Consider the following 72,089-nt stretch of genomic DNA (forward strand, 5'->3'; position numbering starts at 1 on the left):
GTAACTGTGGAAGCATACAATTACATCCCTTGGTTTATCAGCAGGAGTGGACCGTGATCTTAAAGCTCTATGGGCTTTTTCCATTGTATCAGTTAACCCTTCCGGGGTTCCCACGAGTTCTGTAAATAGTTCTCTCAGGAAAATCTGCAGGTCAGTGGTCTCTACAGCTTCTGAAATGCCTCTGAACTGGATGTTGTTTCTGCGAGATCGGTCTTCTATGTCTGCCATTTTAAATTCGAGTTGAGTCATCTGGTCTGCAAGGGTTTCAGAGTAGGTGAGCAGGTTCGTTTGATCAACGACTAAGTCATCTTGTTTCTGCTCAAGTGCTTCAACTCTCTCGCCGATCTCTGAAATTTCTTTTTTCAACTCTGCAGAGGAGCATTGGATCTCCTGAGTAATAGAGCGTGTCTGGCTGGCCAGCATTTGCTGCAGAGTTGCCTTTGTAATATAATGGTGTGATGGCGGTTCTGAGTGCATGCTCGAGTGGGATTCAGCATCCAGTGATTCGGGGTCGCTTAGCTCTTCGTTAGGAACTAAGGTGGGTTCTTTTCCGGATTGAGCAAAATTGTCATATACAGTCTTTTTAGTAATAGTGGGGGTCTTCCCTTGTCTCCTAGACCCGTGAGGAATGGTGAAAGGATTGTACAAGTTAGCTGTGAATCAAAGGTTGGCTACAGGTAGGGAGCAGAGAGTCAGCCTGATGAGGTGTGATACATAGAGATGAAGTATTACTGATCTCCCTGATATTTGTTCAAGCTGTGAATAAAAGTTGGTTATCACATTATAGAAATTAAGGCACTTGCTTATTGTAAGGAACTCCTAGAATGACCCTAAAAATAAAGAGTACTGTAAGGCAAAGTTTACTGGTTTCAACTAAATAAGCTTAAACTGCGGAGCAGGGATAATTATCACCCTTACACGTTATGGCATTTTTGTTAAGTCATTGTTCAATGAACAAAAGTTACAAGTTTCAACAATAGAATGCAGACTTCAATTATTCTTAGGCCCCTAGCACCTCGGGGACATGTGGGATACTATACAGAAAGGGAAAGGATAGTGGAGGTGACCAACCCAGACTAGCTGGGCCGGAAAGGGACAGGTGCTAGGGGATTCTCATCAACCGATGTTGGTCCACAAGACACTAAGTGTGTGTAGAGGTTTACCTTGCTATTAGAGTGTTCAGGGGTACAACATAATTCTATGAGGGCAAACAAGAAGTGTAAATAACAGTAGTAGCCCTCAGAGTAAAGTGATTCTCTTCAGTCTATTAAGTGTAGAATAGGATTAGTTTATGGTCTTTGGTTGTGAAAGTAGAGTATAGGAATACCTAAGGGGGTATGATGAGAGCGTGTTAGGTAGTGTGTTTTTATTTGGGAAGTAGGCTTGATCAGTGTATCTATATATGTGGGCAGTGAGAGGTAAGCTTTAGCTTCAACCTGGACAGATAGGATTGTTTAATTTTATGCTGTGCCACTGTTACTATTGAGAGATGGCACAAAACAATGCATTAAGTGGAGTAGAGAGGTTATGAGCGTGTTGTGGTACAGGAATGTGTATTCGTATGTTCCAAGTGTACTTATGTGTAGTGTCTAAGGGTGTCCTAAGGTTTGAGGAAGAAAGGGGTGGGTGCTATGATTGAATTATGTGAGCAGCACCTGCGAGTCTAAACATGAGACATAGAAGCAGCTATAGAACAAAAATCACAACACTCCACTCTGTTCGTGTGCAACAGAGAACATATGCTGACGCAGCAGCTAGGTATGAGGCAGTTAACGAGTCACTTATTTTCTCCAGGTATTGCTCTAGAAGAGAGCTTAGTGAGCAGGTATTAGTCAAAGTCTAGGATTTCCTGCACAATAGCCAATGGTGTGTGCTGTAGGAGATGCTATACAGGGTTAAAACAAAATATGTCCCACCTAGGTACAATAGCAAGAAGGTATACTCAGCTTCTGAAATGTCATATAAGGCTCTCTAAGCTGATAGTATCTAAGGTCTCAGGAAAGTGGGGTTCTCTGTATAATCCAGGTGAACTAGGTCTTCTGTCTCCACGTGGTTAATAGAGCAGTAAGGCCCCAATTGTGCAAGGACGTTTTAAGAGAAAGCCTGGGTATTAATGTAGATATTCTACTTATCGCCCTGTAATTATTGTGGAGACAAGAGGGTCCCTGTTGTATTCTAACTTGTGTCAGAGGGCAAGTAGGGCCTAGCAGGGTAACCTTTAGCCTCTCAGGGATCCGGTAACTTGATCTACCACATGTCTTGTGGCTTGTTTGGGCCTAAATCCCTTATTCTCGAGTTGTAATGACAAACTAGAGCCCCCTGCCCCCTTATTCGGCCCCTCTCACCTTTGTCAATGTGGCGTGGATTTCGAGCGAAGTTAATTCCCTAGGAGCAAAGTTTCAAGTCCTGTGCGGGTTTCGCTCACCTCAACACGCTATCCGCAAGCTGGTCCCTCTGATTTGGCTAAGTCTCCTCTTCAGCGGGGTGATATATGCAACTGTGTGGTCTGTCTCCGGCCGCGCTTGATCACTGCGTTCAGGGAAGAGGAGACACCAGTCAAGATGGCGGAGTCGCGCGTCAAATGGCGCGAGTAGAAGAAGTACACGGGTCTCGGCCCGCAAGGATCCCAGGAGGTACTCTCAGGTGGTGATGGCAGGCGAACCTGCAGACCGCTGGAAGGTAGGCTAATGCGATCCTGATAACTGTACTCCGATGAGTGGGTAGAGTGGCAAGGTGGAGTTTTGTGGTGTCTGGTGCCCCTCGTGTGTCTCCGATGACAAGCTTGGCGGACTCAACTTCTTGTAGTGCAGAAAGTTAGCAGCAGTTTATTACTCCGGAGCGGATCCCCGGCCCTCAGGGGCAGCTGCGCAATAGTCCCCGAGGTGATAGGTTTGAGTCTGACCTGACTATCACTAGTGACCAGAAGTCTCGATAGGGTTAGCAAATTCTAGGTTTGCCGTGATGCAGTCTTTCTCTAGATAAGCTGCTGAGCAGTTTTATGCGTGAAAAGTTGTATAATTAAGGCACAAAAGCACTTTGTAAGCTCTCGAAGTCAGGAGCTCATCCACAGCACGTCTGTCTCTGTTAGCGGTTAACTCCGCCCCTCAAAAGTCCTAATTTTACAATGGGGCCAAAAAGTTCTTGGCGTTCACAATCCATTATTGAGACACTTTTCAACATAAATTCAACATTTCAAGGCACGTGATAATTCCTCAAAATGTCATTACAACTATTTCAAGACTATTTGGAAACAATCTTTTATCTTGCAGATGTGCAACACACTCTGAAATGGCTACTGGAGATATTATAGAAGTGTATTAACATACATTGTATCAATTCATTAAAGGCTATTCATCACTATATAAGTGACAGGGCACACATTTATTCATGGGGTTACGTGTAGAGTTGTATAGTTTTTATTTTATTTTTAGAACAAAGGCTAAATCACTTTAGAGCAATTACCTACAAAAGGCCCTGTGAAAGGGCTATTGCTGTAGTTTAGTGTTAATATAAGATTTTTTTTATTTTTGGTCTGTTAATTGTTTTTTAGTGGGGTTTTAGAATAGTCATAACAGTTTTTTGGTGTTGTTTTTTTCTTAATGTTAGGTTATTTTTTTTTTAAAAAAAAAAGGTACTCTTAGGTTTTTTATTTTTTTACAGGTAAGGTTAGTATTTATTTGGTGTAAATTAGGGGGTGTTAGGTTAAGGGGGTTAGCTGGCTAGAGGTTTAGATGTTAGTGGGTTACTTTGCGGTGGGGATTGTGGTGGTTTAGTGGTTAATAGCATTGTGGGTTACTTTGCGGTGGGGGTTGTGGCGGTTTAGGGGTTAATAGTGTAGTGGGCTAGTTTGTGGTGGGGATTGTGGGGGTTTAGGGGTTAATAATGTAGAGGGTTAGTTTGTGATGTGGTAGTGTGACGGTTTAGGAGTTAATAGTGTAGTGAGTTAGTTTGTTTTGGGGGTTGTGATGGTTTAAGGGTTAATAGTGCACTGGGTACGTTTGCGATATGGTGGTGTGTTGGTTTAGGGGTAAATAGATTAGTTTAGTGCAACTGTTTCCTCCAGCCAAACTCTTTATGTGACCTTTTAGGTTTCGTAAAAAGTTTGAGCATTAAATGCGATTGTGTTTGAGCAATCACATTTACTTTGAACTTGTAATATGAGCAGACCTTGCTGCTCAACACCGCCCATAAAATATATATATATCTCAGTCACGCTCCAAGCGCTGATGATAGCACTCCACTCATAATCTGTACCCTAAAGTATAAAGCAATTTAAAATACAAAGCACAAAGTGTAAGTGTAACAAAACTCTCATATCATGTAGTGGAGTATTGCAATGGCTTTGTCTCTCCTTTATATATAGAAATGAGAGAGATCACACAGTGCTGGAGACATCCTTCCTTTTTCCTTTGAATATTCAGTCCCTCCCCTGTAAAGTCTGAACTGTGATTTCGCTCCAAGCTGGAGACCCTTTGAATGTCAGGTCCTTAGTGTGCATGAAGGTACATCCCCTATAAAAACCCTTTCATGAAGATGCAACATCTTCTGTGTAGATACAATTTTACAAAGGAGCGGGGTCAGACTATGCCCATCATGCTAACATACAAATGGCGTTAAGATGGTTTAGCAGTTGTGAGGATGGAAATGGATTACAATAGGTGCCTTTGGAACTCACAAATGTACAACCACATTTAAAGTCTTGTTATGAAAACACCAGTATTTTTGGTGACAATTTGGACAGTGCAAGTGTAATTTTGAATCAAACATTCACATTAAGAAATTCCCACATGCCATTTGTAGATATTGGAGTCCTAATGTGACTATTTAAGTATGCCCATTATGCCAAGATACAAATGGCATTCACAAGGTTAATCAGTGGTGAGGATGGAATCAGATTGTAATAGGGCTTTTAATTGAATAGACCTTTACTTTAACCTTAAGAGGTGTGAAATACCAATTGTGGGCTAAATTACAAGTGGGTCGCCGTATATGGGAAAATTTGCCCTATTATGGGGGCACGATAAATAGCCAGCCATTACAAGTGGCTGGTTATTACTACCGCAAGCTCACGGTAGTAATAAGCACACAGAAAACTATCCAGAGATCAGATCTCTGGTTAATGTTCTAAATGTCCCCCCAATTGGCCCGAAATTTTGTAGTTATTTATTTAAAAAAGGTAGCATTTTTTTTTTCAAAATAAAAAACATCTGCACAAAGCAGTTTTTAGGGGTTAAAAGGGGTCGGCGTGGAGTTTTAGAAAAAAAAACGGCACTGAAAAGTGCCTTTACATTGTGGTCTATGGGAACTGTGTGTTCCCTGTAAATATATATGTATATGCTTATAAACATAAATATTTGCTAGTCCTAAAGCTCCTGTACAAGGGCCATTTTTTGCAGTACAGCGGTCCCACCCCTTGCTCTCTCTCTATCCTCCCTCTCTTTTACTCTCTCTTTCTCCCCTCTCTTTTGCTCTCTCTTTCTCCCCTCTCTTTTGCTCTCTCTCCCCTCTCTTTTACTCTCTCTCCCCCCTCTTTTACTCTCTCTCCCCCTCTCTTTTACTCTCTCTCTCCCCCTCTCTTTTGCTCTCTCTGCCCCCGCTCTTTTGCTCTCTCTTCCCCCTCTCATTTGCTCTCTCTCCCCCTCTCTTTTGCTCTCTCTCTCCCCCTCTCTTTTGCTCTCTCGCCCCCTCTTTTGTGCTCTCTCCCCCTCTTTTGCTGTCTCTCTCTCTCTTTTGCTCTCTCTATTCCCCCTCTCGTTTGCTCTCTCTCCTCTTATTTGCTCTCTCTCTCCTCTCATTTGCTCTCTCTCCTCTCTTTTGCTGTCTCTCTCCCTCTCTTTTGCTCTTTCTCCCCCTCTCTTTTGCTCTCTCTCTCCCTCTCTTTTGCGCTCTCTCCCCCTCTCGTTTGCACTCTCTCCCCCTCTCTTTTGCACTCTCTCCCCCTCTCTTTTGCGCTCTCTCCCCCTCTCTTTTGTGCTCTCTTCCCCTCTCTTTTGTGCACTCTCCCCCTCTCTTTTGTGCACTGTCCCCCCTCTCTTTTGCGCACTCTCCCCCTCTCTTTTGCGCTCTCTCCCCCTCTCTTTTGTGCACTATCCTTCCTCTCATTTATGCACTCTCCCCCCTCTCTTTTGTGCACTCTTCCCCTCTCTTTTGTGCACTCTTCCCACTCTCTTTTGCTCTCTCTCCCCCCTCTTTTTTGCACTCTCTCCCCCTTTCTTTTGCGCTCTGTCCCCCCTCTCTTTTGCTCTCCCCCCTCTCTTTTGCGCTCTCCCCCCTCTCTTTTGTGCTCTCTCCCCTCTCTTTTGCGCTCTCTCCCCCTCTCTTTTGCGCTCTCTCCCCCCTCTCATTTGCGCGCTCTCCCCCCTCTATTTTGCGCTCTCTCCCCCCTCTCATTTGTGCTCTCTCCCCCTCTCTTTTGTTATCTATCCCCCCCCGCTTTTGCGCTCTCTCCCCCCTCTCGTTTGCTGTCTCTCTCCTCCCTCTTGTTTGCTGTCTATCTCCCCCTCTCTTTTGCTATCTCTCTCCCCCCTCTCTTTTGCGCTCTCTCCCCCCTCTCTTTTGTGCTCTCTCCCCCCTCTTTTGCTCTCTCCCCCCCTCTATTTTGCTCTCTCGCCCCCTCTTTTGCTCTCTCTCCCCCTCTTTTGCTGTATCTCTCCCTCTCTTTTGCTCTCTCTCTCCCCCTCTTTTGCTGTCTCTCTCTCACTCTTTTGCTCTCTCTCTTCTCCCTCTCGTTTGCTTTCTCTCCTCTCGTTTGCTCTCTCTCTCCTCTCGTTTGCTCTCTCTCCTCTTTTTTTCTGTCTTTCTCCCTCTCTTTTGCTCTCTCTCCCCCTCTCTTTTGCTCTCTTTCCCCCTCTCTTTTGCTCTCTCTCCCCCTCTCTTTTGCGCACTCTCCCCCTCTCGTTTTCACTCTCTCCCCCTCTGTTTTGCACTCTCTCCCTCTCTCTTTTGCGCTCTCTCCCCCTCTCTTTTGTGCTCTCTCCCCTCTCTTTTGAGCTCTCTCCCCCTCTCTTTTGCACTCTCTCCCCCTCTCTTTCGTGCTCTCTCCCCCCTCTCTTTTGTGCACTCTCCCCCTCTCTTTTGTGCACTGTGCCCCCTCTCTTTTGCGCACTCTCCCCCCTCTCTTTTGCGCTCTCTCTCCCCCTCTCTTTTGCGCACTCTCCTTCCTCTCTTTGCATACTCTCCCCCTCTCTTTTGTGCACTCTTCCCCCCCTCTTTTGTGCTCTATCCCCCCTCTCTTTTGCGCTCTCTCCCCCTCTCGTTTGCTGTCTTTCTCCCCCCTCTCGTTTGCTGTCTCTCTCCCCCCTCTCTTTTGCTGTCTCTCTCCCCCCCTCTCTTTTGCTGTCTCTCTCCCCCCTCTCTTTTGTTGTCTCTCTCCCCCCCTCTCTTTTGCGTTCTCTCCCCCATCTCTTTTGCGCACTCTCCCCCTCTCTTTTGCGCACTCTCTCCCCTCTCTTTTGCGCTCTCTCCCCCTCTCTTTTGCACTCTCTCCCCCTCTCTTTCGTGCTCTCTCCCCCCTCTCTTTTGTGCACTCTCCCCCTCTCTTTTGTGCACTGTGCCCCCTCTCTTTTGCGCACTCTCCCCCCTCTCTTTTGCGCTCTCTCTCCCCCTCTCTTTTGCGCACTCTCCTTCCTCTCTTTGCGTACTCTCCCCCTCTCTTTTGTGCACTCTTCCCCCCCTCTTTTCTCTTTTGTGCTCTATCCCCCCTCTCTTTTGCGCTCTCTCCCCCTCTCGTTTGCTGTCTTTCTCCCCCCTCTCGTTTGCTGTCTCTCTCCCCCCTCTCTTTTGCTGTCTCTCTCCCCCCTCTCTTTTGCTGTCTCTCTCCCCCCTCTCTTTTGCGTTCTCTCCCCCATCTCTTTTGCGCACTCTCCCCCTCTCTTTTGCGCACTCTCCCCCCTCTCTTTTGTGCACTCTCCCCCTCTCTTTGTGCACTCTCCCCCCTAATCTCCCCCTCTCTGTTGTGCACTCTCCCCCCTCTCTTTTGCGCTCTCTACCCCTCTCTTTTGTGCTCTCTCCCCCCTCTCTTTTGTGCTCTCTCCCCCCCTCTTTTGCGCTCTCTCCCCCTCTCTTTTGCGCTCTCTCTCCCACTCTTTTGCGCTCTTTCCCCCTCTCTTTTGCACTTTCTCCCCAGTCTCTTTTGTGCTCTTTCCCCCTCTCTTTTGCTGTCTCTCTCTCCCTCTCTTTTGCTGTCTCTCTCCCCCTCTCTTTTGTGCTCTTTCTCCCCTCTCTTTTGCTGTCTCTCTCCCCCCTCTCTTTTGCTGTCTCTCCCCCCTCTCTTTTGCTGTCTCTCTCCCCCATCTCTTTTGCTGTCTCTCTCCCCCTCTCTTTTGCTGCCTCTCTCCCCCCTCTCTTTTGCTGTCTCTCCCCCCCCCCTCTCTTTTGCTGTCTCTCTCCCCCCTCTCTTTTGCTGTCTCTCTCCCTCCTCTCTTTTGCTGTCTCTCTCCCCTCTCTCTTTTGCTGTTTCCCTTCCCCCTCTCTTTTGCTGTCTCTCTCCCCCTCTCTTTTGCTGTCTCTCTCCCCCCTCTCTTTTGCTGTTTCCCTTCCCCCTCTCTTTGGCTGTCTCTCTCCCCCTCTCTCTTTTGATGTCTTTCTTCCACTCTCTCTTTTGCTGTCTCTCTCCCTCTCTCTATCCCCCCTCTTTTGCTCTCTCTATCCACCCTCTTCTGCTCTCTCTATCCCCCCTCTTTAGATCTCTCTGTCTCTTGGCAGCCAGCCCCGCCCGGCCCCACCCATGTCACGCTTGGCTATGCCCACGCCACACCCGACCACTCCCATGTCGCACCCGCCCGGCCACGCCCACTCGACCACACAACGCCAGGTCAGTTGGAAGGCTAGGTGTGTTTGTTCTCGCGCGCAGTCTCTACTGCGCATGACAGCTTCGGACAAACACACTTGGCCTTTTATTATATAGGATGTGTTAATATGTGAATATACACATATAACTATTTATGTATATATTCATATACATATATATTTAAATTTTCTGCCCATTGATGCACAACTTACCCCTTCGCTGTGCTATGTTCTCATGCCGTGTATCCTGCCATGAGAATGAGGCTACCATTGAAGACTATGGAAGTGCGCTCTCATGGGTGCTAAGCTTCCGTGCAATGCGATGAGAGGTTGAGTTTTCATTACACCTTACTTGTAACTTCCCACTTTTATAAAAATGCTCTATATAGTTATATTCCTTTTTGCTACCTCTTGTCTCTATAACAAACTACATTATTAATTTACTCATTCTCCCTCTCCACCTGCACTGTTCATTAGTCCATCTCTCTTAAACTCACCTTACTTTTGTACTCATGAACTTTACCTATTCCTAAACACTCCCCCCCTGCACCTCGTCTCATTACTGCAAATCTGTATCTCATCTAATGTCGCTCTCCAGTTTTACTAACTGCTGGTGACATCTCCCCTAATCCTGGTCCCCAACAACTTCCTAGCCGTGCACATCCATGTGTACCATTCCATAGATTCAGAAGACAAATCTCTGGCAAACTTACTCAAATTCCTCTTGCATCTAAAGCCACTACCCCTTTCACTTGTGCACTCTGGAACTCTCGCTCTGTTTGCAACAAGCTTACTTCTATACATGACCTCTTTATCTCCTGCTCCCTCAACCTTCTGGCCCTAACAGAAACCTGGCTCTCTCCCCTAGACACAGCTTCCACTGCTGCTCTGTCAAATTGGGGTCGCCACTTCAGTCACACTCCTAGGTCTGGTAATAGACAAGGAGGTGGTGTAGGTTTTTTACTTTCCTCTCGTTGCACCTTTAAACAAATACAACCCAACTCTTCCTTCACATTTTCCTCATTCAAATCCCACATGATTCACTTATTCATTCCTCCCCTGGCTCCTCAATTTCTAGATCACTTGGCTGCCTGGCTACCCTATTTCCTTTCCTCAGACACCCCTGCCCTCATTCTTAGCGTCTTCAACATCCCTCTTGACAATTCCACTGCCTCCTCTGCAAAACAACTTCTGCAACTCACTTCCTCTTTTGGTTTGTCACAATGGACTTATTCTCCCACTCACAAAGATGGTCACTGACTTGACCTGATCGTTAGCTATTTCAAACTCCCCTTTTCCTCTTTCTGACCACCATCTCCTTACTTGCAACATATCATCCCTCCCTACAACTCTCCCTCCTTCTATTCCTCGCACCAAACTTCACAGAAGCATTATGTCATTAGATCAGCAACAGCTTGCTAATTCCCTCAAACCTCTCCTCTCATCCTTCTCCTTCTTTTCCTGCCCTGACCAATATATCTGCCACTATAATTCCACCCTTACATCCGTCCTTGACAATCTGGTCCTCTTACTATAGCTCGGAAATCCCAAACTCATCCTCAGCCCTGGCATACTCCTCTGACACGGTACCTACGCAGATGTTCCTGTACTGCGGAGTGGCACTGGAGAAAATCTCGGAATTCAGCTGATTTTCTTCATTACAAATTCATCTTGCACTCCTACTATTCTGCCGTTAATCTCTATAGGCAACATGACTTCTCTACTCTTATCTCTACTCTTTCTTCAAACCCAAAATGTCTGTTCTCCAATTTCAATACTCTTCTCCACCCACCCCCACCTCCTAATAACTACCTGTCCCCTTGACCCTATCCCCTCACAGCTACTCCCCTCTCTCTCTTCTACCCTTACCCCTATACTCACACAAATGATCAACAGCTCCCTCAACATCGGTATATTTCCCTCATCTCTGAAATATGCACTGGTCGCACCTATACTCAAAAAACCTTCCCTTGATCCAACCTCCCCATCCAATTACCACCCTATTTCCTACTCCCTCTTGCCTCAAAGCTTCTTGAAAAGCTAGTATATGCACACCTATCCCATTTCCTTACATTAAACTCCCTCTTTGACCCACTGCAATCTGGATTTCATTTCCATCACTCCAGAGAGACAGCAATTGTTAAGGTTACCAACGACCTACTTACAGCAAAATCAAAAGGCCACTACTCTCTGCTTATCCTCCTTGATTTGTCCACAGCCTTTGATACTGTTGACCACCCTCTTTTGCTCCAAACCCTCCAATCCTTCGGCATTTGTGACACAGCCCTCTTGTGGTTCTCTTCCTACCTGTCAAACCATACCTTTAGTGTAGTCTTCTCTGGTGCCTCCTCTGCCCCGTCACCACTTTCTGTCTGGGTACCGCAAGTTTCTGTCCTTGGTCCCCTCCTCTTCTCAATCTACACGTCATCATTAGGTTCCCTAATTAAGTCCCACATTTTCCAATATCATTTGAATGCTGACAACACCAAAATCTACTTCTCTGCACCAGACCTATCTCCTTCCTTGACCTAACCCGTGTCACTAACTGTCTTTCTCACATGTCTTCCTGGATGTCCTCCACATACCTCAAGCTAAATCTCTCCAAAACTGAACTCCTTATTTTAGCCCTTCTTTCAAAATCTCTACCCCCAATCTCTCTATTATTGTTGAGAACTCCATCATGACCCCTACCCCGCATGACCGATGTCTTGGCATCATATTTGACTCAGATCTTTCTTTCACTCCTCACAATTAGTCCTTGGCTAAAGCCTGCCACCTCCACCTTAAAAAACATCTCTAAAATTAGACATTTCTTTACACAAGACACAACTAGGATATTAATTCACTTTCTCATCCTTTCCCGACTTGATTACTGCAACTCTGTCTCCCCAGCTGTCACATAGCTCCTTTACAATCCATAATGAATGCCTCTGCCAGGCTCATCTTCCTTACACGTCACTCTTCATCTGCTGCACCTCTCTGCCAATTGCTTTACTGGCTTCCTATTGCCTCTAGGATTAAACACAAAATTCTCACTCTGACACACAAAGCCCTCAACTGCACTGCTCCCCCCCTATATCTCAGATCTTATCTAAAAATACTCTCCCACCTCTCCCCTTCGCTCTGCTCATGACCTCCTACTCCCCTCCCCTCTTGTTACCTCCTCACATGCCTATTTACAGGACTTCTCCAGACTGGCTCCCATCTTGTGGAACTCTCTGCCTCGCTCCACAAGACTCTCCCCTATTTTTGAAAGCTTCAAGTGCTCCCTAAAGACTCTACTGTTCAGGGATGCAAACAACATACACTAACCTTTCTTTATACCAGTTTCTTTCCTCCATTACTATCCCCTGAAACCCCTTAGCATGTAAGCCTAAGAGTCCAGCTGTTGTAGATTTTCTTCTTAAGAGCTGACTACAATAGTGTGACTCTTGGCAGGACCCTCTACCCGTTTGATCTCTATAAATATTTTGTTGTACTCCGCATTTGTTTATAGCTCTGCGGAATCTGTTGGCGCTCTACAAATACCCGATAATAGTAATAATAGTAATTGTAATACCAGAGCACATTTGCGTGCACACATATTACTAAGTGGAGCACAAATAACGTCTTCGTAAAATGATATTTTGCGCTCTACTTGTAATCTGCCCTTGTATTTGTCAATTTCCAATTAGAAAACCTGTACAAAAAATGCCTTTTCGGAAGCTTTTTTGTTGAAAACGCTTTTACGGCTGCAGGTTAACAAACCAATTAATTTTGCATTGTGTTAACCAGAGAAATTCTACTATAGATTGTAATTGACTTAATTCTAGATTCTTAGAAAATATGCATCATATAAATATATACCACTGATCGCATTTTTCTACAATTCTTTTCCTCCAATTACAGGATAGACTTGTACATTTACTTATCATATCATGCAAATTTGAGATAATAGAATTTCTAATTCAAACACAACACCAACCCTCATTAATTTATTTAATAAATAATTAACACATTTAAACACATAATTTTGATTACCATCCTAAGATAAAATTATATAACGTTAAAAGTGCAGCAATATGACCCTGGGCTGTTACTTTATCTGGCTATTCATTTATTATTTACATATTTCTCAGTATTAACACATGTAAAATCGCATATGTAAACTGATACATTTTAAGCATTGTGCTTTTAATTTTCCTAGAGGAACATTACAATTAAGATACTTTTAGCAAGTTTAATATTTCAGCTCTTATTTAGATGCAAAAAAACTATTTAATAAAAATTATTAATAAAAAAAATGTGCACAAAAATGTTACGAGGGGCCGATTTATCAAATGTCTGGTGGACATGATCCGTTGTAGCAGATCATGTCCGTCAGACATCGATAAATGCAGACAGCATACACTGTCGGCTTTTAGCTTTGCATAAGCAGTTCTGGAGAATGCAGATTCATGGCCAATCGGCCGCTAGCAGTGAGGTGTCAATCAACCCCTCAGAGGTGGCAGATGAGTTAGGGAGCAGTGGTCTTAAGACCTCTGCTTCTTAACTCCTGTTTGCGGCGAGCCTAAAGGGTCGTGTGGAAACAGGGGTATATACGACCCATATATATTCTCATATATACAGTATCTATATATACTATGTATATATATATATATATATATATATATATATATATATATATATAGAGAGAGAGAGAGAGAGAGAGAGAGAGAGAGAGAGAGAGAGAGAGAGAGAAGAGAAGAAGACTGCAGCACTCCAAGTTTGCTTAAGTGATTTATTTTCAAGCTACAAACATAGGCACCTTTTCTGGCTGTGCCCTTTCTCAAACCAAGTGATTAATGTATAGTTTATGCCACAAATATATAGGCAGTGAAGGAAACAAAATACAGGTTAAAGGTGTTTTCTCATTACAATTTATAGAGACAGTAGAGTTTACATTCACTGAAAAGTGTTTGCTTTTAGTGTTTTGTTCTGTCACTTTGTGATAAAAGTTTTCTATACAGTTTTATTACATTTTTAAATGTATAAGTTTTCTATACAAATTTATAACAATATCAAATATAAACAATAATGTGTACAAATTTAACTATTACATACATGTGTGACGTGTTTTGGCTATTCAGTGTACATTTACAAAAGATAAAAATGAATACATTCATCACAAAATTTTAATCATAAATTTAGCCTACTGATGACAGGAAATTGAATACTCGCTATCTATGCTATCTGGAATTATTATGGATTTGCTTTTACTTTATAGTTACTGTCAGGTCTTCCTTCATATTACCATTATCTCATTCCGCACTATACCTTTAAAGACACCAGCCTCAGAATTTAAAGCTCCATCCTTCCAGCACTCCTCGCTGGATTATTGAAGTTGAATAGCTTGTCCTGCTCTCCACATCTTACCACATCTCAAAAGATGGTATAGAGATGGAAAACACTAAGATATTCACTGTAGAACAACGGCCAATACCCAAATCCAAAAAAGATGTTCAGAGGTTTTTAGGGTTTGCAAACTTTTACTGCAAATGTATTAAAAATGTTGCATCCATAGCTAAACCTATGACTGACCTGACCAAAAACAATAAAACTTTCCACTGGAACCATTCTTCTCAATTGGCATTCGACCAACTTAAGTCTTGCTTTACCACAGCTCCAGTACTACAATTCCCAGACCCCAACCATCAATTCCTACTTGAAGTAGACACTTCTGATTTTGCAATTGGTGCAATACTTTCAAAGAAGAATACTGTTACGGGACAGATGCACCCAGTCGCATATTACTCCAGAGTCATGAGTCAGGCTGAAACGAACTATCCTGTCGGGGAAATAGAACTTCTCGCCATCAAATCTTCCTTCGAACACTGGAGGCACCTATTAGAAGGAGCTACTCACCCAGTCATAGTACTAAAGGATCATAAAAATCTTCAATACCTCCAAAAGAATAGGACTCTATCAGCATGCCAGTTGAGATGGAGCCTCTACTTTTCACGTTTTGACTATGTAATTACCTATCGCCCAGGAAATAGGAACAGGAAGGCAGACGCCTTGTCAAGAAAGGATCAAAGGCCACCTAATCCAAGTGCTCCTACTACCATCATCCGTAAAGAGAACATACTGGGTTTATTAGTTAAACAAGACTCGAAGGTCAAAACCTTCCAGGATCAAGATGTGACTAAACCAATACACCTACTTCATAAATTAGACAATGTCTTGTTTTATTTCCATGACCGGTTATATATACCTCCAGCATTAAGGAACGAGATTATACAAGCAAATCATGATACACCTCTTGCTGGTCATCTTGGGATTCAGAAGACCATTGATCTATTAAAATGATTTTATTGGTGGCCAACTATGTCTGCATACTTCAAAAAGTATGTATCGCAATGCCCAACATGCTCAACATCCAAACCTTCTCATCAGGTCCTAGTTGGTCTTCTACAACCTTATCCTGTCCCAAAACATCCTTGGACGGATGTATCGATGGATTTCAGCATGGACCTCCCGAAATCCTCTACATACTCCACCATCTTCGTGGTTGTTGACATGTTCAGCAAGATGGCACATTTTGTTCCACTCACTTTGATTCAAACAGCTGCACAGACCTCGGACGTTTTCATCAAGGAAATTGTGAGGCTTCATGGACTTCCCATTTCAGTCCTTAGTGACAGGGGATCTCAATTCACATCTAGATTCTGGAGACAACTCTGCGCTTCACTTTACATCACCCAGAAGCTTAGTACTTCATACCATCCACAGACTAATGGGCAAACAGAGAGAACAAATAAATTGATCGAACAATACCTGCGTTGCTATTGCTCACACCAACAGGACACGGGCTAAATTCCTTCCACTCGCCGAATTTGCATATAACAATGCGAAAAATGTTACAACTAACAATAGTCCATTTTTTGCTTATTATGGACTGCATCCTCGGATGGATTTTTACCCTAGAATAGATCTCACATGTCCTATGATCAACGACACCATAAACAATATAATCCAGACTTATTGAAGACAACATTAAGTTTGCACAGGCTTCACATAAACATTTCTATGACCTCAGACATAGACCACAACCTCCCTACAAGAATGGACAACAAGTTTGGTTATCAACCAGAAACTTAAGGTTGTGAACGCCATCCCGTAAACTCAACAAGCTATACAATGGGCCATTCCCTATTGTGTCAATCTCCAATCCAGTGACTGTAACCTTACGACTTCCTGACACTTATAAGCTTCACCCAACATTTCATGTGTCCCTGGTAAAGCCATGTCTTTCCCCTCCTCTCTCACCCGACCCCCTACCTCAACATGTACCTGCGGTTCATATGCATACTTGACTCCAGGAGTCAATATGAGGTTCATAGCATACTTGACTCCAGGAGACGTAGAGTTATCCTTGAATATCTTGTAAACTGGACCAGTTATGATCATTCTGAAGATTCCTGTGAGCCCTCTGCCAACCTCACAGCCCCTCGTTTGATGTCTAGGTATCATAGCTGGAACCCCGACAGGCCTTCTCCTTAGCACCTCCTTGAGGTGTCTTTTTGGGGGGGACTATTTCAGGTCTTCCTTCCAATTACCATTATACTTATTCCGCACTATACCTTTAAGGACACCAGCCTCAGAATGCTATTTAAAGCTCCACCCTTCCAGCACTCCTTGCTGGATTATTGAAGTTAAATAGCTTGTCCTGCACTCCAGTCTCCCTTGCTTGTTTTCGCCTGACGGTAACCTGATCGATCTGCTGCTGCCTGCAGTGTACTGGGATTCTGCTTCCTGCCTTAGTTCCGTAGCCTCAGACTGCATTCTCAGCTCAGCTTATCTGACGTCATCAGCTACCGCCCGTAGCTCCCTCTTTCTCACTGCGTGGCCTATCTTCCAACAATACACAGAGGATTCAGTGTCTCAGACTGTCGCTTGTCCTTTCTGGGAAACATCCACTCCAGGACAGGTTGTATGTATAACTGCTTCATAGCAGCAACTACATGTGTGATTCTTATACTGTATGTATATAAACCTATCATTGGTCACCACAGATTTACATAAGTACTTTTCACCTGCTACTTCACTATTCTTCAGCATTAACCTAAGGTTTTCTTTACCAACGTGTTAATCCCCAGAGATTATAGTCTCATAAAACTTGAACTGCCTGTTGCCAGGTCATACCCTCATCAGTTGCACCGATGTGTAAACTGAGTAAAGATTCTGGCTAAAATAAGAGGAGTTAACTCTGACTGTTGTCAACAGTTGTTAACCCACCTGTCACAAAACTTAGTCACTCAAATTAAATCTGGATCTGATTTTACCACTAAGGTTAGTGAGTTTGACAGTTACAGATACTTTTTATATATAAAAAAGTTTTTTTCTTTTTCTTTTTCAAGATTATACATACTTTTTCTTTTATTAATTTTTTGTTTAATCTGTTCTGAAAGAATATTGCATTCCAATACATCATTGATTTATTCATTGTTTATTATCTTTATATAATTTTTTATATTATATTTATTTATTTTATTCATAGCTTAATATTTATTAACACATCATTTTTAAACACTGTATATAAAGTGTTGATCATTCTATGGTTAAAATGTATTTCTTCTGAACATTATGTTTCTGGGTAGTTTCTTAATCTTATGAGAATCTGGATCTATATAGAGAAAATGATAAAGAGGAATCTCAATTAAATCAATCATTAAAACAGAAATATATTATAATCTTTGTTAAGTCCCTTGGGCAACAAACTTTCTAATTTATTTATCCATACCACCACTCTTTGTTTTAATTTTTTAATTTTATCCTGGCCTCTTCTTTGCTTTGGTATATGCCAAATGGGGGTCTCCATTTCAGCCACACTTCTAGGTCTGGCAATAGACAACGAGGTGGTGTTGGTATTTTACTTTCCTCTCATTGCACCTTTCAACAAATACAGCCCTTCTCTTCCCTCACATTTTCTTCATTTGAAGCACACATGATTAGTTAATTTTCTCCCCTCTCTATGTATATGTTGCAGGCATATACAGACCCCCTGGCTCCCAAACTCAATTTTTAGATCACTTTGCTGCCTAGCTTCCTTATTTCCTTTCCTCAGATACCCCTGCCCTCATTCTTGGCGACTTCAACATCCCTCTCGACAATCCCACTGCCTCCTCTACAAAACAACTTCTGCAACTCACTTCTTCTTTCGGCCTGTCCCAATGGACTGACTCTCCCATTAACAAAGATGGTGACTCCCTTGATCTGATTTTCAGCTATCGATGCACTATCTAAATTTTTACAAACTCCCCTTTTCCTCTTTCTGACCATCATCTACTATCTTGCAACATCACTTCCCTCCCTACAACTCCCCCTCCCTCTACCCCTCACACCAAACTTCACAGAAGCACTAATTCATTAGATCAGCAACAGCTCCCTAGCTCTCTCGAACTTCTCCTCTCTTCCATCACCTCCTTTTCCTGCCTTGACCAATCTATCTGCCACTATAACTCCATTCTTACATCAGTCATTGACAATCTGGCCCCTCCTAACATAGCTCAGAAACCACACTCTCATCCTCAGCCCTGTCATACTCCTCTGACACGGTACCTGCGCAGATGTTCCCATACTGCTGAGCAACACTGGAGGAAATCTTGGAGTTCAGCTGAATTTCTTCACTACAATTTCATCTTGAACTCCTACTATTCTGCCCTTAATCTTTATAAGCAAAAATACTTCTCTAATCTCATCTCTACTCTTTCTTCTAACCCAAAACATCTGTTTTCCACGTTCAATACTCTTCTCCGACCCCCACCTCCTAATACAACTTCTCTCTCAGCTCAAGATTTTGCCAGCCACTACAATAACAAAATTGTCTCCATCAGAAATGAAATCAGCTCTCAACATATTACCAATCTCCCACCCCCTCAAAAGCTCACAATCATCCAAAACCAAAATACCCATAAATTTAGCTCTTTTGAACCCTGTTACTGAGAAAGAAGTTTCTGCCCTTATATTGTCCTCCCACCTCACAACCTGTACCCTCGACCCCATCCCCTCACAGCTACTCCCCTCCCTCTCTTCTACCCTCACCCCCATACTCACACACATTTTCAACCTCTCCCTCAGCACTGGTGTATTTCCCTCATCTCTAAAACATGCACTGGTCACACCTATCCTCAAGAAACCTTACCTCGATCCAACCTCCCCATCCAACTACCGCCCTATTTCCCTACTTCCTCTTGCTTCAAAGCTCCTCGGAAAACTAGTATATGCACATCTATTCAATTTCCTTACACTAAACTCTCTACTTGACCCACTGCAATCTGGATTCCGTTCTCATCACTCCACAGAGACAGCAATTTTCAAGGTTACCAACGACCTACTTACAGCAAAATCCTTAGGCCACTTATCTCTGCGTATCCTCCTTGATCTGTCTGCAGCCTTTGACACTGTTGACCACCCTCTTTTGCTCCAATCCTTCGGCATCTGTGATATAGCTCTCTCGTGGTTCTCTTCCTATCTATCTAAGCGTACATTTAGTGTAGCCTTCTCCAGAGCATCCTCTTCCCCTTTACCACTTTCTGTTGGGGTACCTCAAGGCTCTGTCCTCGGTCCCCTTCTCTTTTAAATCTACAACTCATCATTAAGTTCCTTAATATAGTCCCATGAATTTCAATACCATTTGTATGCCGATGACACCCAAGTCTAGCTCTCTGCACCAGACCTACCTCCTTCCTTACTAACCATAGTCACTAACTGTCTTTCTCATTTCTTATCTTCTATATCCTCTAACTACCTTAAGCTAAATCTCTCCAAAACTAAACTCCTTATTTTTTCCCCTTCTTCCAAAATCTCCACCCCCAATTTTCTATAACTGTTGATAATTCCATCATTACCCCTACCCTGCATGCCCGATTTCTTGGGGTCACACTTGACTCAGACCTTTCCTTCACTCCTCACATTCAGTCCTTTGCTAAAGCCTGCTGCTTCCACCTTAAAAACATCTCTAAAATGAGACATTTACTTAATCAAGACAAAACTAAGGTTTTAATCCACTCTCTCATCCTTTCCCACCTCGACTACTGCAACTCCATCCTCTCTGGTCTACCTAGCTGCTGCCTAGCTCCTTTACAATCCATTATGAATGCCTCTGCCAGGCTCATCCTCCTTACACTTCGCTCTTCATCTGCTGCACCTCTCTGCCAATCCTTTTACTGGCTTCCTCTTGCCTCAGGACTAAACACAAAATCCTCACTCTGACATAGAAAGCCCTCAACTGCACTGCTCCCCCCTACATTTTAGACGTTGTCTCCAGATTCTCTCCGTCCCGTCCCCTTTGCTCTGCTCACAATCTCCTACTTTCCTCCTCTCTTGTTACTTCCTCACATTCCCGTTTACAAGACTTCTCCAGACTGGTTCCCATCTTGTGGAACTCCCTGCCTTGCTCCACAACACTCTCCCCTAGTTTTAACAGCTTCAAGTGCTTCCTAAAGACTCTACTATTTAGGAATGCTTACAACCTACACTAACCTTTCCTACTTCCATTGCTTTCCCCTTGAAACCCCTAATGTAAGCCTGTGAGCCCAACTGTTTGCAGATCACCTTCATAAGAGCCGACTACAACAGTGCAACTCTCGGCAGGACCCTCTACCCATTTGATCCCTATAAATGTTATCCTGTATACCGACTGTGTTTATAGCGCTGCGGAATCTGTTGGCGCTCTACAATTACCTGATAATAATAATAATAACAATAATAATAATATATGTTCCAAGATCTGAAACCTTAGTTGGTTCACTTTATGATTCATTTGTTTAAAGTGTGTGGATACTGGCAAATATAATGTTCCCTTTTGTAAATTATTTATGTTGGGTAATTCGGTCTTTTATTTTTTTTGACTGGATTCCCCAAAAATAGATTAAACGCATGGACACTTTAAAAGATAAATTGCATAGTCTGTCTGAAAGGTATAACGTTCATTGATTCATTAAAAATATTTTTCCGGATTGGGGATGTACCACTGTGTCTCCTTTAATAACACTGTTACAATGTGAGCAATTATAGCAAGGAAAATTACCTTTTTTACTTGTAGTCAATTTGATCTGTTTTTTGACATCTGTTTCTTGGTGTTTTATATGATAAAATAGGCATTTTTTAAATCCCCTGATTTCTGGATAGCTATTTTTTTAAATATATCAATATTTCTTCACTATTCCTGAGATCTGTTTACTGTAGGTTATAGCTACTAATAAAGGGAAATCTATTTTGACGTTCTTTGCTCTTTTTATTTGTAAGTAACTGTTTTCTGTTTATTTGTCTTACTTTGTAAAATTCTGTATTTAACAATTTGTAAGGATCTCTGTGTAAATTTATGGCTAGTATCTGATAATCTCATTCTACTAATATCCTCATCACTTTTTAGTCTTTTGACTCTTATGTATTGAAATTTTGGAAGAGATTTTAAAGTATTTTCTGGACGACAGCTACTTTAGGATAATAGTGTATTTTTATCCGTTTCTTTGACAAAAATATCTGTTTTAAGAGAATTATTTTCTATGTAAACTGTCACATCCAGAAAATGTATATGCTCATGGCTCAATTGCATGGTAAATTCTATATTTTTTGTACTGACATTTAATTCTGTTACAAATTGATTTAATGTGTCAATGCCTCCTGACCATATCATAAAGACATAATCTATATAACGCCACCATACACATGCAAATTGTTTAAACAGTTCATTGGGATACACATATTTCTGTTAATACATTCCCATATATATGCTTGCGTATGGTGGCGCCATATTTGCACCCATAGCGGTGCCTCCTTTTTGTCTGTAATTGGTGTCTTTAAATAGGAAGTAACTGTTATTTAAAACTGTTTTCAATAATTCCATTATAAAATTAATCTGAAGTTCTGTATACATATTTTGATTTTCCAGAAAACTTCTGGATGCATCTAGACCTCTTAAGTATGGAATACTTGTATTTTTACATCTAGAGTAACTAGTATTGAATGTATATCATCTTCCCATTCAAATTTCTCTAGATTTTCTAAGAAATCAGTTGTTTCTTCTATATATGAAGGTAATCCACATACTATGGGTTTCAGAATTCTATCTAAAAATGTGGCTATATTAGAGAGGACTGAATCAATGCTTGCCACAATTGGGCGACCAGGGGATGTCTGATATGTTTATGAATTTTGGGAAGAATATATATAACTGGAGTAATACAGTCTTTTTTTAATTAAATATTCTTTTTGTTTTTATCAATGATTTTTTTCCTTATATGCTCTGTTAATTAAGCTATTGACTTCCACATGGATGTTTTTTAATGGATTACTCTCCAGTTTTTCATATACATTATTATCCATTAATTGTCAATTTACCTCTGATATATAATTAGTCTTATCCATTACGACAATAGCCCCTCCATTGTTGGCAGGTTTTATGACAATATTAGGGTTATTTACAATCTCATTTAGGGCTTTTTTCATCTATTGATAGATTATATTTTAAAGTTAAACCTTTATGTAATTTAATGTTATGTTTCAGTTGTTCTATATCTCTGCTGACTAGGGAAATATATGTTTCTACTGGGTGATAACAAGTTGGTGGAGTAATTTCTGATTTACTTGTTATATCAAAATTGGAAAATTTAAACAATCATCTTTAATAGAAGAAATAACAGAGTCTCCATTTTTATGCATTCTGGAAAAATGTGCCTTTAAGCGCAGATTTCTAATGAATCTGTACATTTCAATGTCCAAGTCCAAGTTATAATTATATATATATATATATATATATATATAAATATAGACAAATATTGTACCAAAATACCATGAGATATATAAAGAAATATGTGTATATGAATAAATAGAACATATTCTTGCATGTGAAGAACATTGGAATGTGAACTATTCATATTTTCGCGTCGTGCTAGCACACTTGAGAATGTGCAATTACGTTTGTGCGAGAGTGGGGTGTTTTTTCCACGCTTCACCATTGACCTCTATGAGGGAATTTGGCTTTTTTCACTCGTCGGGTTAGCGAACAAATGAAAACAGTTTACTTTCAACTCATAATACGAGTGCAATATGACAAGGGCAAAAAGCTTACTTCTAGAGCAGTCAATGCTAGAGAGGGAGCTTTAATAATCTGGCTTTATATAAGCAGCATTTTGGATTATGCTAACAACTGCTAACTTGATGGACTCATATAAGGCTTCTGTTGTAAAGGGAGATCATGTTCGAAATTCATTAAGGCTTGTTTCATTTATCTTTTGTAGTATTTAGAACTAGATTACTAATGGAAATGTGCCCATTTGTGGACGTGTGATAAATAACCAGCCATTACAAATTATTTCTAAAAGTGCCCAAATTCCTCCAAATTGTTTTATAAAAAAATACAGTACTATGTAGTTTTAAGGGGCTAAAATCAGCAGCTGTATGTGTTAGAAAAAAAAAACAACACTGAAAAGTGCCTTTACATTTCGGTCAATGGGAACTGTGTGCTCCCTGTAAATAACAGTATATGCTTATATATTTATGTGTTAATATGTTCATATATACATATCAACTAATAAATATATATGTATATCATCATATACATAATTACATATATATTTAAAAATTCTCACACCTCACTACCTGCCCACTTGACCCTATTCCTCCACATCTAATACCTTCTCTGTCTCCCACCCTCACTCCGGCTCTTACTCATATATTCAACCTATGCCTTTATACCGTCTCATTCCCTGCCTCCTTCAAACATGCAAAGGTCACCCCCATCCTCAAAAAACCACCCCTGACCCTAATTCTCCTGCAAACTAGCGCCCCATATCACTGCTCCTCCAACTCATTGCTCGATCCTCTGCAGTCTGGCTTCCATCCCCAACACTCAACCAAGACTGCCCTCACCATGGTTACTAACGATCTCCTTTCTGCTAAAAACAAAAGCTACTACTCTATACTCATCTTACTTAACCTCTCTGCTGCCTTTGACACTGTTGACCATCCCCTTCTCCTATGGACTCTAAGCTCTCTTGAGCTCTGTGACATTGCCCTCTCCTGGATTCACTCTTATCTCTCTAACAGATCCTTCTCCATCTCTTTTGCTGGTGACTCCTCCTCTCCATTGCCTCTGTCTGTTGGAGTACCTCAAGGCTCTGTCCTGGGTCCTCTACTCTTCTCTATTTACACTTCTTCACTGGGTAAACTCATCAACAACTATGGCTTCAACTATCACCTCTATGCTGATGATACCCAGATCTACCTTTCTACCCCTGCACTCTCTCCTTCTGTCAATTCTCACATCAGCGAGTGCTTATCTGGCTTTTCCTCCTGGATTGCCTCTCACCACCTAAAAATAAACATGTCCAAGACCGAACTACTTATAATCCCCCCTCTAACTCTACTCACTTGACTCAAATCTGTCCTTCATTCCTCACATCCAATTGCTCTCTTCATCCTGCCACAACCACCTACAGAGTATCTCCAAAATTTGTCCGTTTCTGAGTGCTGAAACTACTAAACAGCTAATCCACTTCCTGGTAATTTCCTGACTTGACTACTGTAATAACTTACTATCTGGCCTCCCTCTCTTCTGCCTCTCTTCCCTTCAATCCATCCTAAATGCATCTGCAAGGCTAATCCACCTCTCTCGATGCTCTGTTTCTGCTGCACCTCTCTGTAAGTTCCTTCACTGGCTCCCCATTCACAGCAGAATTAAATTCAAAATTCTCACCCTGACCTACAAAGCCCTCACCAATGCTGCCCCACTCTACCTGTCCTCACTCATCAACAAATATACTCCAGCCCGCCCCCTAAGATTTAACAATGACCTGCTTCTTGCGTCCTCTACCATCACCTCCTCTCATGCTAGACTAAAGGATTTCTCTCATGCGGCACCAACCCTCTGGAACGCACTTTCTTAAGCTGTCAGACTTTCCCCTAACTTCTCCTCCTTTAAAAGTTCTCTAAAGACCTTTTTGTTCAGGGAAGCTTATCACCCGACTCATTAACAAATTAACTTCACTTACCTAACAGTGGCCCTCATCTATCTCCTCACTAATATCATTCTCACCTTTGCAGTCTCCACCTCCTGTTTCCCATCCTCCTACCCATCTAGATTGTAAGTTCCCATGGGAATAGGGCCCTCAATTTCCCATGTATTTTTCTGTTAAATTTTGTCTCTTATTGTATTGTTTCTCCGTTGTACTTTTATCCTTGTACCCTATGGGCAGCGCTGCGGAATCTGTTGGCGCTTTATAAATAAAAATAATAATAATAATAATATAGATGCACACTCTCATGAGCGCACTGCTTCTGTGCAATGTGAATGCGAGGTTGCATTCACATTGCCCTAACTCGTAATACCAGCGCACATTTGCATAAGCTGGTATTACAAAGTGGAAAATCAATATTTTGCGCTCCACTTGTAATCTGGCCCTTAGTGAGTATTCTTTCCATTAACTTAAATATTTCTGTAATTATATATCGGTCAGCAATTCATAAATACTGGCAATGTAAAAAAAGCGATAATTGCAACTTCAACACTTAGAAAGCATGCTTGTTATCGTAAACTATTCACATGTCTGTTTTATAAGGGTGAAGAAGATTCACTTCACACTTCTACTGAAAAATGGAATTCCCCTGAAACATCCTGAATTGTATGTATAGACATACTCAAAATTAACTTCTTACCAAAGCTAACTTGTTTTCCAGAGGTGCTTTACTATTACAATTTCAATGGTAGTTTTCCTCTGATTTTTGACAGAGTAAGTGTCTTTGTGATGGCTAAATGTCATTATCTCATTCCATGTAGAGGCTTAGCCATTCCTAATATTCTAAACTATTATACTGCAATAATGTTAACATATATATATATATATATATATATATATATATATATATATATATATATATATTATATATATTAATGTTAAGACTATAAGGCATTATATAGATGTAGGAAACTAAAGGAGGCCGCTTTACCCAAAGGTTTTAATTTAATTGTTCTTATTTGGATGCCGAGAATGGTCTATCCTCTATGCACCTTTAAAGTTAAGTTATTAGAGATTGTCTTCAACAATGGGAAAAAAATTAGGATATATATTCTGATGTTGCCCTGCATCCCTCGCTATCTATTCTATAGGCAGTCATGTGACCTGGTTTATTGGGGATAGTAGGCATACACATATTAGAGGATACATTTTTTTCAATTAATGGAGATATAAGTTCTCTACAGCATTTCATTGTGTGTTAATCAGACTATTTAGCTTACATCAAGTTCTCTCAGAGCTCTACTAGACATTTTACTCTTTAGGAGAGGTGGTGTGGCAGCTCTAGCCAGTTGTTTAAAGGGACACTGAACCCAAATATTTTCTTTTGTGATTCAGATAGAGCATACAATTTTAAGTATCTTTCTAATTTACTCCTATTATCAATTTTTCTTCATTCTCTTGGTATCTTTATTTGAAATGCAAAAATGTAAGTTTAGATGCCGACCCATTTAAGGCGAACAACCTGGGTTGTTCTTGCTGATTGGTGGATAAATTCATCCACCAATAAAAAAAAGTGCTGTCCAGAGTCCTGAAACAAAAAAAAGCTTAGGTGCCTTATTTTTCAAATAAAGATAGCAAAAGAACGAAGACGAAATGATAATAGGAGTAAATTTCAAAGTTGCTTAAAATTGCATGCTTTATCTGAATCACAAAAGAAAACATTTGTGTTCAGTGTCCCTTTAAGCCTCTTACTTGCAGTAACAGGTATATTACTTAGGCTCCCCTCTTTTATAAATGTGGCCAAATGAGGGCCTTGGAGAGAGATTTTGGGGTAGATTATGACCTCATGCAATGTCATGTTCTGTCTCAGGATATTTTGTGAGAGCCTCATTGTCTGGAACAGTTGCTTTAAATGAAGATTAGTAGAAGCCATATAGATTGAAAAGATACCAGATTTATTTAAATAACAAACTACTTTGATTAAGCAAATACTTGCAGGTTATTTTTAATATATACTATTCAGGTATGTTATGTCCAAATATGCCAGGAGTGGAAAGGAACAAATAAGTAAGCACAGATGCAGATTCAAAAGGAAAGTCTTTCTCCTGGTAATAACTGAAGTGCAGGATTTGCACAAAGCAGGAAACAACCTTGTAAACAGGTAACAGGTTTCAAGGTAAAGTCTTTCTCCTGGTAATAACTGAAGTGCACGATTTGCACAAAGCAGGAAATAAACTTGTAAACAGGTGCAAAGGTGAAGTCTTCCTCCAAAAATGTACTAAAGTACAGGAAACAGATTCTGGCTTGTGACAAAACAGAAACAATGTCAAGACAATATGCAGCCTAACAGCCAGCCTTAAATAGGGAGGTTTTGTACAGGATTGGTTCTGAGTAAATCCAAAATTGAGAGCACCTGAAACACAGGTGTAATTACAAGTAAGACAAGTACTCATTTCACAGATCTTTTAAGTTGTATGCTATTGCACTTGAAACTCCTAAGCAGTTAGAACTGGCTGTGGCTCAACATACAATCAAACAGAGTAGTAAACACAGACAGGCCCATTTATCAAAGGGCTTGCGGACCTGATCCGACACTGCGGATCAGGTCCGCAAGACCTCGCTAAATGCGGAGAGCAATACGCTCTCCGCATTTAACATTGCACCAGCAGCTCACAAGAGCTGCTGGTGCAACGCCGCCCCCTGCTGACTCGCGGCCAATCGGCCGCCAGCAGGGAGCTGTCAATCAACCCGATCATATTCGATCGGGTTGATGTCCGGCGATTCCTGTCCGCCTGTTCAGAGCAGGCGGACAGGGTTATGGAGCAGCGGTCTTTAGACCGCTGCTTCATAAGTTGCGTTTCTGGCGAGTCTGAAGACTTGCCAGAAACACGGCCCTTCAAGCTCCGTACGGAGCTTGATAAATGGGCCTGAGAGACACAGGTTCAAATCCCCACACAGTCCTTTTGAGCAGAATGCCTCCCAGACCTTTTCTTTTTCTTTTTAGTCTGGAGGCTTGGTTCATGACATGTAAAGGCAAAAAGCTGTTAAATATACCGGGTCTGCCCTTCATTATATCAATATTTTATGTGTTATACTACAAGATTCTATTACATTGTAATCATTTAGGGAAGCATGTTGTAGAACTGAAAACAAATGTTAACATATAATTTATTAAGTATAAAATATAATGTAGACTTGAGCAGTGGTCTTGGGCATTTTGGCTGGCAGCCCTAATCACAGATTAAGCAGCTGCTGCTGAGATGATTCCAACATATATACCCCTCACAAATTTCGCCTATTAGTTCAAATTTGCAGCACATAATTAAATTGCGGTCTAAGTACTGGACTCCTAAACAATAGACATATTGCATATTCATAACAAAAATAGGGATATTCGTTTCATTCACGAGATAAAATATTTGAACGACAAATATGTACAGACTACAAATATATACTAAAGAAATTTGTTAGTATACATTAGTTTCATTTAAATTAGATTTAAAAGGTAAAATAATTACCTATAGTGCGCTGGGGAGCCGCGCTAATCCCAAATCTTCTCCACAGAATCCAGGCTTAACACAGCAAATCCCAGAGCCTGTGCTAAAGGAGAAGCTCCTATTAGCGCAGCCCTGGGCTCTGTGAAGAAGGGTTGGGGATTAGCGTGGCTCCCCCAGTGAGTTATAGGTAAGTATAAAACTACAGGTAAATATTTCTACCTGCAGTAAAGGAATGTTTATATTTGTTTTCGTGAAAACTAATGTAAATATTACTGCATATTCAATATTTGTTTCTTTTTAAACAAAACGAATACCAAATAGTGCAGCAAACAAATATTGTGAAAAACTTACTTTTATAATATTCGTTCCGAATGATTCATCCAAAACAAATTATTTAGTGCTGCACATGTCTAACAAACACCATTTCTGCTTGTGATTTCCATAATCTCACATTTCACACTGATCTTGTTAGATGTACATGATGTCACATATTTGTCTAATAAATACATCTTAACAATTACATTTGTAAATTGCTGTCCTTCCTACTACAGATGGACTATAAAATAGTGATGAATAAAGGTTTAATGTATCTGGACCATATATTAGTATATACAAATAAATTGGCTTCTTTGGTAATTTCAGCGTGTATTGCGCATGTGCAACTTAATAGAATTATTTCACATCATCTTAGAATACTCACGACTATGTTGAAAAGGCAATTTCTCACCTTATAATGTGTTGAGTTTGATAAGTTAAAAGAGTCCTGAAAACCTGTTGAAAGCATTAAGAAATGGAATGGGAAAAAATGTGGTCAGTAGATTCTGATTGAGACTATGGCCTCTAGTTATCATGGTCTGGCGGACCTGATCCGACACTGCGAATCAGGTCCGCCAGACCTCGCTGAATACGGCGAGCAATATGCTCGCCGTATTCAGCATTGCATTGCACCAGCAGCTTGGTTATTTTACAAATCTCCCCATGTTGATTATATAAGTCACTATTACAAGATTTCTGTTAATCAAGTAAGATCTATTTATTCACTAACTGAAATTCTTACAGGCTTCCTTAAAGGGACATTAAACACTTTGAGATGGTAATATAAAATGATAAATTGTATATATATAAAACAACTCTGCAATATACTTTCATTATTTATTTTGTCCTCTTTGCCTGTAATTCCATTCTGAAATTGTGAGCTTTTCAGTTCCTGTTAGAAATGGAAGCGCAGAACACTGTTAAATCCATCACAACCATTGGCTGCACACTCTAGTGACCTATTTATAACGGTCCCTAATTGGCCACAGCAGAGAAGGTAACACAAGTTACAACATGGCAGCTCCCAGTGTTTTATAGACACTAAAACTTTACACTTATTTTGTCACTTTTTAAACAACTAATGAAACTTTAAAAAATACATCTACATGTTACTCATGGACTAATCTTTTCTTTGAATGCATCATTCTATCTAGCATGTATTTAGTGTTTAATGTCCCTTTAATAATCACATTTGGATATCCCCACTGTTTAAGGAAGTTTTTCAGTGCTAACTTTCATGTTAAAAGGTTTCAGCGTTAGCTCAATTCATTGTCAATGTTATGGATTTTCTTTGGTTATAGAGAATCTGACATGTCGAAGATGAGAACTTTTAAAGTGCAAAAGATTACTTGATGCAATTAGTTTCCCATATAAATTAGTTTATATTCTGTCCACATTTCCGACTACTGTTACTTCTAAATAGTCAGTTGCATGGAGTGACATTTAAACCACAAGTTCAGATTATGTAAAAACTGTTTGCAATCTTCTTTTAAATTTTGTTTTATGAATAACAAGCCATCAATTTAACATTTGCATTTTGATATTTTGATATATCAATACATATTGATAGGTATTGTTACCTACATAGATGTGAATAGGTTGGTGTAAGCCAGGAGAAATTTTGCAACCATTGCTGTCCAAGATCCCTGGAGATAAAATTTAGTCCAAAAGAAAAATCATTATGGGTCACATAAAAATTCAATGTTCTAACAACAAAATGTTTAAATTGACCTGTGCAATTTATATAAAATTATACAGTTGACAAATGGCTTGAATGCCCTTCTCATGTGGAATCACAGAATACAGGCGGACCACATCATCTTTCATCCAACTAAAACTTGCATTTTATTGTATATTATCTACTATAGACAAAAATGAAGGGAGTAACAGAACTAGTGATTGTAATACGCATTTTAACCATTCTGCAAGAGGTTCTGCAGAGGCTCTATGCCCAATACAGGGCTATATTACAATTGTAGTGCAACTGATAGCTCAGGGTGCATTATCCTTAGTGCAAACTTGCACAAAGAATAGTACACAATCTGGGTGGTAAAAAAGGTTTACCAGAGAATCTATATTACTGTCTGATCTTTTTAGCTTGCCCTTTACTTTAAATGGATAGTACAAGGTTTGATTTTATCGCACATATTACAAGTAGTGAGATTAAGTGTGTTGGAAAATGTAGCGCTTTTGGAGTCCAGAGGTAAAATGTTAAAGGGACATTGAACCGAAAAATTTTCTTTCGTGATTTAGATAGAGCATGCAATTTTAAGCAACTTTATAATTTACTCCTATTATCAATGTTTCTTCTTTCTCTTGCTATCTTTATATGAAAAAGAAGGCATCTAAGCTTTTTTTTCTTGGTTCAGCACTCTGGAAAGCAGTTTTTGATTGGTGGATGAATTTATCCACCAATCAGCAAGGACAACCTAGGTTGTTCACCAAAAATGGGCCCGCATCTAAACTTACATTCTTGCATTTCAAATAAAGATACCAAGAGAATAAAGAACATTTGATAATAGGAGTAAATTAGAAAGTTGCTTAAAATGTCATGCACTATCTGAATCACAAAATAAAAAATTTGGGTACAGTGTCCCTTTAATGGTTAAAAATAGGCATAACAAAACTATCTAACTAATATTTATACAAATTAAATGCAAAATTTAGGTTTAGTATTAACAAAAAGATAGATTACGAGTTATGCGCGCTATAGGGAATTTAACAAACATAGCAAAAGTTGCGTTATTTCACCCTCTATAGTGCAGCCATTACAAGTTTTGAAATGGCTGGCATGTTCCTGCGATATGGTTGCGTTTAGCTCCATACCACACAAAATACAAGCGCTTTTTTGACGTGCTCGTGCATGCTTTCCCAATAGACATCAATGAGGAGAGCGGGTTAGAAAAAACCTAACACCTGCGATCGCGGAATAAAAAGCTCTGTAACGCAGCCCATTGATGTCTATGGGGAAAAGTCTGAACACCCCTAATCTGCTGACCCCGACATCACCACCACCTAAATAAAGTTATTAACTTTATTATTAACTAAGACCTTTGGCAAAGCCGGTTACAGTGAAACATGTTAGGGACGCTAGGGTACTGGTAAGGAGTCTTAAGAACTCTTGTGTTTTTAGACTGCCTCAGGTTATCCTATTGCAGTATATTTACTTCTTATAGCAATATTTTGCCAATTAATTTAACCTTGCTAAAACGACTCTGAATTTTTACACCCATAGATTACGCCGCACTAAACCGGTCTTACACTGGCTTCTGGAAAAGCTGCAGATACAATCAGATTCAAATAACTTTAGGTGTTACTCCATTATAAAGCAGCTTTTTCCAGGGAAGGATTTTGTTCCAACAGCTCAGCGGGGTGTTATACACTGTTACGATGTGGATACTTTCGATCCAGTATTTATAACAAGTGTCTTACTAAATACTTACTCACATTGTATCAGTAAGCTCTCATTCTATTGGCTGATTCAAATTAGCCAATAGAATGAGAGCTGCTTAAATCCTATTGGCTGATTTGAACAGCCAATAGGATTTTAGCAGCCCTAATTCCTATTGGCTGATTCAAAATTTTCAGCCAATAGGAATGCAATAGTACCCCCCAGTACCTTGCATTTAAATCCTCAGTGTGTGGAGGATGATCACATGAAGAGGACCTCCATGGACCTCAGATCCATGGACCTTCACCTTGACCTCCACCTTGGACCTTCGTCTAGACCTCCGCCTCCACGCATCGCCACTCCGCCTCTGTAGGGATGAAGAAGATGCCGGTCCCGCGATGGATGAAGATGGAGCTGCCTGGATGAAAACTTCTCACTGCCTGGATTTCCGGACTTCAGGAACTGTAAGTGGATCTTCGGGGGTTAGTGTTAGGATTTTTTAAACTTTTTTGGGTGGTTTTTTTTTTAGTTTAGGGTTTGAGCTTTTCTTAAAAGAGCTAAATGACCTTTTCAGGGCAATGCAAAAGAGCTAAATGCCCTTTTAAGTGCAATGCCCATACAAATGCCCCTTTCAGGGCAATGGGTAGCTTAGGTTTTTGTTAGAGTTATGTTTTTTTTTTTATTTTGTGGGGTTGGTTGGGTGGTGGGTTTTACTGTTGGGGGGTCTTTGTGTTTTTTACAGGTAAAAGAGCTGTTTAACTTAGGGCAATGCCCTACAAAAGGCCCTTTTAAGAGCTATTGGTAGTTTATTGTAGGCTAGTTTTTTTTTTTTTTTTGGGTGGGCTTTTTTTATTTTTATAGGGCTATTAGATTAGGTGTAATTCTTTTTTATTTTTGATAATTTCTTTTTGTTATTTTTCGTAATTTAGTGTTTGTTATTTTTTGTAATTTAGTATTTTTTATTTTTTGTACTGGTAATTAGATATTTTGTAATTTTTATAGTATTGTTAGGATTTTTTTAATATGTATTTTAGTTTTCTTTAATTTGTAGTTAGTTTAATTTTAGTTTAATAGTTATATTAATTTAATTGTTAGTTTAAACTTAGTTTTTTTTAATTTGACAGCTAAGTTTTAATTTAAAGGTAGGGAAATTGTATTTTTAATATAAAGTTAGGGGGGTGTTAGGTTTAGGGGTTACTGTTTTAAATTACTTTATTGCGATGTGGGGGGCTTTTGGTTTATGGGGTTAATAGTTTAAATTAGTATATTTTGTTTTTGGGGGCTTCCGGTTTAGGGGTTTAAAGTTTAATTTAATATATTTCGTTGTGGGGGGCTTGCGGTTTAGGGGTTAATAGGTTTATTATAGTGGCAGCAGTGTCGGGGAGCTGCGGAATAGGGGTTAATATCTTTATTATAGTGTGGGGGCGATGTTGGGGTACAGGGGAATAGGGGTTAATAACTTTAGCATAGTGGTGGCAATGTGGGTGAGCGGCAGAATAGAGATTAATACATTTTATTATTGGCGGAGAAGTCCAGAGCGGCAGATTAGGGGTTATTAACTTTAATATAGTGTTTGCGATCTGGGAGGGCCTCGATTTAGGGGTTAATAGGTAGTTTATGGGTGTTTAGTGTACTTTTTAACACTTTAGTTTTGAGTTTTATGTAACAGTTTTGTTGCATAAAACTCATCACTACTGCTCTCAGATTGCAAAACGGATCTTGTCGGTATAGGCTGGAACGCAAGCTTTTTAGCCTCACAGCAAAACTTGCAATGGCTGCGCTATGGGAATCCCATAAAAAAACATAATTTTTACGAGTGCGGGACTGACATTGCGTTACAGGCTAAAAGGCTTGCGGTACAGCTATACCAACAAGACTTGTAATGGCTGAGGTGCTGTTTTAACGCTGAAATTACAATTTTTTTCAGCGTTAAAACCCGAATGCAAAACTTGGAATCTAGGTGAATATAATTTAGCAGTGATTTAAAGGGATATGGCCCATGATTAAGTGCTGGACTGGGAAGAGCTCAAAGGTGTATATGTATGTGTGTGTGTGTGTGTATGTGTGCAGTGTTTGCCACTTTTATTTTGATACAAAACCATAGTTTTGAAATAAGTGATGAACTCCCTGACCATTTATACCTTCTGCTTAGCGCATCTTCAACTAAAATTAGTTTTTCAGTGCACCCCCATAGAAATCCATTATGTTATGGTTTTAGCACAACCGCGCTATCCGACATGCAGATGTTAGCTCACCCTAGACTTCCATTTGAGTGCTATTACTTTCAACTTGTAATATGAATTAAAAAATAAAATCACTCTTGATTGTGATCAATGTTAGCACACAATAGTGCTAAGTGTGGGACACAATTGGTCTTAATTCACAAAATGAAGAAATTATTAATCGCTGGATCAATTACATTTTAATAATCAATAAATAAAACCCAAATTAAAAAAAAAAACAAATTTAAAAAAAACTAAATGTAATATTTCTCTCTGAAATTTTAGTTTTATCATATTTTAGCAATTAATACGGCTGTGGGTTTTCGTTGCCTATTGATTAAAAGATGCTCATTTTTTTTGAGGTCTTATGTTGTGCTCCTCTGATGCTACTGACCTTCTGCATATGTCTTCTACATACACATTTGCACTTTATCAGTTGGGAAACATTATAGTTACAGGTCGCTCTGTTTATGTAGTGCTTTTCTGTACAATACCTAAACTTATAATGCGGCACTATATATCTTCCAGTATGGTCCTAAAAGAGAATGGCCCTATTCTCACTAAATATTTTGGTTGGTGTTGTACTTTCATGTATCTTTGTTCATAGATTAAACAAGGTATTATCCACTTGCCTACATAAAAAAAATAGAAAAAGAAAATATAGTTTCAGTATTGCACTTATAGGGGCCGATTTACTAATGTGCGGGCGGACATCATCTGCTGTAGCGGATCATGTCCGCCGCACATCGATAAATGCAGACAGCATACACTTTTGGTATTTATCATTGCACAAGCATTTCTAGTGAAATGTTTGTGCAAAGCCGCCCACTGCACATTTGCAATCAATCAGCCGCTAGCAGCGGGTGTCAGTCAACCCGATTGTATACGATCGGGCTGATTGCTGTCCGCCGCCTCAAAGGTGGCGGACGAGTTAAGTAGCAGCGGTCTCATGACCGTTGCTTCTTAACTTCCGCTTCAGGCGGACCTGAAGAAGAGTGGGTCAAAAGCAGCAGCCGCTGCTTCATAAATCGACCCCATAATCTCATTTATAAGGGAACATGAGACCCAAAATTTTTCTTTCATACTATATTAAATAACTTTCTAATTTACTTCTATAATCAACTTTTCTTCATTATCTTGGTTTCTTTTGTTGAAAAGCAAGGACTTAAGCTCAGGAGCGTGCACGTGTCTGGAGCATTACATGGCAGCAGTTTTGCAAGAATGTTATCCATTTGCAAGAGCATTAGATGGCAGCCCTACCCAGGTATCTGTTCAACAAAGAATACCAATTGAAAGTAATCTAATTTGAAAATAGACGTAAATTGAAAACTTTTTTAATTCTCTGCCTGGATCAAAAAAGATTATTTTTGGATTTCATATCCCTTTAAAGTATATTTACTTTACTTAAAGGGACAGTCTACACCAAAAATGTTATTGTTTTAAAAGATAGATAATCCCTGTATTACCCATTCCCCAGTTTTGCACAACCAACACAGTTATAATAATATACTTTTAACCTCTATGATTATCTTGTATCTAAACCTGTGCAAACTGCCCCTTTATTTCAGTTCTTTTGACAGACTTGCAGTTTAGCCAATCAGTGCCTGCTCCCAGATAACTTCACGTGCACGAGCACAGTGTTATCTATATGAAATATGTGAACTAACCCCCTCTAGTGGTGAAAGACTGTTAAAATGCATTCTGAAAAGAGGTGGCCTTCAAGGTCTAAGAAATTAGCATATGAAACTCCTAGGTTAAGCTTTCAACTAAGAATACCAAGAACACAAAGCAAAATTGGTGATAAAAGAAAATTGGAAAAAAAATTAAAATTACATGCCCTATCTGAATCATGAAAGTTTATTTTGGCCTAGGATGTCCCTTTAAAGCTTTAAGATTAGCATTCATTTTTCTGTTTGAAATGTGGTCACACAAAGATAATATCAATGGATTTGCAACCAATTGTCTTATTGTTAAGGTATATGTCACAATATCTGTTTATTACTTACAAATTTCCTGTCTGTGACTGACATATATAACATATTGTGATGTTTATTTAGAGAATATAAGAAGAAAACCATGTGCTCTGTATTTGTAGTTTTCATAGAACTGTTCATTTTGTTATTACTAAATGACCCTGTCCAGCTAACATGGCAAGGTGTTCTTCAGGATTTATGAGATATGTACAGTGTGAAACTTCAATTAATCTATATTGCTGTCTGAACAAAACACATCCAAGAACCATCTACATTTTGAAAGTTCTTCTATTATATTATTGTAAAACCATTTATTTCTTCTTTATGTTTATCTAATATGACATATATGAGGCTTTTATTGCTGCATCCTTATTTTTTCTTTACAAAACTATAGTATTTTGAACAGAACATTTGTCAAAGTTCTTTCTATTGTGTCATATGTATTTTGTCCATATGTGGCAAATATGTGCCCTTACATTCATTATGTGTGACTGATAATACCATGGGGCTCCATTTATCAAGCTGTGATTTCAGTTTAGGAGCCCCAGTGTCATGCAAGCCTGAAATGCTAGTAATGAAGAAGTGAACTTAATATCGGATTTGACTGGAATGATTGACAGCCTGTGCTCCCACATGAGCAGGGGCAGCATTGCACAAGCAGTGGCTTGTAGAATACTAAATATGGGCAGAAGATGCTGCCCACTTGCTGAGAGGCTTAGCGAACAAGGTTATGCTAACAAACCTTGTCCGTCTGCCAAATTATAATGGGGGCCCATTTGTTTGTTTTTATATGTTTTATTACTAGTGGAAGGCAAGTGTAATGCCAAATTTCTTATTGAAGATGTCCATACTTTAAATTTATGAACGTGTGCTTACTACTCTTACATGTACTGCATACTGTATATGTATGTAAAAATGGTGTGTGTTTGTATCAGTAAGTGATGTTAAAGTACATGCAATTTATGCAGCTTTGGCAATTTGCCCTGGAACATAAACACTCCACCATATCTTTTAAATTTCTAAAGAATGGTAATACATTTTAAAATATAAATAGTTTCCTACCAATATTGGACTTGATTACAAGTGGAGCTCAAAAGTATTAGTGCCATGCATAACTTAAAGGTGCCAGCTTCCTTGAATTTGAAAAACAAAATACATATTCAATGCACAGATAGAAGAAAAGAAAGGAGAAATACTGTAAAAAAAAAAAAAATGTATCAGTGGGGAAAAGACAATTAAAGGGCATATCTATCAAGCTCTGTATGGAGCTTGAAGCCCCGTGTTTCTGGCAAGTCTTCCGGCTCGCCAGAAACACCAGTTATGAAGCAGCGGTCTAAAGACCGCTGCTCCATAACCTGTCCATCTGCTCTGAGCAGGCGGACAGACATCGCCGCAATTCAACCCGATCAAATACGATTGGGTTGATTGACACCCCCTGCTTGCGTATTGCTCTCCGCATTAAGCGAGGTTTGTCGGACCTGACCCGCACTGTCGGATCAGGTCTGACAGACCTTTGTTAAATAGGCCCCTAAATTTTTAACCAACACACCCTGTATCATTGACATTTTGGGGCATATTTATGAAAGGCCTGTCGGACATGATCCGACATTGCGGATCATGTCCGAAAGAACTCGCTGAATGCAGAGAGCAATGCGATCTCCGCATTCAGAATTGCACCAGCAGCTCTTGTGAACTGCTTGTGCAACGCCGCCCCTGCAGGGGGTGTCAATTAACCTGATCGTATTCGTTCGGGTTGAATTGCTGCGATGTCTGTCTGCCTCCTCAGAGCAGGCGGGCAGGTTATGGAGCAGCAGTCTTTAGACCGCTGCTTCATAACTGGTGTTTCTGGCGAGCCTGGGGGCTCACCAGAAACACGGGCCTTCAAGCTTCATATGGAGCTTGATAGATATGCCCCTTTGCCTTGTGGTCACCATTTTGAACCTCCAAATTGTATGTTCTAAAAACTCTCCTGCTGCCCTCTGGATTGTTTTTACCTTTTCTTTATTGGAAGTATCAGGGATCATATTTGTTTTTAATTATATTCTTTGTTGATGACATTATTCAGCTTTTATAGGTTAGGTATATCCAGTATTTATTTTTTTATGATGGTTCTGCTAATCTCTGTATGTTACTAATAGAGAAGTATATGGTAATATGCCTATATGTTTGGAGCTTTACTCCAGTTCTTTACTTTACTTCTGGAATGATCTGTTTTCCAATTCATCTTTTAATGTAACCCACTAATCATATTGCACCTGAAAATTTGGTAGATATGATCCAGTAAAAACATAGAAATACGATGCATTACATAATCTTATGGGAATTTAATCGGAATGTTCTAAACTCTGTTTTTATTCAAACATTTCCTAGACTCCTGGAAGGAAGGACAACCACAAAGCTCACTTGTAGAAACATATATACCACCAAACCCAAACTCATTTGAACACATACAGACCACAGCCATGTTTACATGCACCGATACATGCCGCATTAATTTACACACATGCAGATATATTGATCTACAGACATCTATGTTCAGATTAATATTATTTTAACCTCATGCCTGTTTTGACCCTTAGTCATGCAAATTGGTACTCATTTACACACATACAACAAATCTACACTCACACAGACACAAAGCAAATTTTACATTCTCATAATATTCAGTTGCACATACAAGGAAACACATTCTAACATAGATTGACTTTTAGACTTATTGTCACACCTGATTACCTCACATACATTCTCATATAATATAAATACATCCATACACTTGCAAACATGTTATGTTTAGGTAGACTGACCTGGTTTCAGTAATAGTTATTGCAGTGGTATATGTATGTAGTTTGGGCCATGTGTGTCAAGGGCTTGTGCAGGCCATGAGGAAAAGAGCCTATACAGACTGTATTTAGTTAATATGAGACTTTGTTTGCCCATGCAGATTTAGCACTAGATTATTTTTATTATTTATTATTATCGGTTGTTTGTATAGCACCAACAGATTCCGCAGAGCTATAAACAAATGCGGAGTACAACAAAACATTTATAGGGATCAAACGGGTAGAGGGCCCTGCCAAGAGTCGCACTGTTGTAGTCAGCTCTTAAGAAGGTGATCTACAAACAGCTGGACTCTTAGGCTTACATGCTAAGGGGGTTCAGGGGATAGCAATGGAGGAGAGGAATTGGTATAAAGAAAGGTTAGTGTAGGTTGTATGCATCCCTGAACAGTAGAGTCTTTAGGGAGCACTTGAAGCTTTCAAAATTAGGGGAGAGTCTTGTGGAGCGAGGCAGAGAGTGTTCCACAAGATGGGAGCCAATCTGGAGAAGTCCTGTAAATGGGAGTGTGAGGAGGTAACAAGAGAGGAGGAGAGTAAGAGGTCATGAGCAGAGCAAAGGGGACGAGAGGGAGAGTATCTGGAGACAAGGTCTGAGATATAGGGGGGGAGCAGTGCAGTTGAGGGCTATCTATGCCAGAGTGAGAATTTTGTTTTTAATCCTAGAGGCAAGAGGAAGCCAGTGAAGGGATTGGCAGAGAGGCGTAGCAGATGAAGAGCAATGTGTAAGGAAGATGAGCCTGGCAGAGGCATTTATTATGGATTGTAAAGGAGCTAGGTGGCATCTGGGGAAATCAGAGAGGACAGAGTTGCAGTAATCGATGCGGGAAAGGATGAGAGAGTGGATTAAAATCTTGGTTGTGTCGGGGGGCGGAGCCGACTACCAAGATGGAAAGTCGCATTTAGGAGAAGCTCCGTGTGATAGTTTACATTGGGACCAGATAAGCATGTAATCCATCGCACTTTTTAGCCCTTATTAGACTGATACCCCTTCATAAACAGCACTGCTGCTGCAGAACACTAAAAAAGGAGTAAGACCCTGAACCGGAGCCACACAGACACCGGAGTAACATCCAGACCACGCCGGAGACGGGCCCACTCATTACCCGCAACAGGTGAAGCTGCAGATCATCAGTGTCCCGCTCCGGATCACAAGTAAGACCTTGTTAAAGGCCACCTTAGCATTTGCACTTTAACTTGCACTAAGACACCGGGTGGGGCCCGAAACTAGAACCACACGCCATCTTAGACTGCAGCAGCACTCAGTGAAAGCGCACCAGCGCATACATATTTGCTCAGGGGTACAGCGAAAGGGCCTTAAAACTTAAGGACTTTGCTCATGAAGTAAACACTTGCTTGGGACACTCTTGCTACTCGGATAGAAAGCAAGAAAAAGCACTTTATACGACCCAATCTGCACACGTGGCTTGCTGCGACACAAATAGTTTTGCACTCTGCCTTCAGATCACTAACTTTGGAGTCGCATTCGAATCCCAATAGGACACAAACCTCATTAAAGGCACAGACACCCGAAGTGACTCAAGTTAGCAATAACCGTATAGACTCTCACTGGAAATCTTATCACCCCCACTAGGCCGCAGGCTGCAAACATACAAACAGCACAGATTACGCGCCAAGTTGCACAGCATCACCTGTATCACAGGATGTCTTCAAAACGGCTCACAAAAGGGGACAAGGCAGCAAAATCCACTTCAGCTGCAAGCACCAAACTGAACACCTATTTTAAAGCTTTAACCACTTCACAGCACTCCGATGTGGAATTAGAAGAAGAGGCAGGAGAAATGTCTACAAATACATCCCCTAAATCAACAACATCAGAGAAAAGTGCCCCATTAACAAGGGCTGATATAGATTCTTTACCAACCAAAGCAGACTTTAATACCCTATTGCATCAAGTTGCAAAGATTGTAAAGGATGGCTTGGCAGAAGTCAGGAAAGATTTAGTAGATATGGGGGAGAGAATTGAATATATAGAAGAGCAAGCAAATGACACCAATAATGTATTAGATGGTCACTCTAGATGCCTCTCGATACAAGACATTGAAATCCAGCAATTAAAGAGCCATCTGGAGGACCTAGACAATAGGGGGAGACGGCAGAACCTGAGAATTAGAGGAGTACCTGAGAGTGTCACACAGGATCTCACCCCACAATACTTGCAAAGACTTTTTCATTATCTAACAAAAGATAATACTGCACCCCCATACCAGCTAGACAGAGCTCATAGGGCTCTTAGACCCAAGCCAGGAGATGCTGACCCCCCACGGGATATAATCATTAAATTCCATCAATACCAAGATAAAGAACTGGTTGCGCAAGCAGCGAGGAAGGCATCTCCCCTCAACTTCGAAGGTCACACAATACAAATCTATGCAGACCTTAGTCCTATGACACTGAATAACAGAAAAGAAGCCAGGTACCTCACCGAACACCTGCGAGAGCTGGAGATTCCCTATAGGTGGGGATTCCCCTTCTGCTTAAGAGTAAACAAAGGAAACAAAGTTGCCACCTATAAATCCACTGAGGATCTTGAAGAATTCTGCAAATTGATTGACATTCCACTGCCCACCCTGCCATCAATACACAAGAAATCCCTTCCAGGAACCAACCTAACAGGGGAGACGCAGCTTCCACAGCGGCCCCATTGGCAAAAGGTCAACCGGAAAAGAACAAGAAACCAGACTCCACCAATACAGAATAAATCGAAGGTGGTGGAGGACACCTGATTAATTAGGTGTAAGACTTAAAAATAAGGACGTTTGTCAAGAAATGAGAGCTCACCCTCCATCAGAAGGACTTTAAATTCAGAGCATTAAGACCTAGCTGAGACCACATATACTTGTAGCATGTGGAATTCAAGAATTTTATAATAACTGTTTCCCTATTGTTGATAACTCTGTTTCTGTTATGTTATCACTGATTTTTCTTGTTATTGTTGTTCTGTTTTTAAGAAGTCAGCAAACGATTCCTCAGAGATACTATTCCCATACATGTGTTTCAACTGTTCATGAAGGCATTAGAAATCTTAGAAAGCCCGGATATAGAGAAAGCAGCGGTAAGTCTCGTACTTTTCTGGGGGCGGGGGGGGGGCTGGCCTACACCACACCACAGTACACGCCAACAAACTAACTGATCAGCAAAACCACTTAGATCTAGTAGATTATGGCTAATAAACCATTAGTGTTGCTGTCCCAAAACTGTAGAGGCCTTAACTCTCCCACAAAGAGGTCTATAGCCCTTAACCACTTCTGTAAACTTAAGGGTGACATTATTTTCATCCAAGAAACCCATTTTCTGGGATCTAACGCTCCCAAATTTAGGTCAACAGATTACCCTTTAGGTTTCTTTAATGACAACCCAAACAAGAAGATAGCGGGAGTTGGGGTCTTGTTCAATAAGAATGTCCCCTTTCAATTATTAGATAAATATGAAGACAGAGAGGGCAGATTCCTTGTACTGAGAGGTTCTATATTCGAAATGCCAGTCACATTGGCTTGTGTTTACACTCCTAATGTGAAACAAGCAAGGTTTATTAGGAGGGTATGTGAAAAACTCCTCGAAATCAAGATGGGAATATTAATAGTGGGTGGTGATCTGAATGTACCCCTAGAACCGAAAATAGATAGCTCAGCTCCTAGTTCAAAGGGACCCCACAATGTTAGCATAAATGTTGCAGACAGCCTTAAATCAGCATCCCTAGTGGATGTATGGAGACTACAGCATGCACGCTCCAGAGACTTTACCTTTTACTCATTTGCAAAGAAATCATACTCTCGAATAGACTACCTGTTGATAGAACACAGTCATCTCACTTTAGCAACCCACACAGAGATCACCCCGGCAGCTTGGTCTGACCATGCGACTGTACTTTTAGAGATGGACTGGCCTACAAAACCTCTGAGACACTCATTTTGGAGAATAGATGACTCACAACTCCACGACCCTGTGATAGTACAGGACATTAGGGATAAACTGGAAGAATATTTTACTCATAATTCTGACTCAGTAGATACGAAGGGTGTCCTATGGGAAGCTCATAAAGCGGTAATAAGAGGCAACCTTATTAGTCACAGCATTAGATTAAAGAAACTCCATAACCTGACTTACAAAGAACTTGCGGCAGAATTACACAGAGCAGAAACCACTCATAAGCAGACCCCTGCTGACGATAGGTCCCTCACTAAGTTAACAGAGGCTAGACTAGCATTTAACTCATACCTAACCAAAGTAGCTCATAGAAAGGCATTATTCTTAAATAAGGTATATTTCCAGGGTGGAAATAGAGCGGGAGCATTATTAGCAAAGGCTCTACATAAAAAGAAAGCCAAACACCATATTTTCAGCATAAAAGACAGCTATGGAAATAACATCCATAAGAGTCCAGAGATAGCGGAAGTTTTCAGGTGCTTTTATGACAACATCTATAACTTAGATAGGTCCCTACCTTCCCCAAACGCAATAGATATAGACAACTATTTAGGGTCTATAGACCTCCCGAGACTAAGCGAACAACAAAAAATGGTGCTAGAAGAACCAATTACAATACAAGAAATCCTTAAGGCTATTAAATCCCTGCCTACAGGAAAGAGCCCTGGGCCAGATGGCCTATCGAATAAATATTATAAAACATTTAGTATGGTCCTAGCGCCCCACCTGCTCTCACTGTTCCAAGCCATTGATGAAAGAGAACAATTTCCCACAATAACAAAACAAGCGCATATTGCAGTGATACCGAAGCTAGAAAACCTATCAGATACCCCATCTAAATTTAGACCAATATCCCTCCTAAATACGGATTTGAAAATCTACGCGAAAATCCTGGCAACTAGAATCAGCGCTTTCCTTCCATCCTTAATACATACAGATCAGGTTGGTTTTGTCCCTGGCAGAGAAGCCATAAGAGCCTTGCAGTTAATGGAGTATGCTAAGACACAGGGATTAAGCTCCATCTTTTTAACGTCAGACGCAGAAAAGGCGTTTGACCGCCTTAATTGGTCTTTTCTATTTGCCACCCTGAAAAAATTTGGCTTCGGAGAGTTAGTAATAAACAGAATCCGGTCAATGTACTTTAAACCAACAGCAAAGATTAAAGTAAATGGTGTATTGTCTGATTCCTTTCAGATAGGAAATGGGACAAGGCAGGGATGCCCTTTGTCTCCCTTACTATTCGTGCTGGGCATTGAGACACTTGCGGCGCGTATAAGACAGAATGAACAAATTAAAGGGATATCTTTGGGTCCTAACAACTACAAGGTCTCGCTATACGCGGATGATGTGCTGCTATCTCTTACCTCCCCAGACACATCCCTTCCCGCGTTGACAGAGGAGTTTAGGGAATTTGGTAAACTATCGTTCTTTTCAATTAATCACCAAAAGTCTGAGATATTAAACATAAATTTAACAGAAAAGGGGTTAGATTCACTAATGAGGGACTGTCCCTACCAACTGCAACCTAAGACAATTAAATATCTAGGAATAAACCTAACGCCCAGAAATAAGCTTCTGTTTAGTTCTAACTTTAAATCACTCTATAATAACACACAGAATGATTTGAAGGACTGGGGGACGAAGCCCCTCTCTTGGTGGGGGAGGATTCAAACATTGAAAATGACAGCTCTCCCCAGAATCTTGTATATTATGCAAGCACTACCAATACACCTTCCGCCCAACTTCCTCAAAAAACTGCAGGCTTTGCTAAATAAATATGTTTGGGGTTCGATAAAACCTCGAGTGGATAGGAATACTCTTTACAAAACTCTAGCGACCGGGGGGGTGGGACTCCCTTGCATAGCGACATACTATAGATCAATAGGAGTGCAGAGGGTATTGGATTGGAACAGGAATGAGGCTACAAAGGCATGGATAACGATTGATTCCCACATACTGAAAACCCCGCAAGTGGGAACCCTGTGCTGGATTCCCAAGTCACATAGACCAGTAGCGACTACCATTTTCAAATTCTACACCTCAGTGTTTACGATTTGGGATGAGGTCCTGAGGACTTGCCCTTCCATCTCAACATTGAGATCACCCCTGACCCCAGTGTCCCCGAACGCAGAATTCTTGGGTGGTATGGACTATAGCCTGGTAAACAAAACTCTAGACGAGATTGGATACACGATACCCATACATAAGGTTTTGAACGGACAGAGACTTAAAGACAGACAAGAACTAGGAGACATCCTGAATGGGGCTTTTGCAAGCTGGTTAAAATATGGACAACTGCGACACCTTTTTGAAAAGTCTGAGCATAAACCTGACTGGACGAGACCCATGACCCGCTTTGAGACCATATGCACTGCTCAAGGCCCCCTACGACACACATTATCATTAGCAAAATCCATATTACAGGGAGACGGCAGGGTTACACGACCGTCATATACCAACAAGTGGCAGCAAGACCTAAATATTGTCCTAGAGGACAAAGAATGGAGTAGGATTTATGCTCTGGTGAGGAGGTCATCATCATCCACTAGAATTCTAGAGCTCAATTATAAGTTATTGTCCAGGTGGTACCTGACACCATCACGCCTTAAAAGTATATACCCAAATTCATCCGATCTCTGCTGGAGGGGATGCAGCCTCAGGGGAACTATGTCCCATATGTGGTGGGACTGCCCCGTGGTCAGGCCATTTTGGCGGGAGATAGAACTCTTTTTTAGACAACTATTGGACGACACATTTACACTAACCCCTGTTATTGCACTACTGAATGCTCTCCCCAGAAACATATGCCAACTTAGACAAAAGGTGATCCAGTTCTCCCTGAACTCAGCCAGGTCTTTGATAGCTAGCAAATGGAAAACCCCTGTAAAGCCTACAGTGCAGGAGTGGCTGAAACATGTAGATGACACACTACTTCTAGAGGAATACAGCTATTTTAAAACACAAAGAAAGGCATTATTTTTAGACATCAAATTATACTGGGATCTAACGAAAGCAAGTTTCACACATTCATGGCTGGCCAGGCCCCCAACGCCCCCAGGGCGAGAAAAGAAGCTAGAATCGGGGAGCTAATTAATCACTCCAGTAGAAGTATTAATAACAGATTGTAAACTATGATACTAATGAGCACATTGCCATCAAAATGCTCGCCCAGGCTATATTTATACCAGGATAGATGTATCTCAGAAAGTAATTTTTATACGTTAAGCTGATGTGATTTGTGTCGTTAAGTTCAGTAGAGGAATCTATAATAGATTGTAAAATTTGATACTACTGAGCACATTGCCTTCAAAATGCCCACCTAGGCTATATCTACACCAGGAAAGATGTATCTCAAAAAAGTAATTGCTATATGTTAAGCTGACATGATTCGTGTTATTAAGTTAAATGTTTAAGTAATGTGATTTTACCATGATCAATGTATTTTTGTGAAAATACCAATAAAACTTTTTGAAATCAAAAAAAAAAAAAAAAAATCTTGGTTGTGTCTTGTGTAAGGAAATATCTAATTTTAGAGATGTTTTTAAGGTGGAAGTGGCAGGCTTTAGCCAGGGACTGAATGTGAGGATTGAAAGAAAGATCTGAGTCAAATGTGACCCCAAGACATCAGGCATGTGGGTAGAGGTAATGAAGGAGTTTTTGACAGTTATAGAGAGATTGGGGGTGGAGATTTTGGAAGAAGGGGGAAAATAAGAAGCTCAGTTTTGGAGAGATTTAGCTTGAGGTAGTGAGAGGACATCCAGGAAGAGATGTGAGAAAGACAGTTAGTGACACGGGTTAGCAAGCAAGGAGATAGGTCTGGTGCAAAGAAGAAGATTTTGGTGTCGTCGGCATGCAAATGATATTGGAACCCGTGGGACATTATTAGGGAACCTAATGATGATGTGTAGATTGAGAAGAGAAGGGGACCGAAGACAGAGCCTTGCGGTTCCTCCGGCAGAAAGTGGTGACGGGGCAGAGGATGCCCCAGAGAAGGATACGCTAAAGGTACGGTTTGACAGGTAGGAAGAGAACCAGAGAGGGCTGTGTCACAAATGCCGAAGGATTGGAGGGTTTGGAGCAAAAGAGAGTGGTCAACAGAATCAAAGGCTGCGGACAGATCAAGGAGGATAAGCAGAGAGAAGTGGCCTTTTGATCTTGCTGTAAGTAGGTTGTTGGTAACCTTAACGATTGCTGTCTCTGTGGAGTGATGGGGACGAAATCCAGATGGCAGTGGGTCAAGTAAGGAGTTTAATGTAAGGAAATAGGATAGGCATACATATACTAGCTTTTCGAGAAGCTTTGAGGCAAGAGGGAGGAGGGAAATAGAGTGGTAGTTGGATGGGGAGGTTGGATCAAGGGAAGGTTTTTATGAGGGGATAGGGTGAAGGGGACAGGTAGTGAGGTGAGAGTGCAGTATAAGTGCAGAAACTTCTTCCTCAGTGACAGGGGAGAAAGAGCTAAGTTTATGACTATGTGGGTTTTGGATGTTTACGAGCGTTTGAGGGGGTGAGAGAATGGAAATGTGTTGAGAGCTGATTTTGTTTCTGATGGAGTCGATTTTTGATGGACTAGATTAAAAGGGTAGCACAAAAATATTAGCCCTATTGAGTAACACCACTCAAGTTAAATTAATAGCAATCCTATTCTTGTGCTCATATTAAAGAAAAAACCATCTTGCTCGAGCAAACGCCTCAGGCCCGCTAACATCTTTAGGCTCGATAACTCAGCTAGCTAACTCCCTCTACCCATAGGCTTCTATGGGGCACTACAAAACCCTGTCCTGGCTTTTGCTTGAGTGCTAAGCCAAGTGCACTAAAGTCAAACGTGCGTGTAGAAATAGTAGAAATAGCATTGTTCTTAACTCAGAAGATTTTTTTTTAAAATATATATGATATATGTGTCCTTGAGCACAACACATAACTCACAACGTTTAAATATGAATATCAGCTATGAGCTTTGTTTAAGTGCATCCTCGCTAGCCTCGCTAGCCATAGAAAGTACAGGGTGTCCTAAAGAGATATCAGCATTGCTAAACATTATCATTGCCTTTTAAAATCAGATTGCACAGTAATCTTAGCATGGTCCCAAGATATTGATAGTGCACCCTGTGCTATCAAAAGAGATTCATTGTAATATAGGCTTATAGAAGAGAGAGGCTGTCCAGATTGTCCAGGGCTTATCTAGTCTGTAAAGGGTTGAAACCTGTGTATTGTATCACATGTCCATGAGGAAAATTGCCTATATGAAGCTCATGAAGAGCCTAAGTTAAACATTAAGAAGAAATCTAATATGGGCCCTGGTGGAAAAGGGAATGCAGGTGTCATAATGGGTCAATAGCTAGATCCATATTCTGCATTTTCTGTGCAAATGTTTTAAATAAATTGGATAAAGGTGTTCAAATGGGGCCATAATCTGCTGCCCTGAATAGCTGCATTCTAAGGCATTGACCAAGGACCATGTAAGTTTGCTTCCCTCAGGCTTAAATAGGCCTCTTAGGTATATATGTATATATTTTATTATTCCTTTTACACCAAGGAAATAAAGTTAAATAAGATGATGCACGTGGAAAAATGTGCAGTAAATGCGAAAGATGCAGTGTTGAACTTGATGTTCACTGAATTATCAGTTCTGAAATTCAAAGCTTCAGTTTCTATAGGACATGCTGTAAACTTGTAAAGTATGTAATATTGTTGCTCATTAATAACTAATATTTTTCCTTGAGGCGTATACATCTAGAAACATCTTAATGTGTAAAGGCAGAGATGTTCTGGTAGATATAATAATTTAAGATTAAAGATTAGATTTATTGCAGTAATTTCAGAAACATACATAGAAAAATGTGTAAAGCATTTTATTGTGTAAAGCATTTTAGAGGGAAACTTATAGTATCAACATTCTAGAACTAACAGTTTAGAGTAGACCCTTAGTAAAAGATATCTTTAAAAAACATTTAAGTAACATCCTCTTAGTGAAGACTTCTTTACATTGACTTTTTAGAAAAAACATTTAGAGAGAACACTGCAAATTACCAATTTAGAAGAGACATTTTAGAAAGAACACTTAAAGAAACAATTAAAAGAAGCAGGCCTAGTCAAAATCTCTGTTAAGGCCCTTTGGTATCAAAGTATCAAGTTTGTGGATCCACCACATTTCCTTTTGTTTTAAAAATGTTTACCTGTCCATGCCATTCCTGGGCATCTTAATGTGTTCAATGACTTGCCATCTTAGCTGGCTTATACCATGAACCTTTTCCAGGAAGTGCTTGGACAGGGGGGCCTCCAAGTTCGTATGCCTTATATTATATTCATGCGCTCCCTAACTCTTTGTGTAGTTTCTCCCAAATATACAAGCGAACAAGGACATTTGATAAGGTATACCACATGTGTGGTTTCACAGATATAGAACCCAATAATTTCATACTTCTTGCCACTATGGTGATGGAAAAAATTGGGTCCCTTAATAACTGAGCTACAACTCCTACAATTCAAACAAGGGTAACTACCCCTCTGTCTAGTGCCCATGAGAGTCTGTTTAGATCCCTTACCAGGTCCTACATCCGTATTTACTAAGTGGTCCTTGATGCTTTTTACCCTCCTATATGCCATAAGCCGCGGCTCCTTAAATAGAGCTACCTGTTGATTACACTCATTGTGAGCAGCAGGTATTCACAAGCACAAAGTGAGTTTATTGAGCAACTACTCAGACTATACTCTATTGGAACTACTTCCTGTTCCAAGATGAGTGGTATGTACAGATAAAAGGGACGGCCATGGGTTCCAATGTTGTCCCATCATACGCCAACCTCTTCATGAATGAGTTTAAAGAGAGAATTAGTGTATGAATATGAGACATTTAGAATACACGGAGCAGTGTGGTGGTGCTACATTGATGACATGACGAACCCTAATGGACTTTGTTAATGATCTAAACTCAATGGTTAGGAGGTTACAGTTTACCCTAACTTATAGTGAAGAGACAGTCATTTTTTTGGATACACGAATATATAAGAATGGGAACATACTCAGATTTGATCTATACACAAAAGACACAGACAAAAACACACTATTACAGTATGATAGTGTTACAAACTGCTATTTGTGACTGGCCCTTTAAATGGAAGGTTGCCCTGCTTCCCTGGATTTTGGAGAAGCCTATTTGCCAGCCTCCTTCCTCATGACTATGGCCCCTGGAAGATTGTGCCCCTGAGAGTATATTGACTTTTGTTGGGTGTGTGTGGCCCTTTGGGAAACGTCTGGGGACATATTGTGACTCTGGTGAACAATGCCCCCTTTAAGACTATGTCCCCAGACCTGTGAAATGACTTGTCCCTGGCTTTCTCCCACTTGGTTCAGTTTCATTGTGTGCCATTAAGAGTTAAATTTTGTTCAGCTTCAAGAAACCTATTCTACATACAAGTCTGCTGGGATTAGCTCTAATTAGGTTTAGTGATCAACTTTCCCATTGTCTAATCAGACTAGTATTGATAAGGTGGACTGCATTGTTTTAGTGTGTGTAATGTTATCTGCTGAAGTAAATGTTGTGGCCTGTCAAAGGGAGTGTCTCTCTATCTAATATCAAATGTGTGATGGGGGATTTTATGCCTCCCCCTGAGAGTGTCCTGTTTGCATGTAACCTCAATAAAAAGGAGGCTGTGTGCTCCAGCACATGAGACCTATGTTGACCCTCTAACTTGAAGCTTTGACTCATGTTTGTAGGATACAGCTTATAATCACTACAGGGATTGCTATGCTCTTCATACTCCCTTAGCTACAGGGATTGCTACAGAAGGAAGAGGTTCACCTACTGGAGCCTGGTCATAGGTCCAGGGCGCAGAGCAGACGGCGAGATACCAGCCCAGCAGCGGTGGTTCATAGAGTCTGCATTACTTATGGTGGCTACGCAGCAGTTATAGTGTCCACGGTGCTGCTGCTCCTTTGGTGAGCGCTAGGAGCATCCTTTTCTACGGTCCAACTTCCAGCCAGCCTGGAGGCAACCGTAACATTTGGCGGCAGCGGTGGGATTGGCGTCCTAGCGCAAGGAGCAGCACCACAACAGCACTGGTATCGTAGGAGAGTTATTGAGGGCAACGCTAGCCACTGCGCAGCGTCCCTACCTACAGCAGCATGGAGCTGACAAGACACTATTCAGAACCCTGTGAAGAGCACCTCAACCTGATCCGTCGCTATGAGGGCGCGGATTTCGTTCCAGAGGTAAAGAGGCGGCTAGTCCGATATGGTCCAGACCCTGCACAGGAGGTAGTCAGTCGCATCATCCGGGAATTGGATACGGAGAACAAAGCGGCACAAGCTTTTGAGCGCCAACTGTGGAGTTTGAGGGTCTGGACACCTGGTCTCCAGCGAGAAAGTGAGTCACAGGGAGCGGAGAGCAACGACCTCCCTTCCCAGCGGCAGCCAGAGTTACAGGGAGAGGAGAGCAGCGACCTCCCTCCCCAGCGGCAGTATACCGTGCAGAGGGAAGAGACAACCATTCCCCTTCCCCAGCCAGAGATACCAGAGGCAGCAGGCCTCATAGACTGGTCCTGGGAGGACCCCCAGCAGGCAGGTGGAGATGGGACCGCAGTCTCTCTACCGGCCCTACAGGGATGCTGGGCAGGCGGCCCAGATCCCCAGCGACAGACCCAGCTACAGGGAGGGGAGAGCATCGACCTCCCTCCCCAGCCGGAGTGTGCCTTCCAGGGAGAGGAGACAACCGGTCTCTCTCCCCAGCCGCAGCATGTTCCACAGGAAGCGGAGAGCATCGACCTCCCTTCCCAACGGCCACCGGAGTATCAGGAGGAGGAGGTAAGCCAATCTCCCCCTCCCCAGCTAACTCCTAACTTGGGCCCAGGGTTAACAGTGGAGATGTTAACCCCCACTGACCCCCACGTTCCCTTTGCCACCGGGCAGGACTATGCCCCAATTCCCCCAGCAGAAGAGCTGGCATCAGAACAGAACGCTGCTGGCCTCTGCCCTACAGACCCCCTTGTTACAGGACTGGCCTGCAAACCCCTCACCCCAGCAGAAGCGCTGGCACCAGGGCAGAGTGCCGCTGGCCTCTGCCCCCCAAGTACCATCAGCTATTTGCACAGCTGCGCCAGGAAGGCAGAGGATGCTACACTTTCATCCTATAACCTGGAACCTACAGGCCAGTGCTACTTGTTGTGGGGGGGCTGCTTTGCTGCTAGTGTTTATTTGTGGGTGGGTTGCGAGACTAACTTAGGCACTGACCGACAGAAGGTCAGGTGCCTTGTTAGTCTCCCTCCAAAAGGGGAGATATGTTACAAACTGCTATTTGTGACTGGCCCTTTAAATGGAAGGTTGCCCTGCTTCCCTGGATTTTGGAGAAGCCTATTTGCCAGCCTCCTTCCTCATGACTATGGCCCCTGGAAGATTGTGCCCCTGAGAGTATATTGACTTTTGTTGGGTGTGTGTGGCCCTTTGGGAAACGTCTGGGGACATATTGTGACTCTGGTGAACAATGCCCCCTTTAAGACTATGTCCCCAGACCTGTGAAATGACTTGTCCCTGGCTTTCTCCCACTTGGTTCAGTTTCATTGTGTGCCATTAAGAGTTAAATTTTGTTCAGCTTCAAGAAACCTATTCTACATACAAGTCTGCTGGGATTAGCTCTAATTAGGTTTAGTGATCAACTTTCCCATTGTCTAATCAGACTAGTATTGATAAGGTGGACTGCATTGTTTTAGTGTGTGTAATGTTATCTGCTGAAGTAAATGTTGTGGCCTGTCAAAGGGAGTGTCTCTCTATCTAATATCAAATGTGTGATGGGGGATTTTATGCCTCCCCCTGAGAGTGTCCTGTTTGCATGTAACCTCAATAAAAAGGAGGCTGTGTGCTCCAGCACATGAGACCTATTTTTTACCCTCTAACTTGCAGCTTTGACTCATGTTTGTAGGGGACAGCTTATAATCACTACAGGGATTGCTATGCTCTTCATACTCCCTTAGCTACAGGGATTGGTACAGAAGGAAGAGGTTCACCTACTGGAGCCTGGTCATAGGTCCAGGGCGCAGAGCAGACGGCGAGATACCAGCCCAGCAGCGGTGGTTCATAGAGTCTGCATTACTTATGGTGGCTACGCAGCAGTTGTAGAGTGTCCACGGTGCTGCTGCTCCTTTGGTGAGCGCTAGGAGCATCCTTTTCTACGGTCCAACTTCCAGCCAGCCTGGAGGCAACCGTAACAGATAGCTTCCATCCTAAAAAGTTAATTGACTCACTACCCAAGAGTCAGCTCCTTAGAGTAAAATGGATAGTGAGTAGTGAAACATCTCGTGAATTAAGGATGCAAGAGATGGCAAAGAAATTCTTGGATAGAGGGTATCCCCTTAATCTAATAAAGAAAAAGATAGAAGAAATAAAAAATCCAGTCCAAAGATACAACAAACAAGACAAAGGGAATAGAATGGTCTTTGTGTCCCAAAATATCCCACTCAGTGAAAAAATCTCTAAGATCATACGCAAGAATTGGCATGTACTGAGAGAGTGTAATCAACATCAGCTCTATTTAAGGAGCCCCCGCTTATGGCGTATAGGAGAGTAAAAAGCATAAAGTACCACTTAGTAAAGATGGATGTAGGACCTGGTAAGGGATCTAAACAGACACTCATGGGCACTAGACAGAGGGGTAGTTACCCCTGTTTGAATTGTATGAGTTGTAGCTCAGTTATTAAGGGACCCATTTTTTTCCATCCCCATAGTGGCAAGAAAAATTACATTATTGGGTTCTATACCTGTGAAATCACACATGTGGTATACCTTATCAAATGTCCTTGTTCCCTTGTATATTTGGGAGAGACAAAGAGTTAGGGAGCACATGAGCCAGCACCACTCTAATATAAGGCGTAAGAACTTGGAGGCCCCCTGTCCAAGCACTTCCTGAAAAAGGGTCATGGCACAAGCCAGCTAAGATGGCAAGTCATTGAACACATGAAGATGCCCAGGAATGGCATGGACAGGGAAAAATTATTGAAACATATTGAAACAAAAGGAAATGTGGTGGATCCACAAACTTGATACTTTGATACCAAAGGGCCTTAACAGAGATTTTTACTAAGCCTGCTTCTTTTAATTGTTTTTTAAGTGTTCTTTCTAAAATGTCTCTTCTAAATTGGTAATTTGCAGTGTTCTCTCTAAAATGTTTTTTTTTTTTTTTAAAAAAAGTCAATGTAAAGAAGTCTTCACTAAGAGGATGTTATTAAAATGAAAAAAAAAGATATCTTTTACTAAGGGTCTACTCTAAACTGTTAGTTCTAGAATGTTGATACTATGGCCTCTAGTTATCAAGCCGTCAACCTCAAATACGCTGGAATTCCACAGCGTATTTGTGGCGAGGCTGATTCGCCTAAGTTATCAAGCCCTACACACCGGCAAAAGTAGAATATAGTGACGTAAGCTTCGATCCGCCGGACTCAGTCCGACACAGATCGATGCTTACATCACTCCAGATGTTCCAAATGCAAGTTTGGCACAATCTGACTACTTTTGGTAGTTATCAAACTACTACCAGGTATGCTCGCCACTATTCCGGGCCAGTGTACATGGATTTCAATCCGCCGCCCTGGAGGCGGCGGATCCCATAGGAATCAATGGGAGTCTGACCATAGCGAAAGCTCATGTTCGCTGCTGCCCGATATCCCATTGATTTCTATGGGAGATGTCTGCACCTAACACCCTAACATGTACCCCGAGTCTAAACACCCCTAATCTGCACCCCCCTACACCACCGCAACTAAATAAAGTTATTACCCCCCAAAACGCCGCTCACCGCAACTATAATAAATATGTTAACCCCTAAACCGCCGCTCCCGGACCCCGCCGCAACTATAATAAATATGTTAACCCCTAAACCGCCGCTCCCGGACCCCGCCACTACCTACATAATACGTATTAACCCATATCCTGCCCCCCCTATACCGCCGCCACCTATAATAAATTTATTAACCCCTCTACTGCCCCCCCTACACCGCCGCCACTATAATAAAATTATTAACCTCTACACCTAAGTCTAACACTAACCCTAACACCCCCTTAACTTAAATATTAATTAAATAAATCTAAATAATAGTACTCTTATTAACTAAACAATCCTATTTAAAACTAAATACTTACCTATAAAATAAACCCTAATATAGCTACAATATAATTAATAATTACATTGTAGCTATTTTAGGATTTATATTTATTTTACAGGCAACTTTGTATTTATTTTAACTAGGTACAATAGCTATTAAATAGTTATTAACTATTTAATAGCTACCTAGCTAAAATAATTGCAAAATTACCTGTAAAATAAATACTAACCTAAGTTACAATTAAACCTAACACTACACTATCATTCAATTAATTAAATAAATTAGCTACCAATACCTACAATTAAATACAATTAAATAAACTAAACTAAATTACAAAAAAAAACACTAAATTACAGAAAATAAAAAATATTACAAGAATTTTAAACTAATTACACCTAATCTAAGCCCCCTAATAAAATATAAAAAACCCAAAATAATAAAAGTCCCTACCCTATTCTACATTAAAAAGTAATCAGCTCTTTTACCAGCCCTTAAAAGGGCTTTTTGCGGGGCATGCCCCAAAGTAATCAGCTCTTTTGCCTGTAAAAAAAAATACAACCCCCCAACATTAAAACCCACCACCCACATACCCCTACTCTAACCCACCCAAACCCCCCTTTAAAAAGACCGGCAGAAGTCTTCATCCTATCCGGGCAGAAGAGGACATCCGGACCGGCAGACATCTTCATCCAAGCTGCATCTTCTATCTTCATCCATCCGACGAGGAGCGGCTCCATCTTCAAGACCTCCGGCGCGGAACATCCTTCTTCACCGATGACTACCCGACGAATGAAGGTTTATTTAAGTGACGTCATCCAAGATGGTGTCCCTCGAATTCCGATTGGCTGATAGGATTCTATCAGCCAATCGGAATTAAGGTAGGAAAAATGTGATTGGCTGATGCAATCAGCCAATCAGATTGAAGTTCAATCTGATTGGCTGAACTTCTGATGCATGTGCCCCACTGAATGCGTCCCACAGAAATGACGTTGAATGTAGCTACACTCCTCTGCCTGTGCACCATTGTATGCTGATATTAATGCCTTATTCAAAACCCGAAGATAAGTCATACATTTATAGTTTAATCATTGCCTTGCTTTATAAGCTGAATACTGCTTTATGTCATTGCAATTAGTTCATAATAAACACTGTTATTATTATACTGCATTTTTCATGTGTTCGTTTCCTTTTCTTTTTCAGTACTATTGTGAGACCTAGTTTGCAATTGCTCCACACCAGGACATAACACTGTATAACTTTAAGAAATTAATATCATACTTTGCATTTTATTGTGTATCTTTTAAATAGCATTTTACTTTGTATTTGTTTTATGTGATATGAGACTGATAGTTTCAAAAACTGAGAGAGGCAGGAGAGTTCCCTTGGCTGAACATAGGAGTTCTCAGGGTGTTTCTGAATCTCTCTCACAAGTCTAAGCATTTTATACCTGCAGGTCTCACATATTTATCTCATCAGCTGTATTCTGGTGGTCAACTTAAAATTCACAATTCACTTCCTAAGATGTCATTGAATTCCGATTGGCTGATAGGATTGAAGATGGACCCGCTCCACTCCGGTTGAATGAAGATAGAAGATGCCGCTTGGATAAAGACTTCTGCCGCTTGGAGGACCTCTTCTGCCCGGATTTGAGGAAGATTTCTGGCTGGATCGGATGAAGACTTGTGCCCGGCTGGGTGAAGACGTCTCAAGGTAGGGTGATCTTCAAGGGGGTAGTGTTAGGTTTTTTTAAGGGGGGTTTGGGTGGGTTTTAGACTAGGGTTGGGTGTGTGGGTAGTGGGTTTTAATGTTGGGGGGGTTGTATTTCTTTTTTTTACAGGTAAAAGAGCTGATTACTTTGGGGCAATGCCCCGCAAAAGGTTATTTTAAGGGCTATTTGTAATTTAGGGTATGGAATTTTATTATTTTGGGGAGCTTTTTAATTTTATTAGGGGGCTTACATTAGGTGTAATTAGTTTAAACTTTTTGTAATTTTTTTTATTTTCTGTAATTTAGAGGGTTTTTTTGTACTTTAGTTATTTTTAATTTTATTTAATGTTAGGTAATTGTAGTTAATTAATTTAATTTATTTAATGATAGTGTAGTGTTAGGTGTAATTGTAACATAGGTTAGGATTTATTTTACAGGTAATTTTGTATTTATTTTAGCTAGGTAGCTATTAAATAGTTAATAACTATTTAATAGCTATTGTACCTAGTTAAAATAAATAAAAAGTTGCCTGTAAAATAAAAATAAACCCTAGAATAGCTACAATGTAATTATTAGTTATATTGTAGCTATCTTAGGGTTTATTTTATAGGTAAGTATTTAGTTTTAAATAGGATTAATTTATTTAATTATAGGAATATTTATTTAGATTAATTTAAATAATATTTAAGTTAGGGGGGTGTTAGGGTTAGACTTAGGTTTAGGGGTTAATTCATTTAATATAGTGGCGGCAGTGTAGGGGGGTAGATTAGGGGTTAATCAATGTAATGTAGGTGGTAGCAGTGTGGGGGGGCAGGATAGGTGTTAATAAATGTAATGTAGGTGGCGGCGGGCTCCGGGTGTGGCGGTTTAGGGGTTAAACATTTTATTTAGTTGCGGTGGGGTCCAGGAGCGACAGTTTAGGAGTTAATAACTATAATGTAGGTAACGTCGGTGTAGGGGGGGCAGGTTAGGGGTGTTTAGACTCGGGGTACATGTAAGGGTGTTAGGTGCAGACACTTCCCATAGAAATCAATGGGATATCGGGCAGCAGAGAACATGAGCTCTCGCTTTTGTCAGACTCCCATTGATTCCTATGGGATCCGCCGCTTCCAGGACGGCGGATTGAACACCAGGTACGCTGGGCTGGAATAGTGGCAAGCGTACCTTGTTGTTCTTTGATAACTTCCAAAAGTAGTCAGATTGTGCCGAACGTTGCGTTCGGAACATCTGGAGTGACGTAACCATCGATCTGTGTCGAACTGAGTCCGGCGGATCGTATGTTACGTCACTATATTCTACTTTTGCTGGTCTGTAGGGCTTGATAACTATAGCGAATCAGCCTCGCCACAAATACGCTGCGGAATTCCAGCGTATTTTCGGTTGACGGCTTGATAACTAGAGGCCTTTATATCAGTGGTAGGTGCTCCTCTGCTAACTTAACTCGCCCCTGTGTGATTCTTTATCCCAGAGAGCTTCATTACTTTCTTTGAATAGCATCTCTATTTCCTTTGGGACTTCCAAGTTTCACCCTTTTTCTTATACAATTCTTTGAGTTTAACCCCTATGACATTTTGCACTATAATTTCTCTCCAAGCTGGATAAACTTTGATCATCAGGTCTTAAGGGGCTTTCTCAGCATTTCTGGTTGTGTAATTTGTACATATTTTGCATTTTTCTGTGTATCTTTTACAAATTGCATTGCACTTTGTATTTGTTCTCTGTGATATGAGACTGATAGTTTCAGAAACTGAGAGAGGCAGGGGAGTTCCCTTGGCTGAACAGATGAGTTATCAGGGTGTTTTTGAATCTCTCTCACATGTCTAAGCATTTTATTTCTGCAGATCTCACAGATTTATCTCACCATCTGTATACTGGTGAAGTTTGCTCAAAATTCACAATTTACTTATTTAACTGTTAGAAAAGTAATGTGTAAACTAGAAGCAAATATGAGTTAAATTGTAATTAAAATATTCAGTTTAATTTGTATTTGCTCCAAATTGAAACTTTGGGGCCTATTTATCAAAGATCTTGCGGACCTGATCTGACTGTGCGGATCAGGTCTGCAAGACCTCGCTGAATGCGGAAAGCAATACGCTCTCCGTATTCAGCATTGCACCAGCAGCTCACAAGAGCTGCTGGTGCAACGCCGCCCCCTGCAGACTCGCGGACAATCATCCACCAGCAGGGGGGTGTCAATCAACCCTATCGTACTCGATCAGGTTGATTTCCAGCGATTCCTGTCCGCCTCATCAGAGCAGGCGGACAGGGTTATGGAGCTGCTTCATAACTGCTGTTTATGGCGAGTCTGAAGACTCGCCAGAAACACGGGCCCACAATCCCTGTTCGGAGCTTGATAAATGGGCCCCTTTATATCAGTTGTAGGTGCTCCCCTGATAACTTAACACGTGACTGTAAGATTCTTTATCCCAGAGAGCTTCATTACTTTATTTGAATAGCATCTCTATTCCCTTTGGGACTTCTAAGTTTCACCCTTTTCTTATACAATTATTTGAGTTTAACCCCTATGACATTTGCACTATAATTTCTCTCCAAATTGGATAAACTTTTATCATCAGGCCCTAAGGGGCTTTCTCAGCATTTCTGGATGTGTAATTTGTAATATACTTTAGATTTTGTCCTTTTAGTTTAATTACATTTAAGTTTGCATTTTCTATTATATTTATACATTTACATTTAGTTTACAGCAATACATTTAGGATTGTGAGATTCTGAATTGCTTTCAAAACTCTAAGGCCTAGATTTAGAGTTTAGCGTTAGCCGTCAAAACCAGCGTTAGAGGCTCCTAACGCTTGTTTTTTACGGACTCCGGTATTTAGAGTTCAGTTACCGACACTCAAAAATCACCAAACGGTCAAATCTCTACGACAGCTCAAAGCCAGTAGTTAACATATACCGACAAAATAAACATCCACGAATCACAAAACAAATATTACACAAAGTACACTTACACTCATACAAACACTACACTATATATTTTTTTCAGATTTAATAATTTTTCATCAAAATACAAAGGATCAAAGTTGCGAGATCTCAGGTGTTAGAAAAAAAAACAACACAAATCCATTTTGCCATTGACTTACATTGACACACGGGAAAAGACCCTCATATAGCTACATCTAACTAATAAGATTATCACTAACATACACTCATCGATGCATACAAACAATATACACCACATGACATACACAAAAAAGTTATTTATTACAAAATGAACACGATTTAGTTACTTTTTCACACAAGCTCATGACATCACTCACTTTACGAGGAAAACCAGTCTTTGAAAAAAAATTTACCAAAATTTACAGTCTCCATTGACTTCTATGGGGAAGACGTGCTCGTGCATGCGAAAGACAGATTTCCCTAATGCACGCAAATAGCGTAGACCTAAAAACTCCAAATACCAGCGCTAGAAATAGGAAAAAAATACATGCTTTTCTGCGTTAGACCCAGCTATGATAAATAGATCAAGAAATGACTATTTCCCTATGGTGGACTTATGGATTGTACTTATTGAATATTCACAACAGCATTAAATTGTTTCATACTTTTATATTACATCAACTACAAATCAACATCACTAGTAACAAACATTTTAAATAAAAAAATCACATTTAAACGGACACAAAAATAATTTAAAAATTTCAGGATTCACAAACAGTACACAATGGGAAACACTTCTCGTTTACCTTTATTATTGCATTTCATTTATTCAACTCATATGCTTGCAGCAACTGCATATCTACATAGGCTTAACACATGATCAGTCATGGATGCACATAAATAACTTTTAGCATTCACTCATACATGTGCATTCAAATGATGGGGGGAAAACACATTACATTCTCTCTACGAATCACAAAACAGAACATATGGATTTTACTGTACTTTTAACATCATGATTCCATCACAAGAAACCATTAGGAATTACGTACAAGAAGAACATCATTACACCAGATTACAGATGTCACTTTATGGGAAGGAACAACAATACCAGACCGCTATATAGAAGTCAGCATATGTGGGACACAATCACAATATATACGTAGATGTACATAACACGCATCACCCATCACGCAACCACAAAGCACACATTTAGATTTTATTCAGCACACAATAACAATGTAGCACAATACAACAACACAATGAGGATTTCAGAACTACATAGGCAGGTTAATAATATCATGACGTCATTAGAAGATTCAACCATACACATTACAGATACACGACTGTACCGCCCCTTTCTGAACTTTAACACTCAATACTGCAATACAATATATACGTAAATAACAGTTTGGAACAGCATTATTAGGGAGATTTGAAAGGGACAATTAAGAAATATTGTCAGATCGCAAATCACTTATATATATAATACTACAGATGACAGACGGAAGTTATTCAGTATTAGTGCCATTTGAATGGGACGCATACAATATTGACAGCTCGGCAATCACTTATATATACAATACTACAGATGGCAGATGGGAAGTTCAGAATTATTATTGCGATTTGAAAGGGATGCATACAATATTGACAGCTCGGCAATCACTTATATATACAATACTACAGATGACAGCCGGAAGTTATTCAGTATTATTGAGATTTGAATGGGACGCATACAATATTGACAGCTCGGCAATCAATTATATATACAATACTACAGATGACAGCCGGAAGTTATTCAGTATTATTGAGATTTGAATGGGACGCATACAATATTGACAGCTCGGAAATCACTTATATATACAATACTACAGATGGCAGACGGGAAGTTCTGAATTATTATTGCGATTTGAAAGGGACGCATACAATATTGACAGCTCGGCAATCACTTATATATACAATACTACAGATGGCAGACGGGAAGTTCTGAATGATTATTGCGATTTGAAAGGGACGCATACAATATTGACAGCTCGGCAATCACTTATATATACAATACTACAGATGGCAGACGGGAAGTTCAGACTTATTATGCAGATTTTAATGGGATGCGTACAATATTGACAGCTCGGCAATCACTTATATATACAATACTACAGATGGCAGATGTTACTTTATTGTTTACAAACAATGTTGCAGCAACATTGATCGATCACATTCGATGCACATTATACACAACTATGCACTTTCATTCATGTTAGCCTGGACGTGTGCTTGTTACTATAAGATCACGTTTAAGAAATATTGATTACGCATATGATCAAACATTACAAACATGCACTGTATGTGTGATATTGTACACTTTCACATTGAGATTCATTGTAGGAAAACAACATTTCAGCAAACAACAAAAAAACGCCCACTGTGAAAGCATTCGCGCCGCTCACATACAAACAAGTTAATACAATCAGCAATCATTACAAACTCACTACCATTGGACTAATTGTACTATAAATCCCCCAAACAAGATGGCCAAAGCATCACTTGTGATCCACATCAGATCAAGTGCATACCTTGTTACGCTGTTTTGAAAGATGGATGACGATGACATGGTAGACACTGCTGGTGCTGCTATTGGCGAACTAGCTGTTGATCGAATCAGGCAGCCTCGGCGGCTCAGACTGAGACGAAGGGGTCGTCTGGTTCGAGGTCCTCGTGTCTACAGGGTGAGACCCACCTTGGAAAACATGAGCGACTTTGAGGTTTATGATAAGTATCGGCTCAATCGCGAACAGCTCATTGGCCTTAAGATCTTCTTAAACCTCATTTGGAGCCACGTATAAGAATAAGGACTGCTGTTCCCGCCATTAGTAAGATGCTAAGTTGTCTACACGTCCTGGCCTCCGAGAGTTTTCAATCCGTAGAAATGTACATGCATGGCCTGGCTCAAGGTACATTCTCTGTGGTGTTTGATAACTTTCTGGACGCCATGGTACGTATCAGTAAGCAATACATAGGATTCCCACAGAATGATGGTGATTGGAGGCGCCTGAAGCGGGAATTCTTTGATATTGCTCAATTGCCCAATGTCTTGGGAGCCATAGATTGTACCCACATTGCGCTGCGTGCTCCAATTGATGACTTGCCCTTCAGAAATCGCAAACATTTTCATAGCCTCAACGTGCAGTATGTTTGTGATGCACAGATGAGGATTATGCATGTGTGTGCGAATTTTGGAGGATCTTGTCATGATGCCCGCATCCTCGCTCAGTTGTCCCTGTGGAGACCGTTTGAGGAAAGACAAATGCCCCCTGGTTATCTCGTTGGTGAGTATTTGTGCACAACATGGTTAATTAGTTTGACAATTGCCACTGTAGTTTTAAAATGTTAGCGTAATGTTCAGCTATAGGATGCAATTTAACCATTTATTTTTATTTCCGCAAATGTCTAGTTTTAGTTCAATGCAGATATGTAGCATGTCTTACCTTAAATGCTCAGATAATGCAATGTAACCATTTAGTTTTTATTTTACACAAGGTTTGGTTTAGGAGAAATACGCATATATGTAGCATGTCTTGGCTGAAATGGGAAGATATTAGCTAATGCAATTTAACCATGTCATTGTCTCTTTCCGCTAATGTCTAGTTTTAGTTCAATGCAGATATGTAGCATGTCTTACCTTAAATGCTCAGATAGAGAATGCAATGTAACCATTTAGTTTTTATTTTACACAAGGTTTGGTTTAGGAGAAATACGCATATGTAGCATGTCTTGGCTGAAATGGGAAGATATTAGCTAATGCAATTTAACCATGTCATTGTCTCTTTCCGCTAATGTCTAGTTTTAGTTCTATGCAGATATGTAGCATGTCTTACCTTAAATGCTCAGATAGAGAATGCAATGTAACCATTTAGTTTTTATTTTACACAAGGTTTGGTTTAGGAGAAATACGCATATGTAGCATGTCTTGGCTGAAATGGGAAGATATTAGCTAATGCAATTTAACCATGTCATTGTCTCTTTCCGCTAATGTCTAGTTTTAGTTCAATGCAGATATGTAGCATGTCTTACCTTAAATGCTCAGATAGAGAATGCAATGTAACCATTTAGTTTTTATTTTACACAAGGTTTGGTTTAGGAGAAATACGCATATGTAGCATGTCTTGGCTGAAATGGGAAGATATTAGCTAATGCAATTTAACCATGTCATTGTCTCTTTCCGCTAATGTCTAGTTTTAGTTCAATGCAGATATGTAGCATGTCTTACCTTAAATGCTCAGAGAATGCAATGTAACCATTTAGTTTTTATTTTACACAAGGTTTGGTTTAGGAGAAATACGCATATGTAGCATGTCTTGGCTGAAATGGGAAGATAGATAATAATATTGAACTAGATTATTCTTGTAAAAATAAAACATTTGTTAGTGGATTATCGTGTACACAAACTTTTTTTGGACTCAAAATACTATTTTGAGGATTCATTTTGAATTATGTTCTGTTCATCATTTATAGGTCATTCTGGGTACATGAGCCGGCCTTGGCTTATTACCCCCTTGCGTAGCCCAACTGATGTGTCTGAGGAGCGCTACAATAGGGCTCATAAGAGAACCAGGGTGGTGGTTGAACGAATGTTCGGGCTCCTGAATATGAGGTTCAGGTGCCTGGACAGGTCAGGAGGAGCCCTTCAGTACAACCCAAAGAAGGTGGCTAAGATTGTTATAGCCTGTAGTGTCCTGCATAATATTGCACAGCGGGCTGGGATGCTGCAGGGCATTCAGGCGCACCGAAACCTCCTCAGAGATGAGGAGGATGATCCTGTTCTAGAGGGGCCATTCCGGGACGAGGGGCTCAATGTCAGAGCAGACATCATCAACCGCCACTTTAGACGGTAAATAATCGAAGTTAGACTGGAGTATTGTCAATAGATGTGAACTCTAGGGAAATGACAAGTAGAGAATTGTGCAAACATGTTAGGATTGTTCATCAAATGCTAAAAATGTGTTTCATTTATTAATATAGGTGATGCTCTGGTCATTGGGTCCTGTAGCGAGTCTTTGCCACCTGGTTTTTAAAGAGGAAAACAGCTGGTAAGTATAGATGTATGGACTGTTGCTGGCATGAATTGTACACAAATACATCATATGGCATACATTTTCGAAAATAATATTTAGTTTACACATTACTTAAAATGTAAATACTCAGCAAGGGATCCTCTAGCATAACTATCCTCTAGCATGACTATGGTTCAATGTCACACATTAGAGGTTAGTTCTGCTCAATATGACTCATCTTCACACTTCATAGAACATAACACAAGATGCTACACACGCTTAGTAAGCTAGTGACAGAAATTGATTCAGAAATGGGGGGTGGGAGAGGGGTACAGAACTGACTCACACACTTGTATTAGTAATTTAAAAAAAAAAAATATGCCATTAGGGAGATGACTTCATATAAAGACTGAAAGGGGAAGAATTCGAAGAATGACAGTGAAGAATTCCCAGACTGACAGTGGAAAAAGACAAGATTGAAATTGAAGAATACCAATGGGATCATGTCTGGCATTATCTTTCAAATCTGCTGACCTTGAAAAGCATACAAAGACATGTTCACATGGAAAGTGCCAACTATTTGATAGAATAAGGCTGTGGAGGCATCCTATTGGAGACACTTAGATAATTTTCTAATTTTTAGATTGGTATTTCAGTCCTCTATTTATGAAATGATGAATAAGACACCTATTGAAGATCAACTGTTGACCCCTGAATTGACTTTCAAAGACCATGCATTATCCAGGTTGGTTTACCAATGCATGCTAGTTAAGAATCACAGGAAGAATGTTGAATATTAGTAGCTTACATACATTAGTCATACTTAGTTCATAATTAGATATTTAGGTATCACAATCAGACACTTAGATGATTTTCTAATTTCTAGATTGGTATTTCAGTCCTCTATTTATGAAATGATGAATAAGACACCTATTGAAGATCAACTGTTGACCCCTGAATTGACTTTCAAAGACCATGCATTATCCAGGTTGGTTTACCAATGCATGCTAGTTAAGAATCACAGGAAGAATGTTGAATATTAGTAGCTTACATACATTAGTCATACTTAGTTCATAATTAGATATTTAGGTATCACAATCTTAAAAAGGAATACATATTATAGTTGATATAGAGGTATTTGAATGGACATGAAATATTACATTTATGTTCAGCATACATATATATTTATTATTGAAATGTGATATACATTATTATGTATAATTAGAAATTCTGATATTTAAATTTTTTTATTATTACACAATATAATGGTGTATGTTTGTTTTTTAAATTTTTAAATTTTAATCAGAAATATCTTGCTAAAATTATGCACAAAGTTAGAGCATAGACACAAGATGATTGTAAATGTATTTTATGAATATTTTACAACATGTTTATTAACTTTGTCAAATTTTGTTTTTTAATTTCAGATTGTCATCTGATGACTTCCAGGAATATTTTTTTGTTTTTGGTTTTGATTAAAAAACATTTTATTTTTAAATGGTAATAATCAACATTTTATTATTAAATACCCTCTTTTGAACAGATTATAATAAATATCCATATAATCTGTCAATAAAAAACAATTTGACTCCCATGACTGGTAGTTGTCTATTTGACAAGCACATGCATAAGATCAAATTATGCATTAATTTTTGAAAATCCACTGATTCAGAGAATCTTAAATTAAACTATCTTTTTTAAATTAATTGGGGAGTGAGATCCATCGATGCTTTTCTTGTGAAAATCTTAGATGTTAAAATAATTTCGGATATGTAGTCAGAATTTGACCTAAATTTATTTTTTTCACTTTTAAGAAGGGAAAGTGGTTCACTTACATTAAAGTGACAGTGTTGTTGAATGTAAAATTAATTTTATAAGATCTTGTATCTCAAAACATTATTTTAAAAAATGTATAAATTGTTAAATTTATAAATGGTAGTTCATTTAACTTCATATTTTGCACAAGCTAGTTATTGGATGCCATGTTAATAGATTTTATTTTCTAGTGGAGTCATTTAAAGGGACATTTAACTATAGTTATTAATATTATGTAGTTTTTAAAATCTTACCTCTTGGGTTAGACATCACATATCTATATATAATTTTCATTCCCCTTTAGTTTCTTTCGACAATGTTAAATCAACATTCCGAATGTTTTTGTCCTTAAAGGGACATTCACAAAATATATTGTGTATTGATTTTTAAAAAATCATAAAAGAATTTAAACATATTTAGAAAGTACTATAGAATTACATTCAGTCTTTAAATATACTTCGAAAAATATACATCAATGCACATATCTTATTCAATTACATAAGGCATCTATGTGCAACCAACAATCAGCATCAAACTAGCCTATGTAGATATGTAAGTTGTTCAAATATTATAATCTTATCCAAAATGCATAAATAACATATAGCTTAATGTCCCTCTAAGCTGAAGACTGCGAAATACATCCATTACAATATATATTTCAGTAAGTGTGTAAAACAATCCAGAAGTTAATCTAAATATGCTTTACTCATATGTTATACTAATTTAGCAAAAGGAAGGTGCCTAGGTTTCTGATTTTTCAAGCATTATTGTGAAATGTCTCTTTAAAGGGACATGAACTCAAAATATACTTAAAGGGAGACAGTTAAAAAAGTAATGATTTATACATTCAGAATGAGTATTCTATTTTAAGCAACTTTATAAATTGTCTCATATTATCAATGTTCCTCGTGATGTTGCTATCATTACTTTAAAAATAAGGCATTAAATTGATTATTTATTTGCTTCAGTACTCTGGACAGAACTTTTTTTTTTTGGTTGGATTAATTTCTCCAACAATCATCAAGGACAACCCAGGTTTTTTTCAAAAATTGTCCGTAAACTAAAATATCATTATTGATTTGCTAAGAAAGATAACAAGATAATTCTTAACATTTGAGAATCGGATTAAATTATAAAGTTGCTTAACATTTCATGCTCAATCTGAATCACGAACGCTAATTTTTTTTGGACAGTGTCCCTTTAAGAGATTTAAAGAGTGTATTTACTTCTCTTCTTATCTTGACATACTTTGCTTGAAAAGCATATCGAGATAGGCTCAGTAGATGAAGATTGTTGGATGCACAGAGATGCCTTATGTGATTGGCTCAACCATGTGCATTTAAATTTCTTCTGTTGAGGATATCTAAATACAAAGATAAATTGAGTTACATTTTAAAGTCTAAACAATTTTCTATCTCTACAGATCATTTGATACAATTGTTTGTTTGTAATGTCTATTTAAAAATAAAGACGCCATTGCACAATAACATATATGAGCAGTTCAGACAAATACAAGCTCGAGGTTTATTTACTAATAACAAACAAACAAACAGTTTAACATCTATAAACAGATTATCCAAGTTACTGACATTATAACCTGAATTTGAACATTCAGAAATGTTGCGTGGGAAACGGATCTTGAAACACCAGATTTGCATCTTTAAACATTAGAGTCTAATGTCACGCAATAGCACACAATCAATGTGCATTATAAAATACATTTAATAGAGCAATGTCAATACTTCACAATAAGTCAACTAATTGATTTTATGAACAATAAAGACATACAATATTAAATGTGTATTTGTATTAAAGAAACAGACCGTTATTAAACCGAAAAATGTATACAACATTTAATAATGTGACAGTATTAGATTTTAAAGTGAATTTAAACATTAAGATTTAATGGATCACGGATATTAAATCTGCATCACACATATCCGCATGACAGGCCCATGAGTTACAAATAAGTCTACATGAAAAATGAAGTAACAGCACCACCAGGAGGTATGTGTAAGGAAGTTACTAAGATATGAAACATTAAGGAACGGCCAATCAGAGTTCATCACACAAACACAACTTGAGTCAGGATGGTCTCACAGACATTCTAACAATATTTCAAACATTTATCCAATCAGATGTACAGATAACTTGTCCCATGGTGCATCTCATGTTTACTTCACCATATAAAAGTCCATTACACGTTGCCATCTTTGTCAGTTCTCTAATGCCTGCAGGCAGTATATATTATATCCCTACATATATTCTACAACCCAGCAGGCATGTCATCTCCCAGGTTCACCAAGCAGTAGAGCGCTGCACTGGTCCACGCCATCAAGGACTTTTATCCCCAGCTGTTTGGGAACAAGAGGAGGTCGACAGATGCGCCTGTTAAGAAGGCCCTCTGGGAGTCTATCACCAATGTGGTTAAATTGGTGTGTGGCGTACAGAGGAGCCAGGATCAAATCATGAGGAGATTTGGAGATATGAGGTTGCGCTTGTCAAAAAAAAGTCAACCTCATAAGGGACTGGGTACAAGCCCGTAAAAGAGGGGGCCAAAGAAAGGCCCCCGCGGAAACTATACCTACTCCCTTATGAGGTGACTTTATGCAAGCTCCTCACTCTCCGGGTCCCCAAAAGATTTCGATCCTCGCCATCCTCGGCCTCCTCTTCTTCCCTCCCAGCTGCGGGATCTGAAAGTCCTGACACGGGGGCCAGGGCAGCTGCTTCTCCGTCCGGTGGCCTGGCAGGAGATGAAAGAGAATCTGAACCAGGTAACTATCCAACTTCCTATAATATCTTAATATTTGATTAGAATTTTAGAAAATGTGTATATAGTCAGATACTAAACCTATACAGATCTCACAACATACACTACATATGATGTTTAGATATCTGATTTTAGATTAGTGACACATGAAATAGGAATGATGTTTCTTGCGCTCTACAGAATATGCGTCACAGAGCGAAAATGGAATAGCGCATACACGTTAACATGGGTTTGCTGTAAGTGGCATTGCTTTATACATGTTGGTCAAATGACGGATGCGTAATTCCGCTTGGAATAATTGCGCAATGATCGCGAAAATGGAATTGCGCATACACGTTAACATGGGTTTGCTGTAAGTGGCATTGCTTTATACATGTTGGTCAAATGACGGATGCGTAATTCCACTTGGAATCATTGCGCAATGATCGCGAAAATTGAATTGCGCAAACACGTTAACATGGGTTTGCTGTAAGTGGCATTGCTTTATACATGTTGGTCAAATAACGGATGCGTAATTCCGCTTGGAATCATTGCGCAATGATCGCAAAAATGGAATTGCGCATACACGTTAACATGGGTTTGCTGTAAGTGGCATTGCTTTATACATGTTGGTCAAATGACGGATGCGTAATTCCGCTTGGAATCATTGCGCAATGATCGCGAAAATGGAATTGCGCAAACACGTTAACATGGGTTTGCTGTAAGTGGCATTGCTTTATACATGTTGGTCAAATGACGGATGCGTAATTCTGCTTGGAATCATTGCGCAATGATCGCGAAAATGGAATTGCGCAAACACGTTAACATGGGTTTGCTGTAAGTGGCATTGCTTTATACATGTTTGTCAAAATGAAATGTGAATTATTATATATGTGAAGAATACAGTATTCTTATTTTCAATATTATACATAATAAAAACAAAATTGCAGAATACAAAAAAAAAATAACATATGCCCATCAATTGATGAGAATGAAATAACACTAAAAAATAATTAAAGCTACAGTAAACAACACAAATGATTGAAAATAAGAGTACAGGATATATTTATCATGAATTTAATTGAGGAAACAATTAACTCATGGGACTACCAAAAGATTAATAGTTTTTAATTGTTTTGCAAATAATGTAAAGATTTTAAACATGGAATGATTTGTATTAATGATATCCAATCCTCATTTAATATATTACAGATCTGGATGTTGGTGCTGGATCCTCAAGCCAGGGCTTGTCACAGTATGGTATGTCTCATTTTAATTGACATTTGTCTTAGAAACATGGACAGAACATTACATACTAAATCCACATTGTTCAATATTTATATGTATCTGCAAAATGGATTATTAAAATCTTTACAAATAAGAATAAACAACAAAAAAAAACATAGGATTACATTGTAAGACTACTCTGAATTTTTTTCCAATTTAAGATATCCCATCTATTCTGGATATCTTAATTTTAATGTAAGATTCTTTGAATGTCCAATTTATATTCTTCCCTTGTGTATTGCTTAATCTTATTTGTATACATTTTGAAAAAATTCACACACTTTTGCATATGATTTGATTTTAAAAATATAGATTCCATTATTGAAATTGATCACATCATTTAAGGGACATGCCAACTAAATTTTACATTGAATGATTTTTAAACGTGATTTTATTGTTTTGTTTAAACATTTTATGAGCTACATTGGTTCAGTCTATTGTTTTAGTTCTTTTAAAAACATATTGATTTTGGTTTAGGTTAAACAATGCATTACTGGTATTATCCTGCTTTTTTATGCATAAATTGGCATTGGGTCAAAAGTTAAAATCATGTGTTCAGATAACAGTAGTACATAGTTTCAAAAAGTATACAATTACACTTTTAGAGCTTCATGTCCCTTTAATAGATGAAAATTAAATAATTCCTAGGATATCCTTAAATAACATATTAGATTGGAATTGCATGCTCAATCCCATTCATTACATCAACATATCGAGTAGAGAATTCATTAACACCAACATTGTCAAATCAATATATTTTTATATTAAAGGGACACTGATCTAAAATTATTAATGTTGTCATTCAGATAGAGCATGCAATATTAAGCAACATTTAAATATAATACTATAATCATATGTGAAATATTCTATTGCTAAATGTATTTTAAAATCAAGAATGTACGTTTATCTGCAGCTCAATTTTGGTTGAACAACCTGGGTTTTTATTGATGATTGGTGGATACCTTCAACAAACAATATTTATTGAATCCAATATTGCTTATCTGCCTTTAAGATTAAAATGTAGCAACATTAAAATTATAATAGGAGTCAATGTTAAATCATTTGGAACACTTTGAACAGTGAAATCAATGATTGAAATAAAGCATGTCAGTGTCCCTTTAATAAACAATAGATTAATTAATCCTTACATTCTTTGGATTAGACAATATTGATATATAATTCACATATTCACTGTTGGAGTTACTTTATAGATATAAGCATACTCTAACAGCACCATGATTACATATTTGTACTAATCAATTTGGTTTGGTATTGTGATCAATATGTGTTGTGTCCTAAACAAGATTACTGTACATTGCACAAATGGCTCGATGTGCCACATGTCTTTGTTTATATTTGTCAACAGCTGTTATTCAAAATGTGGTTTGTGTGTATTCTTTTAAGAACATTGCTCAATGGGTATATTTAGATATGCAATAGCATTGTATGAGATGAGTTTGATGTCTAATATAGTCAGAAATTAAACATATGTTCAATACATCATTTTTTACAGAATCCCCTTGATTCAATAAAGCATTTTTTTTTAT

Source organism: Bombina bombina, chromosome 6, assembly GCF_027579735.1.
Source record: "Bombina bombina isolate aBomBom1 chromosome 6, aBomBom1.pri, whole genome shotgun sequence".
Classification (NCBI taxonomy): domain Eukaryota; kingdom Metazoa; phylum Chordata; class Amphibia; order Anura; family Bombinatoridae; genus Bombina; species Bombina bombina.